Below are 69,964 nucleotides of genomic sequence, written 5' to 3' on the forward strand. Positions count from 1 at the left end.
CACACTCCATCCCAGACACTGCTTCCTGCTGCAGGTTGAGTTTCAGCCCAGCTCACATCTGTCTGCAGCGCTGGCTCTGCAGGCTGCCTTGACACCTTAATTTAATTTGTGCCTCTCGATTCATGCTCTCATTCAGGATCAAGTATGGGGAAAGGTTGCAATTAATCAGAGCAGGAGCAGAGCCGCCAGAGCTAATGATTTGTTACTGCTTTGGGCTGCTCTGGAGGGGAATCACTGGGGTCCCTGGGCTACAGAAAACTATTATCAGCAAATAAAAAGTGTCAAAAGAAAGCGACTGCACCCATCTCCCGATTTTGCAATCTGTGTCTCTGTCAAGGTTTCTTAAAAATGAAGCATTTTATTAATTCTCCTGCCTGTAACCAGGTTTTTCAGCTGTGTGGCTGACTTGGGAGAAAATGTGCCTTTTCACAGGACCATTTCACAGCCCTTGCTGCTGCCCCCCCTTTGGGCTCGCAGAGGACACTCAGCATGCATGAAGGCAATTTTTCTATGTTAATAACATGCCCATCCACAAGGGAAAAGGGCTCTGCTGCTGCTTGCTCAGCTGAGGAGCCACAGGGAACCCTGCAGAAAGTACAGGCTCACGGGCGTAGTGCAGTGTGCACTCCCTAATTGAAAGGGAACTAATTGCTGGTTGTTCAAAAGCAAACACGTTGCTGGGCTGGGGCAGACAGAGCCCCTCCTGAGGGAATACTTTGAGCCCGTGCTGGAGCAGCAGCGAGGTGTGTGTAGGAAATCCCTGCAGGCTTGCCAGGGTGGCTCAGGGTCACGCACGGTTTCCTGGGGTTAGTGGGACACTTATCTGGCTGCTGAAATACCACAGTAAGAAACAGAGCTTACGTAGCTTTAGTACAGTCATTAAAAGTTCCATTTTAAAGCAAAAAGTCCCATCTCACTTCATTATTCTAGGTACTGACTTTGTGTTTTTATGTGTGCAGAATTTCACAGACCTTTGCTCAGGGCTGTCTGGGGACATATGGGATGGCAAGGGCTGTTGTCACTGCTTAAGGGATGCACCTGCAACACCGGTAGTTTTCAAGATTACACGACACGAAAGGTCCTTCCAACTTTTGTAGTCTTTTTTAAAAGAGCAGCTGTTTGGAGGGGGAGCAAAAATTGGCTCTGACTTTTTTATTGGGAACAGAAAACAGGGCAGAGTTAAACAGTGTTCTCTCTTATTTTGGAGGCTGATGGGCATCATCTCAGGAAATTTCCTCTGTGGGGATCTGATGTGTGGGTGAAATGTGGACCAGCCTGGGAGCCTGTGGCACTGTGATGTCAGTGAATTATTTCTGTGCACACAAGGAGTGCAGTGAAAGAGACAAGTCTGGCACGGACCTGGCAGGCAGCGTGTGCTGATCAGCATGTAATTTGATTTGCTAGGCACCACAGCAAACAGCATTAAGGGCAAAAGCAGTGATGGCTCTGGTAGCCCCCTCTGAGCGTTACCTGGTGCCTGCAGCAGCCACGTGGAGCTGTGTTACAGCTCCTCAGCAGGCACCAACAGAGCTGGCACTGCCCCTCTCCTGGGCAGAGACAAAGAGTGAGACACATGCTACAGCTGTAGGAGGGTTTGGGTAGCAATCTCCAGAGCACAGCTCACACATCTCTCCTGCTGTCCCTGTTCTTCCCCTTTCTCCAGTGGCACATCTGGGAGCAGCCCTGCTGTGGGTTACTCAGGAGAGGTACTGAGTGCCTCATCAGGTGCTGCAATAGTCTGATTTCCCCCCCAGTACTGCATTTTCCTCTATTAGGTGTCACATCCATATTTTTGGTTCAGAAACTCTTACCTGTAACGCTTGTACCACGGCTGGGCTGTGGGTTGAGGAGCCCTTGGCATGGCAGCCTGGAGCTGAACAGGCTCAACTCCTGCCTCTCCCACGTCACAGCAGACCTGCTTAGGTGTGCTGTGCTGCTTCCCAGTTCATTGTTTGCTGGCACTAAAGGGCTGCCTCCTCCAGGCCTCACATTTACCAGCACAAAACTAATGTGCTGTGTCATGTCAGCCTAAGAGCCAGTACAGAATCTGTAGGAATGCCCCCGGGAAGCACTGCAGGGGTGAGTCCTGTTTTCCACCCAAAGCCAAGCCCACTGCCATCAGCAGTAGCCCCCCAGCCCCCTTGTGTCAGGTGTCACCCTGTGCCAGGTGCCCCTGGAGCCAGCCAGACCTTCCCTTGGCAAGGCAGTGCAGGGACAGGACAGACATCCTGCTTGTGCTCATCCCACCGAAATAGCAACACCTTACAAGTGCAATGGCTCTCATTTCCTCTCCCTCTGTGGGGGTGAGCACAGGAGGAGCTGCACTGAGAGGTGGCATTTGCTGAGAGCCCTGGCACACTCAGGGCCACGTTGGAAGCTGTCAGGAAGGATTAAGTGAAGGGTGAGTGCTCTGGCGTGGGCATGGCTCAGGGGCAGCTCTGCAGAGCTGTCCTGCAGCCTCCCTCCTCCCAGTGCCTCTCACAAAGCCTGCCCTGTTGTCGGGGGGATGTTTTCCCAAGTAATCCCATTGGGAAATTAGGGGTTCTTAATAACTGTGAGAGGATTGCTGTTTTGTGTGAATGGGTGGGTGCTTGAATGAATTTCTTACATTTTGTGCTCTTGACACAAATTTCAGAAGTTTTCTGCTACACACACATTATGCAGCATCCTGGAAAGCTCTGTCATTCCTCTTCAAAGCACTTGGGTTATTCCTGAAATGGCTTTAGATGTCTTGGAGAACGTGGAGTCACTTACCAGGGGTGTTTTCTGCTTCCACACCTGATTAAATAAGTCCTTTATTTTTTATATCATATCAATAGAGCTGTGGGAAAAATTGAATCATCTCTCCCTTTTTGAGGTGTGAGGACCAAGCACGTCAGTGGGGATGAATCAGGACACTTACAAGCCCAGAGCCTGAGGTTTCACAGACTTGGCTGCCCCAAACCCTCATCCTCAGACAGCTGAGGAAAAGAGCACCATTTCCATTCTTTGGGAGAAATGAGGGGAAATGAATCTTCCGTGTGACTGCTGTGTGTTACAGTTCTTTGGAGGGACTGTGCTGAGGGCAGGTTGGCTTGGCTTTGCAGTGAAATGGAGGTGACTTGCTGGCTGCTATCTTGTTGAGTGGAAGTGCTGTTCATTTTAAAAAGCAGTGTGCACGGTGCCAGCTGATGGGCTTTCAGTTACCTGATGTTGTTTGGAGCTCGGGAGGACTTCAAGCATCCAGCAGCTGCCTTGGGATGCAAGTCCTGTGGGAAACCCTGGCATTGATCAGAGGAAAAAATACATGTCCAGAGCTGATGGATTAAAATGTTACTCCAATAGTCTCATGGATTGCTGTCCCTGAGGCAGCTGAAATCGATGCAGTGCCATTGATCTGCAGCTGGCTGCCACTGGTGGAGCCACTGCCTGACCTGGGGCTGCTTCTGTTGGAGCCTGGAAATGGATAATCTCTGAGCACAGAGCAGCCTCCGTGCCTTTGGAAGCGTGTCTGAGAGTGCCACAAGGTACCCACGTGCACCAAAGAGAAATAAAACAATTATGATGATGGGAAAGGGAAAAAGGCACATATCAAAGTCATTCTATTACAATACAGTCACTTTGATATGTGTCTTTTTGGTGGTTTTGGGAGAGGAAGGTGTGGAAGATAACCCAAGTGAACAGAGCTGGAGAGAGACTGTCAAAAGAGCAGGAGATTTTGGGAAATTCAGAGTAGGGTAGAAAGCCAGAGAGAGGTGTGAGGAAGATGAGACCTGTGAAGAGAGGCCAAGTCTGCTCTTTCTAAAAGAAATAAGCACAAAGCAGACAATCACCTACAAATACACAAGGAGGACTTACAAAGCAGCCAGCAATCAATTTTCAAATAATGGACTTGATCTTTAGATAAACTAGTGAAAGGCAGTGAGGGTGGAATAAATACCTGGTTTAGCACTGCATCTTTTCTTAGCTGCAGCAGCAGCACAACCATGTTTTCTTCTCTGAACTGCTCCTCTCCACCTCCTGAATAAAGTCAGGGAAGCACCTTTCCAGCTGTGATGGAAGAGCAGCTGCCAGCCTCCTCACCCTGCTGCTGTTTCAGACAGCTGCTGCCAAAGTGCTCAGCCAGCCCTGTTTGAAATGGCCCAGAGAGCAGGACTATTGTGAGGCAGCAGAAAGCAGGCAGAGAGCTTTCCCAGGGCAGGACAGTATGTCACTGAAAAGCAGCAGGGCCTCTGTCTGTTTCCCTGGGACCAGGAGTTTATCCCTGCCTTGCACAGCAGATTTCTGGAGTCCTCCAGAAATTCTGAACTTGCTTCAATAGAACTGGTAGGCTGCACTTCATTTTAAGGTGGGACCCACCAACCCAAGGGTTAATGCAGGTGGAGAGTGTATTGGCTATTTCCTGTGCCAGTAGAATGAGCAAGTACCTTTATCCCTGTCCCTTTGCAGCTCCTGCCTCCTTCCACCTTGCCAGTGGAACTCCTTTTGCCCCAGCTAATCTGTTCCCTTGTGTGCCCTGAAACCCTCCTGCTGCCTTCTCCATGTTCCTCAGGAAGGCCTAAACAGGAGCAAAGCAAATCAACTCGGTCTTGTCAGGAAATAACCATTAATATTGACTAAAACATTCACTTTCTGTAGGGCAGGAGCTGTGACAATTAGCTGTAGCAGGCCAGCCCAGGTGGATCCAGGGAAGGAGAAGCTGGGAAGGTCACATTTCCTCCAGCAGCCTCCAGCTCCTTGCTTGTGTAGGATTGGAAGGGCTCCTGTCTCTTCTGCACACCAGCTGCACAGGAACCAAAAGGGCTGATGCTCCTTCCTGGACCTTCAGAAGAGTAGGGCTGTGTTTGATAATCCCACCCAAGCCTGCTGGCCAGGAGCCAGGGACCTCTGCCCCTCCGGGTGTGAGCCCAGGCGCTTTGGGCATGTGGCTCTCACGGCAAATCATTTCTCTCCTCAAGAAGTCAGGCATTGATATTTGTAATGGCTGATACCTGATGCTTTTTTAAAGCAGGACTCTTCATAAACGCAGAGGAAGGCCCTTGGACCAGCTGGAATTAGATCTGAGCTCTCTGTTTGCATGGCTGAAATGGCACAGGAATAATTTCCCTTGGAGTGCTGCTGTGTGAGACCCAGACCTGACCACAGCAGCGCCAGGCTCCCACCTGGATGGGTTGTCTGTGCTCCAGGACCTGGGGTACAGATTTAGGGTGCAAAGCTGTGCCTGCACTTGCTCCCCCTTGTACCAGGGCACAGCTCACCTCGTACCCAAGGGCTGTCCTTGGGGCAAAGCCATCCACTGCTGCTGGCCTTGCTCTCAGCTTGGAGCTTCCATGGGTGCAACTCACAGCACGAGCAGAGAGAGGAGTACAAAGCAGGACCTGGGGCTTTCTTTCCTGGGAATTTCCTTGTTTCGTGAGGAGTCATGAACAGGTTAATTTCTTAAAATCTTCTCCCAGAAAGGAGGTCAGCTAAGCGCTTGCCTCGCATGGATCTCAGTGTGTGAAGTTCATGGAGTAGCTGGCTAATGACATGTGCTAAAATTCCCTGTGAAGTAGGGACAATGGCTGAGGGATACAACAGAGTGTAAACATGTGGCTCTTTTTCTTTTCTGCAGACCTTTCCACCATGTTCGGGAAAAAGAAGAAAAGGCTGGAAATTTCCGGGCCCTCCAACTTCGAGCACCGGGTCCACACTGGCTTCGACCACCGGGAGCAGAAGTTCACGGGGCTGCCCCAGCAGTGGCACAGCCTGCTGGCAGACACGGCCAACCGGCCCAAGCCCATGGTGGATCCCTCATGCATCACTCCCATCCAGCTGGCTCCTATGAAGGTACCCTGCTGGCTGCCCTGCACCCTCAGCCTGCCTCCCGTGCCCCCGTGTCACCTTCACGAAGCCGTGCCCGCGGCTCGTGTGTGGGCTCAGCACGTCAGCTGGCCTGCGAGGCAGGCGCGCGGGGAGGGAGCTGCAATCCAAACATTTATCAGCAGAGCTGGGAGGAAAAAGGAATTGTGTGTATAAAACTTGTGGGAGTGTCTCTGAAGAGCCTGAGTCACGGGGCTGGCAGGCCGAGCCTTCGCGCTCCCGGGCTGCAGAAGAAAAAGCCACAAGGCCCAGGGGAGGCCCAAAACGCTGCTCCTCTGCAGCACAAAGCTCCGTGGTAATTAATTTAAGAGCAGTGCTTTAGGCAAAGGCAGTCTGGAGCAAGGGAGAGAGGGAAAAGTACACCAAAGGAAAGAAATTAAATTGCTCGTTCAGCCGGGCGAGGAGCTCAGGGAGGGATGTGATTGCACCCGCTGCTGGGGTAGGACATGGTGGGGATGGAGCTGAGCTCCTCAGGGTGGGACAGTGAGGGACACAGCCCAGCTCGTGGCTTGGGGGCTCAGGCTGCACACCTGGGAAGAGAACTTGGCTTACAGGCTAGAGCAGAATTGGCAGGGAGCCGTCAGGATTGCAGGCTCAGGATTCTGAGTAATTGCCCCTGATTGTGCAGTTTCTCTGGGACTGCACATCCTGACAGGCAGGTGAATCACACCTGTGGGATGGTGATCCTAGACGCTGCCAGCCGTGCACCTTTCCCTGCCATGCAGCTGCAGAATAAATGTAGGATTTCATTTTCATGTGGATTTTTCTGCAGCGAGGGAAAATCAGATAATCCTGAGAGCATGGACCCTGTAGTTATATTTGCTAAGTGCTCTTTGCTAAATTTACATTTACTGCCTGCTCCGGAAGGGCACTCATCACTTGCTGATCAGGGCTGCTGGCTGCTGCTGCAGGACAGTGGGGATAAAATCAAGGTCTTCTTTTTTTTTTTTTTTTTTTCTTTTTTTTTGCTGTAATAAAATATCTTGCTGATAATGGTGGCCCAGAATAATGAGGAAAAAGGTAGGTAATCTTCTTCCTGCTGCTGGAGGAGAGCAACTTTGTTCCACAGCCCTTTTTAACACCAGAAATATCTCTATATGTTTTGACATGAATACACGAAGATGTTTTAAAATGGGGGGGGAAAAAAGGAGTTTATTATCTTGCAGAAATACTCTCCTATAGTTCTGGAACTATAAATCCCTAAGCTTAAAAAGTATTAAATGGCATTACTTCTCTCAGCATTATAAAGACCATATGAGTCTGGGCCTTGGCCTGCAAATGGGTGTGTGCAGAGCTGGGTTCCTGTCCCACTGAAACAACACACGGGGAAGGACCAGCCCCAGATGGGAAATTGCCACGTTTTGAAGTAGAGAAAATCACTGTTGGTTCTTTCCAAGAAAATGTAAATTCTTGCTTTTCTGCCTGTGTATCAGGGCTCTACATATGACTGATTGAAATGGGCCTCCATAACAGTGCCGTAAAGTTTTAATAGCAGCTAAGAGGCATTGACTGTCAACTGAGAATTGGCTTTTAACTCTGTTGCAAGATACCAGTTTAATGTATATTTGTTAAGAATTAGCATGCTTTGTTTTGATACAGCTTAACTTACAGAGAGAAGCTGAGCTGCAGTCACTTGAAAATTAAGAATATTTAATGTTGCTAAACTAGTTCAGCATAAACATTTAATTTAGACAATTTTTTAATGTGTGCACTTGCACCAGTACCTTCAGTGTTTAAAGGGTATTTGGCACTGAGGATTTCCTAACTTCACTGAGAGCTGTAGGTTTAAAATGCACTTGGAGTTCATGAAGATAGGAACCACAGGTTTGAGGTCTCAGTATTGTTTAGAAGTTTTCTCAGCTCCATCAGCAGCTGATGGTTCAGTTAATGCAGTGATGTGTAGCAGAGGAAGATCCCAGCTGTGCCCTGGGCCAGTCCTGAGTCAGGCTGAGGCGTTTGGCCAGGGTTAGTTCGTGCTGTGCTCTCAGCTCATACAGCAGCTCTGTAACTCTGCTCCTACGTGCTCCTACATTTCTCTGCCATGCCATTCCTTCAGTAATGGCTGTGGTGTGAGGCAGAAGTGTTCCTCCTAATTGGTGCTCCTTCGTGGCTGAGGAGTAGCACAGATCAGAGCCAGACTTTGACAGCCCATTTCTGGTTTTGAGACAGAACTGGTGTTTGCTTGCTTTGGGCTTCACCCAGAGCTGAGGCAGAGCAAGGGAAAGGCTTTTTCTGCAGCTTTCTCACTTAGTGGTGTTTGCTTGTTTCCCAGCCTGCAGAGCAGGTCTATTGGTGTGTAGTGTCTCCCTTTGGGTAAAACCAAAAAATGATAAATACTCTCACTTCTCCATCTCTGCTCAAAGGCAGCAGCAGCAGCAGGGATGATAGCCAGGCAGTGCCCTGGGCTCTCAGATATCCTGGGGGATGTCACCCCTGCCTCTGTGCTCCCAGATATCCTGGGGGATGTCACCCCTGCCTCTGTGCGGCCTGGGATGAAAAGCTCCTGGAGGATGTCACCCCTGCCTCTGTGCTCCCAAACTTCCTGGGGGATGTCACCCCTGCCTCTGGGCTCTCAGATATCCTGGGGGATGTCACCCCTGCCTCTGGGCTCCCAGATATCCTGGGGGATGTCACCCCTGCCTCTGGGCTCTCAGATATCCTGGGGGATGTCACCCCTGCCTCTGGGCTCCCAGATATCCTGGGGGATGTCACCCCTGCCTCTGTGCTGCCTGGGATGAAAGGCTCCTGGAGCTTTGGCACACATGTGGTGGCCCGTTGTTGTGGAAATGTCAGCCTTTGAATCCCAACCTGAGCTGACTGTACAGAGTCATTCATTTCAGAAACAACCAGAGTCAATAATGGGATCCCCTCCTCAGTGTGGCTGACCCAGATACCAGCAGAGGATTGTATATTTCAGGTGCAAGCACAAGTATAGCACAGCAGAAAACTTCATGAAAAATAGAACAGCAGTGATTTTGATAGACTGGAGGGGTAGAGACAAGGAGGGGGTGAAAAAATGCTGATTTTCCAGTGAAAACATCCCTGCTTGAAAAACGTGAACAGCCTGTGTCTGCCTGTACCTAAAATGGGCTTCATAAAGGCTGACATCCTGTTGCCAGGCCTCTTGGTGCTCTTGCTTCAGTACTGTGCAGTTATTCCATGTGCATGTGGAGCTCATGGTTTGCTGTTGGTTCTCAGCACACAATATGCCTGGCTTATCTTTGCCTTTATGCTACACAGAAGCTCCAGTCTGTTACCACCCTTTGATTTTTGGAAACTTCAGAGTCAATAACTAAGCAAATGCATCTTTACTCCATTCAAAATACCAGGAAAACAGACATCAGAACCTTTATTCTGGGGATGTTTGCTAAGAGAGCTCATCATTGGCTTTGTAAAGATGCTCCATTAACATTCTTCAATGCCTGCTGCTGTCAGTGGAGCAGGGAGGCACTGAAGACTTGTTAAAATCCCTTCCCATGTTTCCTAGTGCAGGGAACAGCTGAGCATTCTCACTTCTGTCAAGTTACTGGAGGGAAAAATGCCATTTGTTCCTGAAGAGATGCTATACTGGGGTTATTCTTTAGTTCTCTGTGCTGCTTCATGTGTCAAGCCTCCATTGCTGTGTTTTTGTTGGTGCCCTGGGTAGTTTCATCCATCCACACCTCCAGCAAGATCAAGGCTCCCAACCTGAGAGTGACAGTGCTGAGTTTGTCCTGGAGAAAGGAGCGAGGCAGCTCTCAGTGTTTGGGTGGCTAAATATGTAGGGACTTCAAGAAAACTGAATCCTGCCTGCTGGGACCTCCTCATGCCCTTCTCCCTTCCTCTGCAGTAAATCCAGCCCTGCTCACGTGGAGAAATTTCCCTTTTCCTGTATTTTCTGCCCCATTTCCTTCCCTTGAAACACAGGTGTGAGGGTGTGGGGGCTCTCACTGCCCCGTGGTGTGTGCCGTGCTCTGAGATGAGCGCTGGCCCCGAGGGCTGGCACGGAGGGGTCACAGAGCGAGCCCCTCAGCCTGACATCCGTGCTGTAGTGTCAGGAGAGTGGCAGGAGCCTCCTCAGTGCCTGGGGCTGGGCTGCCTGCAGGGCAGGGGAGCCCTGGCCTTTCCATGCCTTCCCCAAGGTGCACAGGCTGTGCCATCAGCCCATGGCAGTCCACCTACCTGTGTCCTGCCACACGTGGGTTCTGCAGAGCAGAGAGTTTCTGTGGGGGACAGAGCACTGGGTTGCCAGCGTCTCTCCCAGTCTTTCATCCTCATATCTCAGAGGTCTGATCTATATGGTTTGTCTTAAAATTTTAGATTTTCTCACTTTTGTCTCAATCCTTGATCCCAGTCCTGGTGAGTCAGCTTTAATTTTTAAAACTTTTCAAAGTTTCTACTGGTGCATTTCAGCCTCTCTCCTACAAAGAGAAAGAAAATCAGAAAATGAGTAATTGGTTGTGGTCCTTTCAGTAGCTCTGACATGAAAATCAAAGCTTTTGTTTACTCTGCATGAAGACAGAAGGAAAAAAGGCAAGTATTTCTCTTCCCCATCCTGTTTGGCCTCTTCAAATTTTCCCAACAATGACATTCAAGCCTCATTTAAGGTGACATTTTTTCCTACATTTACATGTCCTTGCTTAAATGGAGGCTACTGTGCCCAGTGATGCTGAGTGGTCAAAGACCTCAGAGAGGAGATGAGTGAGGGTCCTTGTCTGGGCTTGAGCAGTCAGAAATACCCAGATTTCATTAGAAAACCCCCATGCCTCTCCTCCCCATGTGGAATTACAGGGGAATGCCTGACCAGGAGAAGGGGATTTGGAGGTACAGAGCTGTTCAGAGGCACGCGAGCAGATGGGCAAAGCAGCGTTGTCCTGACCTCTCTTCATCGGCCTCCCAAATCTCTATTTCTCCGTGACAGCTCCTGCCAGGACAGCACCTGGAAGGCTGCTGACATCTCGTGGGCCTTCCTGGTAAGCACACCCTGAAAAGTGCCCCTGGGTTGTTAATTGCAGGTTCTGTTCAGCGCTGGCTCGGCTGGGGCAGGGTGAGGCTGTGTGCAGGCAGGGCAGAGCCAGCAGCCCAGCCCAGCACAGCACATCCTGGCTAAAAGGAGATGTTCTGCCACCGAGCGTGGCTGAGCAGCAGGACAGCAGCCAGGGGACTGTGCATCTCAGCCTGTGGAAAGGAGAGGGCAGAATTTGGTGGCCAAAGCCCTTTAGCCCGGGCAGATTTCGATGTTAGCCCTGCTCTGGAGGCAGGAATCCCTTCCAGCCACAGCTGTTCTCTGGTTATCTTCATCTGCAAGTGTATATTGTCAGATCTGCAATTGGCCTGTAAGACAGCCCCAGTTCCAATTTATTTTGATCACTGAACAGGAATGCATTTGCTGCTGTGTGCTCCTGGAAGAAAATGCTGCCACACATTTAAGTGGAAGCTTTTCTTCCAAAGGGATCATGCTTCACCCTTGAGTGCCATTTGTTTCACTGTGTCTGTACGTGACAGTGCTACTTCAGGGATCTCTGTTCCCCCCACAGATATAATACAAATGTGCCATCTAGTGTCCGTGTCTGACTTGGTGTGGGAAGAGCCAAGCTGACAATTTTGTGTAATCTTGCAGGAATTTAATCACTGTACAAAAAGAAGTGAGCCACAGTATGAATCAGTGCAAGAAGTACACAGCTCAGAAGTTTTTTAGAATTTTGTTACTAGCTTACTATGTTCTCATATATTCTGCATTGTACAGAGGAAACTTCTGGGTTTATTTCTGATTGTCTGATTTCAGAAAATTAAATGTTTTATGTAAGTCCTTTAGAATAACACTTTTGCTGCCTGTGAAGTTGATCTCAGCAATAGCATCAGTGTTTGAAAGTCATCTGGAAAATGCTCTCAGTGACAGGCTTTAAACTGGTCAGCCCTGAATTGGTCAGGTGGCTGGACAGGGTGATTGTTGTAGCTCCCTTCCTGCTGAACCAGCCTATCCCATTCCATTCCATTCCATTCCATTCCATTCCATTCCATTCCATAGGGAGCACCTCTCCCCGGGATGCTTTAACTGATACGTTCTCAGTTCTTCTTTACAGTTTTGAGTTTCTGGCTTTCTGAACAGCAGAATTCCTGATCAGCAGCTCTTTCATTTTCACACAGTTGTCTTCCATGCTGTTGAAGCATTTAATCCAGCCTGATTTTGACATTGTTCTTCTAGAGCCTCATTTGGAGAATCAAAACAAGCATCATTATCATTTCACACTGACTCAAAACACAGGATTTTCCTCCATTTTTCAGTTCAACTAATGTGCCAGAAAGTGAATTATTCACACACCTTTTTTGGCCAAGATATTGGTCCTTCATGACAGCCCCCCATGTTCAGCCAGGTACATTTGTCTGCAGCTGGACTGGGGACACCAGCACCAGGGCTTACAGGCAGGACCTGGCCATCCTAGAGAAACACTGAGGCTGCCAGTAAAACACCTCTCCTGGAACACACAGTAAATACTGTAAGTGGCACCAAAAAAAGTTTTTCACATTCCATCTTATTACTGTCCTTTAAATGTGCTGAAGCCAAGCAGGAGCAATGGCTGCAGGAACGTGGTTGTCAGAGGTGGTCACTGGAGCTGACAGGGGGTGCAGGACCCCCCTTGGCTCCCCTTTGGACTGTGGAGACAAGGTCAGCCCTGCCCTGAAGCCTTTAGTCCGTCATTCTGCCCCTCTGCCTCGCAGGGGTGGCAGTGGTGCCTGCTGGTCGTGTCCCTCACTGGAGTGGTCCCTGACACCCCAGAAGAGCCTGTGCTGCCATCCTCTCCTCCTGCAGGCAGGCTCACACCTCCCCCTGCCCAGTCCCTCCCCGAGGGAGGGTTGGGGTTTGCTGTCTGCCCTGAGAAGTTCTTCAGCAATCCTTTATCATCTTAGCAAGCTTTGCCCATACAACAGCTGGCATCGATTTGAATTGCTCCACTTACTGACAGAGGAGTTCTCTCCAATATGATTAGTACAAGAATGTTCTTAAATGCATCAGCACTGAGGTTTTGTGTGATATTAGCGTTTGAGGAATCTTGCAAGGGTAAGCTTTAGTCCTGTTACTGGGTGGGTGAGCAGAACTTTGCAGTACACTAAAGACTGAAAGTAACCTGGAGCTCACAGTCTGAGCTGCTGAAGCAGACCAGCCTTTAGAGCTCAAAACCCACGTTACCTTATAGGGCTACACATTAAAGGGCCAGACTCTCATGCCAGCATTTCAGAAATTGAATCTGGTCTCCTCTGGGAGTACCAGACTGGGAATACTCTCCAGGTAGCACTTTATAGCCTGAAACAAGCCAGGAATTAGATCCTGACCAAGGACACTCATAATCAGGTTCTTTTTTTAACGTGGAAGTTGGTCCCTGAAGACAAACCATAGGACACTGTTCCAGTAACTCCTCTGGCTGGCTTACCTGTCCTGGAAAATGAGCCACAGTGCCAGCTTGCTGCCTGGAGGTGGAGGGCTCCATCCCTGCTCCATGTGGCTGCTGTTTGTAGCTCCTTCTCGTTTTTGAGCCCAGCTTTTTACTCCAGAGCCTCCTGTGTAGTGGCCATAGTGTCCCTGGAGCCTGGGAAGGAGCAGGCGGGTGGAGGGGGTGCCTTGGGGTGCTCCTGAACCTGTTCGGTGGCCATGGCCCCCCAGGGTGGGCTGTGGGGGCTAAGCGGTGAGGTGAGCAGTGGGTGCGTTCCCCAGGGATGTGTGAAGGGCTGGGTGTGTCACCGGGCTCAGTCACGCACCCAGCGAGCCGCGCTCGGGAAGCCGGGCTGGGCTAGAACAGGCAGGTTCCCAGGGGGGCTGCTGGGGTCCCCCGCTGGCAGTGAGCTAGCGCAGCCTGCTCCGGCTCCGTGGTGGGAGCACTAGGTGGCAGCCGGCAATCCCCGAATTCCTGTCCCGACAGCCGAGGTGAGGAGGGACCCGCCGGGGCATCCTGCTGCCTTTGCTCAGGCACATGCTGCAGCCCCCGCAGCAGAGGGCTGTGCAGGGCATTTCACAGAAAATGAGTCGTGCAGCAGCTGCAGTGCCCGTCAGCACCAGGGTGGAGCCTGCTCCTTGCCTCTCATCGCCCGTGCAGCTCAGCCCCTGCACATTCTGCAGTCAGGGGCACGCTCGGCCCTGGCTCTGCTGAGCAACTTGGTGTGAGCCCTTGTAGTCCGGAACAGAAACCAGACAGGTTACAGTCCCACTGAGCCATGTGATTCTATAATTATAACCAAAAAAACATTGTGATTCTGTAATTATAGCCAAACGGTCACATTTATTCAATCCCAGCAGAGTTTAGTTCAATGGAGTCAGAGGGGAAAAAAATGTTGCCAAGCAGCTGACTTACCTGTGGAGCCAGAGCTCCAGGTATAAGCGTGCTCTTTTCTGTCTCCTGCTCTGACATGATTAGATCTGGGCTTTGGCGGCTCTCTAGGAATTTGAAAGTGCTTTGCTGAGCTTTCTTTCTTGTCTTCCCCTTCATGCAGGATCCAATTACACCAGACAAGTGCTATGTATTACCAGGGAACAACGCTGACTTACCTGCAGAGACTTTGAAATGCCTTTTCTGTTGTCTGTGGGATGAACCGTGTGTGCCAGGGAAAAAAGGGCATTTCAGATACAGATCTTTGCAGAGAGAAAAGTGAATGAAAGAGAAGTATTTAGGATGAGCATTTCTGCTCTTTAATTGCTGAGATCCAGCAGGCATTAGTAGTTAGCTATCAGGATCACACAATTTAAAGGACAGCAAAAGATTGTGAGTTTTACTGAATTTCACAGTTTTGTAGTCTGAGCAGAACAGTAATTGGTATCTGTGTCCTAGTTTGCGTTAATGATTCTCACAGAGCATAGTGCATGTGAAGATCCTTATTGCTGAGGCTTATGCTTCCCTGTGAAGCAGCATGGGATAGGTGTAGAAATCTGGTTTAAACACAGGGGTTTTCATGAACCACCCTGGGAAAAGGTTCTGGAGCAGGAGGGGACTGACTCCCATGGCACAGGCTAGGCTGGGGGAGGCAGCCCCTTTTCACCCTTCTCCTTCTCCCTGCCCTGCCATGCTGCCTGGCAGGGTGGAGCAGGGAGCTGCTCCGAGTCAGGGCTGGAGCTGCTCCGAGTCAGGGGGGAGCTGCTCCGGGTCAGGGCTGGAGCTGCTCCGAGTCAGGGCTGGAGCTGCTCCGGGTCAGGGCTGGAGCTGCTCCGAGTCAGGGCTGGAGCTGCTCCGTGTCAGGGCTGGAGCTGCTCCGAGTCAGGGGTGAGCAGGGGAGCTGCTCCGTGTCAGGGCTGGAGCTGCTCCGTGTCAGGGTGGAGCTGCTCCGAGTCAGGGGGGAGCTGCTCCGGGTCAGGGCTGGAGCTGCTCCGTGTCAGGGCTGGAGCTGCTCCGAGTCAGGGGGGAGCAGGGGAGCTGCTCCGTGTCAGGGCTGGAGCTGTCCCGGGTCAGGGGGGAGCAGGGGAACTGCTCCGAGTCGGGCAGGCTCGGTTGTGGAGCGCCGCAGCTCCCATCTGCCGCCCAGCACGGCGTGCGCTTGGTGGCGGCGCAGCCCAGCAGATGGAATTGCAGCCCAGCAGATGGAGTCAGATCCAGATCAGCCCAGAAGTGTTTGAGCAGTTCCTTGTGCAGCAGAGATTGTCGTGCTGGTCTGGCCTCACCTCTGCTGCAGAGCATCCTCTGAAATCTACCTCGCCTCGTTCCCATCAGGAAGGTGTTTGATTTGCACTTCTCCTTTACAACAGGGAATAAGTAAAATGTCAGCTGAGGAAGCTCCTTGTGTCTTTTCTCTCACCTGCCTTGTAAATTTGATCTAAGCATTAGATTTCTGCACAGGAGCACTTTTTGCTTCATGTCCATGTTTGCAGATGAAAACCACTCCGTGGGAGTCAGTCCTGCTTCCTTAGGACATTCCTGTGGCTGCACTTCCCATTTGACAGTGTCCTTGAAAAGGAAAAGTAATGTATTTCCTTGGAAGAAAGAATGCTGCAATTTACAATGCAGATGAAATTGCTTTGTCTTTTTATTTTGCCAATGCAAATTCCTGGATTTGCTGAAATCAAGGAGTGAGCTTTCACGAGAGGATGAAGGAATCCAAAGTAGTCAGAGACATCAGTCAGATTAAAAAGAGCTCCTTGCATGCGTGTGGCCAGGAATGCACAATTTTAGTGTGCTAGGAAGAACCTTGAAACTTGGTGGCTGTTTTAAGGCCGTGGGACTGAGGCATGTTTGGCACATCACTGGTGCAGGATGATTTCTCCTGCTGCACCTCCCTGCCACCATGGGCAGTGCTCTGCACCCATCAGCCTGCCCCTCCTCGGGGTGCCAATCCCAAATTCACAGGGATGAGATCGCAGGGACGACCCAACCCCGAGCAGGGCTCGTGGGCTACGAGCCCCATCCACCTGCAGTGCTGGGGCTGAGGCACTGTGCACTCACCAACATCTTCTGCTCTCTGCCTGGTGATTTATGGAGTGGGAGAGCCGCTGACAGCCCTCTGCCACAGCTTGCAGAGCACCAGGAGCTCCTCGAGCTGGCCCCACACACCCAGAAACAGAAATGTTGACTTTGTCTCCTAGCACCTGCTGTATATGAAGCTTCTTTTGCTGTGGCAGTACGGTTCTAATTGTTTCTTCTAAATTAACAGACTGTCAAAATCCTCATTTTAATTAAAAGCAGGAGATGACCCCGACCACAGTGCAGTGACCCAAGAGCCCCTGCTGTCCTGAGCAAGTGCCCCTCTGTCAGAGCTGTCAGATGGAGGCAATTACCTCCTGAGCGTAAAATTTTATCACACTGGAATTGACTTAAATATTTCAGAAAGCTCAATCAGACTGCAGCCAGAAAAATGTTTCACTGAGGGGAAAAAGCACCGGGATCATTAATTGGGTTAATGCTCCATCAACCTTGCGTTTGTTAATGGGCATGTTTAGGGCACGAGGGGAGCCTCATCCAGGGAAATTTCACCTGAGCTACAGAGAGGGTTTGTGCTGCAGTGTGACTGTGGATTGCAGCTCTGCAGCTGGGGCTGCTGGGGAGCAGGCTGCATTCCCTGCGAGCTGTGCCCTGTGCCATGATGGCACGTGTGGGGCACTGGGTTTCACAGCACCCTCCCTGCAGAGGCTGCTGTCCCCTGGGAATCCCAGCCCAGCCCTCTGTGCCCTTCCAGTGCCATGTGTGAGTGTGTGGCTTGGGCAGGAAGGCTCCCTGTAAGTGCCTGTCAGCCCTGGGAGGACCCACACGGTGCTGTGCCCCCAGCTCCAGCTCCAGCCAGGGGCAGATGGGGGACAGTGCCCTAAAAACAGTGGCACTGGTGTCTCAGTGCCAGCTCCTGGGGAGTGCAGCAGCGGGCTCTCAGAGCTGAAGTATTCAGGGAGCTGGTGGGGAAGTGTTCTTTAATTCTTGCAATTTCTCATGCCTCTGTTGAGAAAAGTGGGGTTTTTTCCTCACGCTACCCCCACATAAAAACCTGGAGAAATATCAGTCTAGACTGCAGGTATTAGAGGTAAGGATGGCTGGCTGCTGCACTGAGGGTTGGTGATGGTTGTGATGTGGCTGCAGAGAGCTCTGCATCCCTTTGGGAGAGCCCCAGGGGCTGTGGGCTCCCTTGCTATCCCAGCTCCCTGCAGCTTCCCTGGGGAGTGCTTGCAGCAAGCTCCCATGGGCAGCAGAGTCAGGTCATACCTGGTTTGAGATGCATTTTTGAGATGTGTTCTCCTGTGCAAGTGATGATGCCGGAGCTGAAGGAGGCACAGGATTGCCAGCAGCCCTTGCTTCATCTCCTGTCTCCTGTGCACTGCTGTGCTGAAACCATTGCCACCAGCCTTAAGAAAATGCAGCAGTACATAGAGGGCACTTAAAATTCCTGTGACTAATGTGTTTGAGTTATTTAATTTTGGGGGATTTTTTCTTTTCCTTTCCATCTCTGAATAAAAGAAAATTTTGAAGGGTCCTAAGTCCTATGAAGCAGAAATAGTTTGGTTTGAGGTTTCTCCACTCCTCTCCCTGAAGCTGTTGAACCCATCAGTAATACTGATCAGTATTACAGACACTTTCTGCATAACTGAATCAGTAATACAGACACTTTCTCTTTCAAATTAAAACTTTTAAGTCACATTTCACTCATTTGTTGTGTGTCTGAGAGATTTGTGTGTGTGTATATGACATAAAATTGCACAGATCAGGTACATTTCAAGTAGGCCCAGAATAATTATTTTAAACTTTTAAAATTCTCTAATAGCATTTCAAATTACATATAACAAGCATTTTTGTGTATTTAAAAATAATGAAAAGTTACTAGAATGTAGATATTTCAGTGGTATTTTAAACTAAACGTTGTGTTAAAGTTGCTGTGTTTTAGGATGTCAAAAGAATTACCAGGGAATGTGATTATAATGAAACGTTGCTCTTGTTGTTATGGAAACCAACTTTTAAAACTGCTGTGCGGGGTGGGAAATTACACAGTGCCGTTTTGGTGAGCCCTTTTTTATGGTAGTCCATTATTTTGCTTTTGAAGAATTTTAAACAGCTGGCACTGGTGCTGTTAAGCATGTTAGACTGCTCTGCAGCTGTACCTTTGTTTTGATCCGGGATTTGGAGTCAGCTCAGGGGACGTGCCCATCCAGACGTGGCACATCCTGCAGAACCCTGGGCTCTGTCCGGGGGCTTCTGCCCTCCCGAGGGCTGATTCGGCTCAGTTTTACTGGGGGCTTCATTTCTCTGATTCCTCCTGTGCAGGGGAAGGGTCCTGTTTGAGAGCTGTCCCAAGCAGGGATTTATGATCTCCTAGAAAGGGATTAGAGCAATTCAGGAGGTGGGATCATGGCTCCCATGCTGGGACACTTCATGGCAAGGGGCAGGTGACATTGTCTCGTGCTCCTGCTTTGGGCAAGTGACTCTGGTGTGAAGTGCATGTTTGGTCCAGGGAGCAGAGACCCAGAATCCTGGCCCTGAGTCACCCAACGCCAGTGCAGTCTGCAGAGTGCCTTCCCCAAGGAGGGAGCTGTGGGATACCAAAATGATTGCTGTTTTCTAATACTGTTTTTATGGGCAGAATGAGAATTTATAGCATTGGGAAGGAATTCATAACAGAAATGATATAAACTCCAAGGCTTCCAGGTGTAAACCAGGCTCTAAATTAGAGGCTTCAGGAAGGGATGTTCTGACACACTGTGCTGTCTGTTGTGTATTCCTTGTGACTAACTCTGAGTAATAGCTGTTTCTGCAGACAGGCTGTAGATCAAAACTGGAGCGGCTCCCACAGGACACTACTGGAGGGTGCAGAGTGATGAATTACCTCCTGTCCCATCCAGCATCATTTCTCACCCTGTATCTGATGAGTTCCTGTCCAAAAGGCTTCTTCCCAGGCTGATGTGTGTGCCACAAGTGCCCTAAACTTCCCACTTAGGGGAAAGAGGGGATGGAGGTGTAGAAATCTTTTCAGTCCTTCTCATGATGCTTACCCATTCAGGTGTAATTGAGAATTCACTGGAATGTGGAAGGATTGGGAGGATAATTCTGACACTGTCATTTGGAAAAGCAGCTCGGAGGTTTGAATTGTCCCCAAGTGAATATTCCATGGAGAAAAGCCTGAAGTGCCCAGTGGAGCCAGTGAGCTGAGAGCAGCAGCCCCAGGTCCTGGCTGAGCTCCCTGGCCCTGGCCCTTCAGCTGCCATCCCTTCTCCTCCCTGGCAGTCTGCTTCTCCGTGCTCAGTCAGCCCTGGAGCTGTGCCAGGCCTGTGGCACCTCAGCCTTGGCATTTAGCCTCACTCTCAAGGGAAGGGATCCACCTCGTGCTGGCCCTGGGCTGCTGCAAAAAGCAGGGGTTTGCTTCGTGCTTTCGCCTCTTTGCAGGAGTTTCAAGAGGCTCCACCTGCTGTGGGGTCCCAGAATCCCAGAATGGGTCAGTTTGGAAGGACACAGTGCCCCCTCCCTGCTGCAGCAGCGTGATCCCCGAGCACAGGCAGGATTGTGTGCAGGCAGTTCTGGAGTGTCTGCAGGAGGGAGAGCCCGCAGCCTCTGCGGGCAGTGCGTGCCGTTGTGCGGTCACAGTAAATTCTTCCTCCTCCGAGTACTTTTTCTTCTGGTAGGGGTAGATCAGATGCAGACCCCTGATGCCTTTGGCTGCAGCTATTAAACTGTGTTACAGGGAAAGCTGGAGTTCTCCTTCTGTAGTGATGACAAGGATCAGTTTTTCTCGCCAAGTGCCGTTCGTATTTGTTTACACTGGGAGTAAAATGTGGTGTCATGAACACAGCTTCAAATACTTTGAAATGTCTTGCAACACAAGAAAATAAATTACCAATACATCCGTCACTTAAAATTAGATTATTCTGGCCATCTGTGCTTTATGCACCTTTTCTTAAGAACAAAAAAAATTATTTTCAGCCTAGGCTGTGCTTTTAGTTTATGTGTAATGCAGATGAGGGGAGAAGCTAGCTAGAGGCAAAATCAGAGTTTAGACCGGCTGTTTGTAAGGGCGACCTTCCCTTAAAATTCCTTTTTTTTCACCCTGCACATCACAGAGATTTAAAATCCTCCCTGACTCCAGAAAACACAGCTCCAGGAGGACAAAGGATGATATATTCTTAACGAGTGTGTAAAGTATAGTAGTTCTAAAGACAATAAATGCAAGGTCGCATTAGGGCACAACAGTTAATTACCCACTTCATTACTGTCAAGGTTAATACAGTGTGTGAGCGCAGGAGCTGTTTCTCATCTGCGGCTGGAAACAGGGGAGGACAGGCTGTGTGCCAGGCAGATCCATTACAGCTTATCAGGGCAGGACAGGCGCTGCAGAGCACCGTGAGGGATGGCTGCTGTCACCGCCTGCCCAGGGAGCCCCGGCAGCTGAGCCCCGTGCCGGGCTGGGGCAGGGGCTGCTCACTTCCAGGCATGTGGAAAGGTTTATTAAACCTCCTCACAAATACAGCAGCACACTGAATAGAGACAAGATCATGGCACCGCCAGCAGAGGGTTTTCCCACCATGTGCTCACCCACACAATGGAGGTTTCACCTTTCAACCCTTTAGCCCTCCCAAAGTTCTGTCCATCGACTGCTCTTTCCCTGCCCAGTGGTCTGACACCTTGACTGGGGGTCAGCCAACCCTCCCAAATGTCCCAAACCCAGGCCACCCCTGATAACAACACAAAGGGGTAAAACATATCTATAAATATATAGAACTTTTCTTAACATGTATACCTGATATTTGTATTTCACTGTGAGAGTCAGCCGTGGCATTACTCATCTGTCACAGGGGAGTGGCAGCGGGACATTCCCGGCACTCCTCCATCCGGGAGCATCATCCCTCCTGGGCTGCACAGGGCTTTCCTGAGCACCACGGGTGTGGAGCCCTGGGGGCTGAGGGGCTGCAATCCCCCTGGGCTGCACAGGGCTTTCCTGAGCACAGCTACAGAGCCCTGGGGGCTGAGGGGCTGCAATCCCCCTGGGCTGCACAGGGCTTTCCTGAGCACAGCTGTGGAGCCCTGGGGGCTGAGGGGCTCAGTCCCACTTTTCCAGCCAGGACAAGGTGCTGCACACGCTTCCATTGCAGGATCTCAGCAGGCAGAACAAAGGCCTCAGAAAACTCGGCCCATCAGGCTTGGCAAAGGATACTTTGCTGCAGCAGCCCTGAAAATTCCATAAGTTTAAAAGTGCAAAGACCAGTCAGTGGGTAAAAAAAATTCAGAAAACAATATCTGTAAATATATCTAGAATATAGAGACAGGATCCCCTCCTCCTCCTCACATTGTTTTCACTTTATAAAGCCATTAAAATTAGGAAAACTAGTCTAGTTCCTATGGCACTAATTACCATTATATCTCTTTCCATGATAGCTCTTTCCTGTTACATTTTCTTTCAAGGTTTTTGTTTTGCTTTTTAAGTTAGAGCTCAGGTTTGCCATCATTTGTGATTCCTGTCATTGTATGTATGTGCCATGAGGTTTTCCCTCTGCTCGCTGATGCAGTGCCCAGAGTCCACATTCCCAAACCAAGACCCCACATCATCAATCCAGCTTTTCCCCTGCACTCATTCCTTGGAGCCTGGGTACCCCTCGTGGGCCTGGCACTGACATTAGGCTTTCAGGTTTGGGAATTTGGGCCATGCTTATGGCAGCTCCCAATCTCAGACTTCTTTCTGCAAAGCCTGTGCTTCCCAGGAAAGCTGTGGGTCCTGACGAGCCCCAGCACACACTTTCTCTCTAGTAAATCACTTCAGGACAAGTTAACATGGTGCAACATATGTTTTATTCTTTGTAACATCTTACTTGATTTAGTTTTTTAATTTTGATGCTCTGCTGATTCGTACAGAACAATTACTTTAATTACTCCTTTACACCAATACCTTCTTCAGGATATTAATTTGTTTTTTCAGCCTAGTAAATGGTTCTGCCCACCAGAGAGTTAAACAATGTACTTCAGAATTGTGTATAAACATTTTAAGTTCTATTCAGATAGCAAAACACTTGACAATATAGAGTATTTCACAGGATCTTGGTGAAACACTTCCCAAATTTTCTTCTCCATGGACACTACAGTTCTTTTGATAAGAATGGTGCTGGACATTTCCTTGGAAAAGATCAAGCTGGTGTAGGCTGTCTGATTGAACCTGGGGGCATCTCACCAAGTCTGGCCTTCCGTATAAGGGAAAAGCAAAATTTAAAAACAAGCCAAAGCAAATAGAAATATTATTATTGTCGTTGTTGTTAGCAGTAATTAAGTATCGTAATTGATAATCATTGTTATTCATAGTAACAAAGCACTGACTATTCAGAAGTGTGCCTCTGGAATAGGTAAGTTTTATCATCCCTTTGTGCTGGCCATTTTCATTTTATCATGGAGAATAATCTGATGCCAGTAGGAATTGCAGCCATCACACTTGCAAGTCACTGTTTGCCAGTGATCATCCTTAAAATGCTGGGATAAAAGAAATGGGGTTTAATTCTTAATCCCTTTAACTTCACCAGTCAGGATGAGACAGCACTGAGGTCCCAGAGCTGTCCAAGACAGCTTCACCAGGCTGAGGCTTCAGTGGCAAATGCTTTTTTTTTCTTTTCAAACCAGAATTTCCTGTAAGATCATTTTAGTATTAGTGCTATTTTTAAATCCTCATAATCGAAAAGGTTACTCCCACGCATGCACCTGTCTGCAGAAAATCCCCAGACTGCAGGGATCTGTCACCAGTGAATTCCTTAACATATAAACACTCAGCTGCATTCTTCTAAATCTTCCTTCTGCAGGTGTCTGAAAATCCAGACAGAGCGTGCCTGGAGGAGCAGAGGGGCAGCTCCTCTTCCCTCTGACGGGAGAGGCCACTCTGCTCCAGGGGCTCCCTGCGCTCCTCTGGGCACACCAGGAAACCTCTCCTGTGTGCAGGCCAGTCCCGTGGAGAGTGGTAAATGGGCATTTCCCTCCTGGGCAGGCCTTTGCACAGGGCTGGCAGTCGGGTATTTCAGCCTTGTTTTCAATTAGAAGCATTTCATTGTCGGATGTTGCTGGTTTATTATGCGGTAATTAATTATGAATGATCGCGCAGCCATCCTGCCTAAGAGGCTGTAGCAGAATTAAACCAATCCCTCTCATCCTGCTGAATGGCTTTGGAGGTGAAAGGAGTGATCTATTTGCTGTCTCTTATTTTCGCTGTCCTATTGTTTCAGTACCACCGGCTTCAAAATAGCAAACTAGGCAAGTAATTACAGACATAAATCAGAGCAGGAGGCAGCCTGAGGTCAGCACTGCTTTGCTTTGTGCCTGCCTTCTCTCAGCTGCCTTTTGCTGGGAGACAAAGAGGTACATTCCTGTTAATTTTGTGCTCTTACTGGTGATTGAATGCTTTTTTTGACAAAGTTTGGACCCCTGAGTGCTTTCAAGCAGGAGTTGAGCAGTCTCACTATGCTTGGAGTAAAGGAATGAGTGCAGAGCAAGTGCCCAGGCTGGGTCTGATCTGCTGTGGTTGGTGTCCAGTGTTCCACATTCAGCATCTGCCATGCCTGCTTGGGTCCTGATACACCACAGTCAGTGTGCAACACTTCCAGACAGGGAAATCTCCTTGGGGTGACCACAGTGACTCTGTTGAAAAGCTCAGTGAGTTAAGCAAGATGCAGCCAGAGATATTTAGCCAAAGTAAATCAGCAAAGCAAATGTGTTTTCAGTAGAGCCTGGCTGATTTATGGCCCTGGCCACCAATCTGTACATCTTATTTTTGTCGGGTGTTTGCAGACGTGAAGTGGAGCTCAATGGCAGTCCCCAGGTGAGAAATGGATGCAGCCACGTGTCACAGCCCTCAAGTGGTACTGGCTAAAAAAATAAAACCTTTCCTGAAGGAGAACTGTACCCACACACTGCTCAACCCCATCCTACCAGGAGCAGCAGTGTTTTGGGCATAAAGGAGTGGGGATGGGATCTGTGGAAGGCTTGGCATAGTGGGGCACAAACAAGGCCAGCACTTGGCATCCCTGGTGTGGGTGTCCCAGAGCCGTGGTGTGCACCGTGGCTTGCTGGATGCTGTGTGTCACAAGGAGGTGGAGTTAGTGTTGTTCCCTCTTTCCCAAGTGTCTTTCACACTAAGTTAACTAAGAGGCAATCCCCAGTGGGATTCTGCTACTCAGGAACATACTTTTTTGTAAAAAAAAAAAAAAAAAAAACCAAGAAAATTCAATGCCTACCTAACTGTATGCTACTGTTCATTCCAGCAGTTTGTTAAAATAGCACATGGAAGTGACCGCTGAATGATTCTTGCTTAGCTTATCCATGCCCTGTAAACCCGACTCAGCCCACCAGTGTGGCTTGAGGCAGACAACTGAATAAGAGCAAATGAAACATAAGTAGTGAGTTTAAATGTATTATTGTTGGCTACTGAGCACCCACCTCTGAAATTGGGCTTTTTGAGAGTGTCTTGGGGTTGCATGCCAAATCCCAGCTTGTGATCTGCACTGTATTTAAACATTTCTTCATGTCCTACTGTAATTATTTATTGCGGGGTTTTTTTAAGCAATGAGATACGTGACTGAAGAACATAAGACATTGCTGTGGGTAGTCCTGGGTGAATCACAGACATTTTTCCTTTTTGGTGTTTTTTTTGGTGAAATACTAAACAAAAACCAGTATTTAACCAAAGCAATTTTTTAATTCCCAGACCATTGTTCGAGGGAACAAGCCTCGAAAGGACACTTCGATCAACGGGCTGCTGGAGGAGTTTGACAACATCTCGGTGACACGATCCAACTCCCTGCGGAAGGAGAGCCCGCCCAGCCACCACCAGGGCACGGCGAACCACGTGCCGAGGCCGCGGGAGGAGAACGGCTACGTCACGTACTCGCAGTACTCCAGCGAGTCGGACACCGCGGCAGAGTGCGTGGTGGAGAGGTTCCGCGACAAGGCGCTCTATGGGGACGAGCTGGACAGGTTCTACAAGGGCAGCTTGGCCGCCAAGCAGAACGGGCACATGATGAAGGTGACCTCCCGGGACATCTATTACTCGGAGGTGACACCCCTGCAGTCAGAGCTGTCCAGGTTCCTCCCGGATTACCAGGCACACCTGGAGCCCAAGCCCAAGGCGCTGGAGTACGGCCTGAAGCTGGAGTACCAGCGGGTCCCCAGCGGCTCCTCCCTGGACTACGGAGATTGCTTCCCCTACGCCCCATCCCGAGCGTCGGTGCAGAGCGAGTGCCCCAAGGAGAGGCTGGAGTACGGTGACTGGGGACACGGCCTCAGCAAGGAGGACTATGACAAGAGGCCAAAGTCGTCCTACGTGGACCCTGCGAGCCCTCAGCCAGCCATGAGGCAGAGGTCCCGCTCCGGCTCCGGCCTGCAGGAGCCGGCCATGCCCTACGGAGCCAGCGCCTTCAAAGCTCACCAGCAGGGACATTGCTACAGCTCCTACACCTACCCCCGCCTGTCCGAGAGCGCGGCCGGCGTGCCCAAGGTAACCCCCTGCCCGGCGGGCATCAGCCTCTCCACGAGGGCAGTGCCCACAGTAAAGGGCCGGGAGCCGTGCTTGGGCACACCGCGCTACACGGGGCTGGGAGCGTCCCCGGGAGCTGTGTGGCTGCTCCTTGGCAGGGTGGAAACCCACCCACTTTACTTGGGGGTGAGAATGGGTGGCAGGGACCAGCGGGTTTAAGATACTTACTGAAAGGCAGGCTTGGAGTGCCCATCTTCTGGGGAATTTATTTGAAATTCCCAGTAAGTGCAAGTTCTTTGGCAGGTTTTGTAGCTTCAGGAGTTCCTACGCCTGAGCAGATCTTAGCAGGAGGTGAGACGCTGGCGTGGTTTGTGTATCAGATACTTCTGTGTTTGAATTGTTACTGTGCAAGGCTGAAACCTCTGTGCTTCAGTAGTTATACTGTATTGATGCCATCTTTATATGACAAGCTCTTCACTGCCCATTAGAGTAGGGGCTTACTCCCTTCGGCATTGCTTTTAAGCATTGAAATTAAGTCAGAGCAGCTGATCTCACCCAAGACGTTTTAGATGTAGTTTAAAAAAAGGGTTGATGTGCAAGAAAGCATTTCAGCCATGTTATCTAAGGCTGCTCCTCTGCACAAATCTGTCCCTGCTCTGCCACACGAGGTGTGTTACCTACACAGGTTTTCCAGCCCCGCTTGCAGCAGTGTGCTGTGACCACCTGTTCAGTTCAGGGTGCTTTCCCACACCTCCAGTAGCATAACCATGATGACCTTCTTAAGCATCTGATGTTGTGCAAGAGATGCTTTTTCAATGTAGTTTGCTCTGAGCATCGCTGAGTTCCCCTAGCAACGGGCACTGTGGTGATCATTTTTCCAAGTCTGGGGTTGCTGTGACTTTTCACATGCTGAGGTAGGAGAGTGTCAGTGGTGAGCTCTGTTCTCCTCTCTAATGCTAGCTGAGCAGTGCATCTGCTTACTGGCTGTGTCCTGCTGCAGTCCCAGGTCTCTGCAGATCCATGATATCCCTGGGCTGGAGTTGTGCCAGTCTTGTGCCTCCTTAGGTTTTGGCTGCTTTGCCATTACCGTGGTGCAGTGCCCCATGGGAAAGGGTGAGCAATGCATTTTTTGTCTCTCTTTGCACTGGAGCACAGAGCCAGCAGGCTTTGGAGCTTGAGGATAAACCCTGGGGGGAGTAGAAAAGTCACCAGGTCTCTTTAGGTGCCTTTCCAAAGCTCAGGGTGTGGTGGCAGGAGTGTGTGTGGTATGTATGCACCAGTGAGGCATTCAGTGTGGATTCTGGAAGCTGGGAGGAAAATCTGGCATGGGTTAGCTGCCATTTCCTTTACTGAAAGCAGTCATTTTGTCAGAGTTTAGAAAAGAGGAGTGCAAATCCAGTAATTCAGAGACCCTGTAGCACCTGCTTCTGCCAGTTCTGCACCAGTCAATAGGGCAGAAGACACAGGTGTTTACTATAGGATTCCAGCACTTTGAAAAATATGCCATTAAAATGCAGTAACAACTTCTATTAAAAAACTGTATGCCTCTATGCAAGATTCATTGTGAGCTGTTCCTCTCCTCAGAGCATCAAAAACACTCCTACAACCTTGGTGTATTGAAACTTGATGATTCACTGTTAAATGCAGCAGTTCAGTTCCCAAACCTGTCCACAGCTCCCGGAGGTGAACAGGAGTTTTTTGTCTTGGATGATTGCTGAAGAATCTTCTTTTCAAGGGGGCATTAGTAAAATAATGGTTCATCAAATGGGATTACTAAATGAGTGTCAGATCTCAAGTCAGATATTTTCCAAATGAGATTAGGTTTCAAGTATAATTGAAAGGGGTGGAAAAGTAAGTGAAAAAGTCTGCAGGCACAAATGTGTGGCATCAAAGTGCCTTTAACAAGGGTGTTCATTTTGGCTTGTAAATGTGAAGAGCAGATTTACTTCAGTACTATTTGCACGTAAGAGATGTCAGACCAAGCAAATGTGTGCCCTGTTTCATCATCAGGGGTTTCAGAGGTGTTATATTAGAGGACTTGCCCTGCCCTGGGCTTGGCCACTGCTGTGCAGTGGAACCATGGAGGTGCAGGCAGCCAGAGGCTCGGATTTGCCTCCCTCTGAGCCCCCCCGTGTCACCCTCGTGCTCTCCTGTCCTGCAGACTCACCCCAGGACTCCTGCATGGAGTTGCAGAGTGTGCTGTGTTACCCTCACCACACAGAGCTGGTGTCCCACCTCGATGGTGTCCCACAATGTCGAGTTCATCCTTGGCTTCGTTTTGGCCACTCTGTACTGCATGGGGATTTTAGCCTCCTCTTCATCACAGGCAGCCCTCTTAGCTTCTGTCACCTAGCCCTATTACTTCAAAGCTCCTTTCCCTGCCATTTCCCAGGAGGAGCTCTCTGGGACCCTCTCCTGTCCCTCTTTCAGGGGCCCATGATGTCTGCTCCCCCTTTGCTGCCTCACAGTGTAGCAGAGGTGTGTCACCATGGTCCTCTGTGTCCCTCTGTACCACGGGGACATTTCCAGCCTGCAAAGGCAGGGCCAAGCCTTTACTGTCAGAAACCCCCTCCTTTCTCCCCTGTCTCCCCACTCACGTGCCAGCAGCTGCACTGAGTGCTGCTGCCAGCCTGTGTGTGGAACGGGGCGTCCTGGGGCTTTCCCCCAGCGAAGCAGCAGAGTGGCCTTTGCCTTTGCCGTGCCAGTGGGATTTACAGACCATCCCTCCTGCACCTTCCCCCTGGCGGGGGAGATGCCACTGTGCCATTGCCAGTGGGATTTACAGACCATCCCTCCTGCACCTTCCCCCTGGCAGACTGCAGGTGGGGGAGATGCCACTGTGCCACGATGAACGTGGTGCCACAGCTTTGGCTGCTCCTTTGACCTGATCTGCAGTGAGTGCAGGACCGCTGTCTTCTTTCCTTTGTTCAGTAGGAGGCTGCATTCAGTAGCAGAAATAGAATTATTGGTGGAATAAAGCGCGCTCGATTTTGCCGTGATGGGGAGCGCTGCGTCAGGACACAGCCTTGGAGGAGAGCTTCAGCTGATTTACTCATTGTAGCTCCTGACTTCTTGTGGCATTTCTTGGGATTCAGGAAGTGGGTTTACATTGTGCAGCAGTGCTAACCTCAGAAAGCTTCCGAAAACTCTTAGCAAGCACACTGAACACTGAATTTTCATTCTGAACTTTTACTGCAGAATATTCCTTTGCCAGTGTGTTAAGCCTAGGGCATACTCAGAAATACCAGACATGGGTGAAGCCTCAAATAATTCATTGGCCTGGATTTATCCAGCTTGAATTTCTAGACCAGTTTTTCGCCATCTCAGTGGTTATAAAGAAAATGTTGTATTTACAGCCAAAGCAATAAATTATTTGTCCCTGCATGCACAGATATATAGGACAGGGTTAGATTGAGTTCCCCTCCCTCCACCAAACCATCTGAGCACTTCTCCACATTAATTAGTTTGGCAGATGTAATGTCCTTCATGAAATTCATGTGTCTGACTCCCTTCTGTTTGATGGCTGTCCCTGCCTGATGGAGTAAGGGGAATGATGGCTGGATGTGCTGGATCCACTCCCTAGTGGTGTGGATTTTTGCCCCAGCAGCCCCAGCACGCTGCACAGCCCTGCTGCTGCTGCTGCTGCTGCTCCTGGCGGCGGGTGCGTGCCAGCCCCGCACGGACGGAACAGACTCCAGCTCTTCCCAGGGAAGCCTCTGAGCAGCCCTCTGGAGAGGCTCCCTCTCCCCGCTGAAGCTCTGCTGGGAAGCCTCTGAGCAGCCCTCTGGAGAGGCTCCCTCTCCCTGCTGAAGCCCTGGTGGGATGAAGGCTCACGGGGAGGTGGGAAAGCGCCGGCAGAAAATCGCGCTGGGGGCAACTCCAGCTCCAGGCTCCTCCTCGCGGTGCAGAGCCCGCGCTGATAAATTGATGCTGCGGCAGATTTTTTCTTTTTTTTTTTTTTTCTTTTTTTTTTTTTTTTTGCAGTCTTAGCATAAAATGGTCAAATGATGTTCCACCGCAGAATTCAATTTCACAGTTCAGTTGGGTCCTTGATTACACTGCCAAATTCAGATTAATGTGCATTTAACTAACATGGATCAGGGACTCCTGGCCGGCAGCCAGCAGTAATAGTAGCAACCGTGAGCTGTGTAGAGTTTGCTGCTGTGTCCATCCCTGTGCACTGCCACTGAAATTGATTGATTAAATGAACTCATTGCCATAATTATTTGTAATTGTGCTACATGATGAGCCTGTGTCAAACCGCCCCCCTGCCCTGAGATGCTCCACACATCGTCAGGAGTCACATATTGTAAATGTGAAGTTGTTCTTTTCCAGAGGAAAAAATATAATTTTTGGGTGGGTTTGTTTGTTCTACATCTTTTGGGGGGTTTTAGTTTGGATGGAAGCAAGCAAACCATTATGTTTGTAAAGATGAAGTATTCGTTAGCCTTCAACATAAGAAGCTTAGAGAAGCACAAAAAATAGAAAGGAACCTACAAATGAAGCAGGCTTCCCATTGGGATAATTTCCTTTGTGATTTTCTCTGATTTCAGATGAAAATTAGCAGTTTTGTGACACTGCAGTTAAGTAGTGTGTTGCTGTGGAAAATGATTTAAGAAATGGTGAATTGAATTAGGCTCCTCGTCAAACTCGTGTAAGCAGTCACTCAGGCAGCAGCTGGTGGCACGGCAAGACAGGAGATGACAGGGATTTTAGGGTGCCACCACCTCCACAGGAAGAGGTTGGGTTATCCCTGCATTGCTGGAGAAAAACGTAAGAAAAGGCTAAGAGCTGGGAATCAAAATGCAGGTACTAGCAAGACACAGATTGGAATTTGCTAGAGGATGAATTTTATGGCGGTGGCAGGGATGGATTCTTGGAGGAAATGGCCCAGAGGGCCTGCAGGGCGCTGCGGATGCAGAGCAAATACACTTTTTGAGCATAGGCCCGTTCCAGCGCAGGCCGATCTGTGATTCAGCAGCCTGGGAATGCCCTGGGTGTGCTGAGGGCACTGCAGCCCTTGTGGTGTGAGCATGCTGCCGGCCGGGGCAGCAGTGCCCGCTGTGCCCGCTGTGCCAGCTGTGCCGAGCAGTGCCAGCTGTGCCCGCTGTGCCGAGCAGTGCCAGCTGTGCCAGCTGTGCCCGCTGTGCCGGGCAGTGCCAGCTGTGCCGAGCAGTGCCAGCTGTGCCGAGCAGTGCCCGCTGTGCCAGCTGTGCCGAGCAGTGCCCGCTGTGCCGAGCAGTGCCCGCTGTGCTGAGCAGTGCCCGCTGTGCCGAGCAGTGCCCGCTGTGCCGAGCAGTGCTGTGCTGTGCCGAGCAGTGCCAGCTGTGCCGAGCAGTGCTGTGCTGTGCCGGGCAGTGCTGTGCTGTGCCGGGCAGTGCCAGCTGTGCCGAGCAGTGCCAGCTGTGCCCGCTGTGCCGGGCAGTGCCCGCTGTGCCAGCTGTGCCAGCTGTGCCGAGCAGTGCCCACTGTGCCGAGCAGTGCCCGCTGTGCCAGCTGTGCCCGCTGTGCCGAGCAGTGCCCGCTGTGCCAAGCAGTGCCTGCTGTGCCAGCTGTGCCGAGCAGTGCCTGCTGTGCCGGGCCCTCGGGCACCAGGCGTGCAGCGGAGGGGCAGGCCGGGCAGGAGCAGCGCGCTGCCCCTGCTCAGGCCCCGCTGTCTCTGTGTTGCAGGTGGATTATGACCGAGCACAGCTGGTCGTCAGCCCGCCGCTCTCCGGCTCGGACACCTACCCCCGGGGCCCAGCCAAGCTACCTCAGAGTCAGAGCAAGGTCAGCTACTCCAGCAGCAGCTACCAGTACCCTCTGGTGTACCACAAGGTGCCCCACTACCACCAGCCTCCCCTGCAGCCCGGCTCTCCCTATATTTCCACCGCCTCGTACCCCAGCTCCCCCAGCATCACGTCAAGTGCTTATCCTCCCCCCAGCTGGGGCTCCTCCTCGGAGCAGCAGCCCTCCAGGGTGTCCCACGAACAGTTCCGAGCTGCCCTGCAGCTCGTGGTCAGCCCCGGGGACCCCCGGGAGTACCTGGACAGCTTCATCAAGATCGGCGAGGGCTCCACGGGCATCGTGTGCATCGCCACCGAGAAGCACTCGGGGAAGCAGGTGGCTGTGAAGAAGATGGACCTCAGGAAACAGCAGAGGAGGGAGCTGCTCTTCAACGAGGTACGGGGGCTGGGGTGGTGCCTCGGGGTTCTGAGGTTCAGCAGCAGCCGTGGGCCAAGTGCCACCATCAGGAGCCAAATTCATCTTTCTGAAGGAGGTGAGGAGTCCCACACACATCTGTGCTCGTATAAATATTGCATAGCCGTTCCAGTTCCAAGTGAGCTGCTTCTCCTCCAGGCTTCAAACCTACGGTGCTGTCCCAGGAAACAGCTGGGAAATGTATCAGCTGGTCCGTGCAGTGTCAGGTGCTCAGACATGGCCCTGCTGCCTTTTCTGTCTGTCTCCTGGACAGTTCATCCTTCCCAGAGGAGGATCCAAACTAACTAGGCTATTCCAGAGTGTGTGCGCTGTATTTCTGGCATCCACGTGCTGTGTGTTTCCTCCCTGCTTCCTCTCCTGACCATCAACACTCCCTGTGCTGTCTTGATGGTTACTAAGCTAAGAGCTGTGAGTCCCTTTTCCATGGAATTATCTGTGTTAATTCCCACATCTCCTCTCCTGAGTGCTTGCAGCCAGCTCAGAGCCCACAGCTGCTTAAGGGAGACTCTTTGCCCCGTGTATGTTATTTTACATTTCAGAGCACAGGTTTTCATTTGCCATTTTTTCACCCAGTTTGTTTGGGGCTTGAGAGTAGCTTCTGCAACCTGAAGAGTTTCTCCTTTTTTTAACTTCTTACTCCCTTAAAGCATCTGCTGGGGTGTGTTCACTGCTCCCTTTTTGAGATCACTTGTAAATATCCTGATCAGTACCAAAAACACTCCCAAGTTCTCCTGTGAGAATGACCCTTTTAATTCTGTCTTTTGTTTCCTATACACTACAAGTGTGTCTCTCCTCAGCACATGACAGATTGGTTTCTTTAAAACCCTTGAAAACATGCCATTTTTAAATTACAATATTAAACAGCAAACTTCACCAGGTTCCTCTTTACACAGTGCACGACTGTGCTGCTCATTTGGGCTTGGCTTTGCCTCTGCTGGAGGCTCTGGTGGCTCTAACTGAGCATCTCTTGAGCAGTGACAGCTTGAAGCAGGTCCTGCATGCTGTGCAGCACCAAGCTGCTTCCCTGGCACGCTCCAGCCGCTCGTGTCACCTGGGAATCTCTTGCAGCAGGGATGGAATCCCAGTGTCTGTGCTGAAGCCCTGCCTGGCTCTCCTCTCTCTCGTCCTTGCCACTCTCAGTGGAGTGCAGCCCTCGGTGCCCTGTGGCCAGGGACGCTGTCTTGGCTGGGCTGCCCTCCCCGTGGTGCCAGCTCTGTGCAGTGCCTTGCAGCTCTGGGGTTTGAGTCACCCCCGTAGCACCAGCAGTGAGAGACTGATGTCTCCAGACATTTTGGGGCGCATTTGCCTGGGGGCAGGGGCAGGGGTGGCCTTGCCCTGGCCAGGCAGTGCCCTGCTCCACAGGCCCCTGGAGCCAGAATGCCAGCCTGGCAGCCGGTACCTGGCATGGCAGCAGTCCCTGGCACGCTGGGACACTGCTCCACTCCTGCCCCGGAGCCCTGCCCGGCCCAGAGGGGCCAAATGGCTGCAGGTCCCACCAGGGGAAGGGCCCAGGAAGGCCAAGGGCTATCGAAGCCAAACACAAGGGAAACATGTCCTGACCCTACTTTTTCTTGGACTTTCTGAGCTGTGCTGGAACCCAGGCTTGGTGGCTGTATGTGTCCCTTTCTGTGTGTTTTCTGTTTTTCTCTCTTTCTCCTTCTTCCGATTCCCCCTTCTCAGAATTTTCAAGTAACTTAAAATTGAACTTTAAATCAAATTAAAACCTTACAGTTTGCCAAGTTGAGTGGGCCAAGTTAATGGCTTTGAGAAGTGTTTTACATGGGTTCAGTGTTGCACAAAACCTTTTACCAGAGTTCTCTGAGTTTTCTTAAGTTGCCAGTGAAGTTTTTTGTTGTTTGATCTATGGAGAATTTCTTGTTGGTATTTCTCCCGTGTGTCTAACTGAAAGTACACAAAAAGCAGTAAGCCTTTTAAAAGTCTCTTTGAGTGAGTTTTCTTGGGTCTTACTCCAGCATTCTGTTGAAAATCTGTGCAAAGTACCATTTACTACATGATAAAAATTACTTTGATGTGTTGAGCGACTGATCAGGTCGAAAAAAAAATCTGTTGTACTGAAAGCAATTGGCAATAAAAAACCAATTAAATAAACAGGTCTGTTCCTGCAGGCTGAAATAAAACAATTATCTACTGTTTATACTCTATCAGCTAGAGATTCTTTTTTCCTCCTGATGCATTTACAACAACTGATATTTCTGTGTAAATACACTGATTTTGTTTATGCGCTGGCATAAGGATTAGGGAGGATGTGATTCATCACAGATCCTTCCCTCAGCTGCGGTGACAAAGAAGGTCAAAACAAGTGTCAGGTGAAGCTTGCAGCATTGCCAGCTCGTCCCTTTGTGCCTCTGCAGGTTGTGATCATGAGGGATTACCACCACGAGAACGTGGTGGACATGTACAGCAGTTACCTGGTCGGGGACGAGCTCTGGGTGGTGATGGAGTTCCTGGAGGGCGGCGCTCTGACGGACATCGTCACTCACACCAGGTGGGCTGGGCTGTGCCCCACACACAGAGCTCGCTGCTCAGCTGCACAGAGGAGCGGTGTGGAGCAGGGACCCACGCATGCCATGGAGCTAACCCCGTCCCACGCTCGCTGGGCTTCATCAGCAGGGCAGAGCTGCAGATGAGCCCCTGCGGGCAGCAGCCCTGCTGAGCCACAGGGAAAGGAGCACCCGAGAGGTGCTGCTACACGGGATCTGCTGACAGCTGGACCTGGTTTAGCACCAGCACAGCTTTTACACATTGCTTCCTAAAATGGCAAAAGAAAAAAGAAAAAAAAAGTTCTTTTCCCTGTTTGCTGATCTGTACTGTCGGGTTTGCTGTCGTAACCATGTCTGCTCTAAGGGTGATTTCTCCTCACAAAGCTTATCTGCAAACCAAGCCCAAAACATAAGGGGAAAAGTATTTTTATGTCAGAATATTTGTGCTTGTGGTGGAGCACATTCCCATATTTCAGTTAATATCACACCTTTAAAGTAGGAAATTAACCAGCACAAGAGCTGCAGTGTATGGAACTGCTCTGCCTCTTCTGAGGGGAAACATGAGATTTTACTGCCCTCTTTACATCTGCTCTTTGCTCATCTGCTTCTGATAAGCTGGATAAAATGAGATAGGGAAGAGGGATTCTTTATTTAATTTCTTCTTTTTGAATGAAAGAAAATCAAAAGTTTCCACACCAAACCAGTGAGAGAATATTTAGGGGAGCAGGAGCAAAAGCAAGGAATTATAAGTTAGAAAATTTGTGTTCTCTCCTAGTTGAATGGTGCTCTTAGATCCTACCAAGAGTTATAACACAGATGTTTTTGAGTATTACCTTAGCTTATGTGCTGAAATAAATCACAGTATTGCAAGTATTTGCCAAACCATTAAAAGCTGTATCTTAGATGTTTCTGACAGAAGTTTGACAGCAAACAGATGTTCCCAGGACACCACTTCTTAAGAGCTGTCATCTGTTTTTTAACTCAAAACAGTAGTTTCTTAATCTTCTGGGTGGTTTTTTTTTTTTACATTGCATGACCTTTCCTCAAAGCTTCTGCTAAAATACTGCAAATGGCACACAAATTAAAGCAGAAGTCTCCACGGGTGTTCTTCTGCTCGTGTAAAAGAGATGCTGGGGACATCAGGGATGGGACAGTGGCACCAGGGTGCCCAGCCCATCCCATGCCAGGCATTGCACTGCAGCTGAGAGAATGACCCCAGAATGGGCTTTTCCAGCTGTGCCCAGAAATGAGGACTCTTGTTCCTTTTTCTGCTGAAACACTCAGAATATTTTTATAGAAGGCATAAAAGTGCTCTCAGAGCTACAGCCCAGGGCCCGATGTTTTGCCTACTCAATTAAGGGTGTTTTTCCTCATATTTATTCCACACCTGTTTCCATGCCAGTAGTGAAGCCTGCTTGGCAGGCAGAGCTTACTGTGAGTGAGGCATTTCCGTGGTTTCCCAGAGGGAGGGCTGTGCTTTCCCCGGCTCCACGCGCGCTCCTGGCTGCCGCGGTGCTGCCGGGAGCTGATCCCGAGCTGATCCCGAGCTGATCCCGAGCTCCCGATGCTGTGCACGGAGCCGTTCCTGCCCCCGGGCCCTTCCCTGCCGGGCTGAGCTGTGCCGTCCTTGCAGGATGAACGAGGAGCAGATCGCCACGGTGTGCGTGTCCGTGCTGCGCGCCCTGTCCTACCTGCACCACCAGGGCGTCATCCACCGCGACATCAAGAGCGACTCCATCCTGCTCACCAGCGACGGCAGGGTGAGCACGGGCTGCGGCGAGCCTGCTGGGACACGGCCCGGGCAGGGGGACACACGGCACGGCAGGGGGGACACACGGCACGGGCACGGCAGGGGACACACGGCACGGGCACGGCAGACACACGGCCCGGGCAGGGGGACACACGGCCCGGGCAGGGGGGACACACGGGTGACCCGGGCACGGCAGGGGGACACACGGCCCCGGGCAGGGGGGACACACGGCACGGGCAGGGGGGACACACAGCCCCGGGCATGGGGGACACACGGCTCGGGCAGGGAGGACACACGGCACGGGCAGGGGGACACACGGCACGGGCAGGGGACACACGGCACGGGCAGGGGGGACACACGGCCCGGGCAGGGGGACACACGGCCCGGGCAGGGGGGACACACGGGTGACCCGGGCACGGCAGGGGGACACACGGCCCCGGGCAGGGGGGACACACGGCCCGGGCAGGGGGACACACGGCCCGGGCATGGGGGGACACACGACCCTGGGCAGGGGGGGACACACAGCCCGGGCACGGCAGGGGACACACGGCCCTGGGCAGGGGGGGAACACACGGGGAACACAGGAAGGGGTGACACACTGCCCCAGGCACAGGCAGGGGGGCACACACAGGTAACCCTGGAGGGGGATGACACACAGGTAACCCAGGAGGGGGTGTGACACACAGCACGGGCTGCGGCGAGCCTGCTGGGACACGGCCCGGGCAGGGGGACACACGGCACGGCAGGGGGGACACACGGCACGGGCACGGCAGACACACGGCCCGGGCAGGGGGACACACGGCCCGGGCAGGGGGGACACACGGCCCGGGCAGGGGGACACACGGCCCGGGCAGGGGGGACACACGGGTGACCCGGGCACGGCAGGGGGACACACGGCCCCGGGCAGGGGGGACACACGGCCCGGGCAGGGGGACACACGGCCCGGGCATGGGGGGACACACGACCCTGGGCAGGGGGGGACACACAGCCCGGGCACGGCAGGGGACACACGGCCCTGGGCAGGGGGGGAACACACGGGGAACACAGGAAGGGGTGACACACTGCCCCAGGCACAGGCAGGGGGGCACACACAGGTAACCCTGGAGGGGGATGACACACAGGTAACCCAGGAGGGGGTGTGACACACGGGTAACTCTGGTGTGTGACACACAGGTGACTCTGGTGTGGGTGTGACACACAGGTAACCCTGGAGGGGGGTGACACACAGGTAACCCTGGAGGGGGTGTGACACACAGGTAACTCTGGTGTGGGTGTGACACACAGGTAACCCTGGAGGGGGGTGACACACAGGTAACTCTGGATGGGGGTGATGCACAGGTGGGGGGTGTGACACACAGGTAACTCTGGTGTGGGTGTGACACACAGGTGACTTGTTAGAGGGTGTGAATAACTTGTGGCAGAGCTGAATCCAAGAAACACTAGCCTGGTCTCACTGGTGATTGGCATCTGTGCTGCAGGCAGTCCTGGGGAGGGATGGAAGCCTCAAAGGAAACTAAAGCACAGGAAACTGTGCAGTAAAGATGATGATCAGGTGATGGGAGACCTCTGTTTGGGTCTACAGATGCCTTTCCAAAACCACTTCTTTCTACCACACTTAGTTATCATTTACTTAGCAGCTTCTGTACACGTGCTCTGCTTCCCCAAGCTAGCTGGGAGGCCCAGCATCAATCTGTGCAAATAGGAAATAATCTGCATTACTGCTGAAAGCCTCCCCAGATAGTAAGAGTAGCTCTCACACTTCCCAGATGCTTGATAAAACCTGTCCCACACTTGCATGTACTCCACTTGCTGTGTCTTTGTGTTGTTAATGAGCAGGGGGAGAAGGGGACAGAATGCTGCACATGACTTGCTCACAAGTGGTTTGCTTTGCACACAAAGAAATTAAGGGTTGCTGCACTGGCCTTACACTCCTGTCTAAGGCAAGACCTGGAGGGTTGGGCTGAGCCCAAGATCTGGTTTGGAACCAGATCCAGACCTTGCCCTTGCACAGGTTAAGCCCTTCCTCCCCAGGCTGGTCTGACTCCGTAGCCAAAGGCTGGCCTGTCTAATTTGATGCCCACTCACCAAGGGAGAGGGATTTTCTTCCTGCAGCAGCCACAGGCTGCTCCTCTTAATCCTGCCAAGGAAAGACCATCCCACGTGTGTAGGAGTTTTTCAGTTGTGATTTCAGTTCATGTTGCTGGAATAACATCTGATCTGTGCTCGGGATCTGCATACAGTGCTTCATTATACTCATTACTCCAGTCCTTATTATCTGCATTGCAGATTTCTTCATGGCTGTGTTGTGCAATTATCTTTTTTTAGAAAATCGTTGTCTTTTATGTACTCCAATGAGCAATAGATATGCAAAACCTCTTGTGCTCCTATAAAAGAAGATTGGGCTCTGCTTCCAAAATATGCATTATTTCTTCCATTCTTCATCCTGTAAACTGAAAAATACATTTAGCGTGGAGAACTTGGCTATTATTGGCTTTGTTTTAGAAATACCAACAATCATTTCATAATTTTGTTAAAAATAATACCCATAACTTTAAAAAAAAGTAGTGTCTGTGCTGAATCCAAAAGAAAACAAATGAGTGCTGACAATGAGTCTACACAATGCAGGGATTTATGCAGCTTCCCACTCCAGTTGTCCTGGGGCTGCTTGGGCTCACTCTGTTTCCCCAGACACAGAGTACTTGATGGGACACACAGCCTGTGGACCTTGGGCATGGGTCACCATTGGACTGTGCAGTGGTGGAGGTCAGGAAAATGTCCAGGAAAATCCCTTGGAGAGCTTCCAGGCCTCCAAGTAAGTACATGGAGGATAAAGGAAGATTCTAGCCTTAAGGATCAAGCTGTTTCTGGAAGGGGGTGATGCCACCAACCCTCAGACCAGCTTGTTGTGGAATTTTCACCTTGGCATTGTACAGCGACAGAGAGGGGGAGGTGATAATTTTCCATAATTTTTGTTGTTAAAAAAAAACAGTCATAAAAGTGTGAGCCAGGCACATGATGCAGCAAGAGCTGCTCTCCGGAGTGCTTGTGTATGCCATTATTTCTATTTCAGGTCACTGCCACAGCTACTCAAGGACAGCACTGATTCCCAAGCAAAGGGAGCAGGTTAACTCTCTGGCAAGGAGGCTCGTACCCTTCCCTGCCTCCAGCTTTGCTCTCCTGCTGCCTGAAGATGGCAGCTTCTTAGTGACAGTCCCCAGCGTGAGGTCCTGGGCCTGGCAGAACGGTGGAAGGGGTTTTGTTTTCTGTGGGTGGGAAAAAGGAGTGGGGTGAATGTCACTTGTTTCCCACATTTTCTGGCAAACTCAGAGATTGTACCAACTGGTACGAACCACGGGAGAGGTGGGTGTCACTTGAATATGTGTATTACTGGGTATCACATGTATAACTGCAAGCATGGGGCTTCTGTTTGGAATATTTTGTTTTCCTTTTATTTTCAAGTGTTATAAGCCATTTATCACCTCCCCATCCGTTGCTGGTGGAGAGGCAATGGGCTGTGACAGTTGATACCAGGAATGAGCAGCACTGCCACTCTCCTCCATCTCCCCTTCAGTGTAATGAGCTGTGTGTTCCCGGGGCTGTCCTGCCCAGACACTCCTCCAGAGCTGCTGTCCTGTCCCAGGAAAGCACTGCAGCTCCATCCCTGTCCCTGCAGCTGCAGCTGTGGCTTGGAGGGGCTTGTCCTGTTACTCAACAGGGGCTTTTACTTCTTATTTTCACAGATAAAACTGTCTGACTTCGGGTTCTGTGCCCAAGTGTCAAAGGAGGTCCCCAGGAGGAAGTCCCTGGTTGGGACACCCTATTGGATGGCACCAGAGGTGATATCCCGCCTGCCCTACGGCACTGAGGTGAGCACAGGGCACTCCAGAGGGAATGTCCCAGGAGGGGCTATCCCAAGTCCCTACAGCAGGCGGGTGGGCACAGCAGGCACTGCTGGAGGGATATCCCACCCTGTGGAGCTGTGTCAGAGCTGTGCAGGTTGGGAACATTTGCACAGCTCTGCTGAGCAGCAGCGATGACGTTTGCCCCAGAGTGCTGCATGGTGCCTGCTTTGGAAGTGTTTTCCCAGGATGAAGTTATTAAATAACAGCTCCATTTAGCACTCTGAGCAGTGCAATGCCGTTACGTATTTGGGCTCGGGATGCTGTAGTAAAGGGAAGTGCCTCGTTTGCACACTGTGAAAGGCCCTGTGCTGCTGTTTAACACTGCAGGCTGGAGCTGCAGTGCAGGTGGGCGCAGCTGCCTGTGCCAAGCAGCAGCCACCTCCCAGCCCCTCCTGCCCAGCCCGGTGCCACCAGTGTGTGGGACACCAGGGCCCCTCTGCTGTCATGCTGCCGTTCCCCCCTCCGGAGGAGTGCCAGGGAAGCACGGCTGCTGGAGGGTCCCAAACCGGGCCAGCTGGGGGCTGCACTGCCACCCTCTGTGCTAGGACTGGTGCCACACGGGCTCCTTCCTGGCAGTCACTGCTGCCATCAGCAGGGGGACGGGGGTGGGAGAAGCCCCTCTGCGGGAGCGGTGACAGTGACAGCTCCCCTGGGGACGCGGCTGCCTCTGCGCCCTGCCTGGGGACAGAGCTGTGCGGGGCTCCACGCTGCCCGCCGCAGAGCCGGGACACGCCGTGTTTGCCCTCAGCTTCACCGCACACAGCTGTGCAGAACACACATCTGGAAGTACAGATTTACACGGGACGGGGGGATGAGCTGGGCAGGAGCTGCTCCATCCTCGCACTGCTCTGGCACGGCACAGGAGGAGCACCCTGCAGGCACTGCTCTCCACCCAGGATCTGTGCTGTTGTAGAAGACATTCCAGAGATAACAGCATCAACTATTATTAGCCCATTAATAGCTTAGGGGGATTATAAAGTGGATGAACTTAGGGCTGCATTAAGTTTCCCCACCAGAAGGGAAAGGGGGAAAAAAAGGGATTTAAGCTAAAAGATAGTGTTGGCAAAAGAGCAAAAGCAGAATGAACTGGCCCTGGCTGTATTTGGGTTGGCAAATGACAGGAATTACAGTCATCAGAGGACTGGGATTCTGGAGCAGCTCTGCAGCAGACCAGGACTAAGAAAAAAAAATTTTTTTTTTTTGAGCTGGAGCTGAATCACTTTCCAAAGGTGTTACATAACGTGCTACCTGTGGTGGCTGTAAACAAGCCTGGCTGTAGTGAGTGTTTGCATTTGCCTTGGGGTCTTGAATGGAGTTCCCATAGTCTTTAAGCTCCGGGGGGATAGAGGAAGTGATTCCAGAGCAGTGAAGCTGCAGCAGCTGCAGAGGCAGCCTGGGGGTGGCGCTCAGTGGGTGCAAGTCAGTGCAGCTGGAATGCAGGGCAGCAGGACACAGCCTCTCCCAGGCGTGGGGCTTCCAGTGGGCAGCACCTGGGCCAGCTGCAGAGCTGCTCTGTAAGCTCCTGCTGCTCTGTTCTGTCAGGCACTCTGCCAGAGGGAAGGTCACGGCTGGCCGGGTGAAAACCAGAGACGGATGGTGCTGGCTCGCAGTGCTGAGCCTGCTGGCCCCGCTGCTGTGCCAGCGGTGCCCGTGAGCCCTGTGTGTGTTGCAGGTGGACATCTGGTCCCTGGGCATCATGGTGATCGAGATGATCGATGGGGAGCCCCCGTACTTCAACGAGCCGCCGCTGCAGGCCATGCGCCGCATCCGGGACAACCTCCCGCCCCGCGTGAAGGACACGCACAAGGTCAGCCTGCCCTGGCACTGGGCCTGGCACAGCCCCGTGGGCAGGGACACCGCGGGCACACCTGCCCCCCAAACCGTAACTCACGCTCTAAGGGGCCCCCTGAGCAGAGGGTCCCACACAGGGCCCCCGTGGGGAGGAGGAGAGGCCGAAGCCGTCGGTCACGGCCGTGGTTGTGCCCGACCCCGGCACTGTTTGCAGGCAGTGATGGCAAAGGGAGCTGGGCACAGCCTCACGCTCCCTGTGCTTCCCACCCTGCCCGAGGGCCAGAGCAGCTCCGCTCACCGCCCTGCTGCCGGTGGGCGAGGTGCCAAGGCCTTGGGGCACCTCCCACTTAGGGGGTGTTTCCATCAGACCCGAGCCCTCAGCCTACCTTAATGCTGTTCTGCGCCCAGTGACACCCAAATACTCCAAACACAGCAAAAACCCACAGCCCTTCTGCTCGGCACAGCTGCTGCAGCGGGGAAGATCAGAGCATCCCAAAGCAAGCAGCATGCACAGAGCCAGCTCAGCTGAGGGGGCTCTTCTGCCCACCCCTAACGCCAGTGCGGTGTTCCAGGTCTCCTCGGTCCTGCGGGGCTTCCTGGACTCGATGCTGGTGCGGGAGCCGTCGCAGAGAGCCACGGCGCAGGAGCTGCTGCGGCACCCCTTCCTGAAGCTGGCCGGGCCCCCCTCCTGCATCGTGCCCCTCATGAGGCAGCACAGGCACCGCTGAGCCTTCCCGGGAAGGGCTCGGAGCACAGCCCGGCTCGGGGCCCGCGGGCAGGGAGGAGGAGGAGGAGGAGGAGGAGGAGAGCCTTGAGGAGGAAGGCAGCCCCGCCGTGTACAGGAAAGGCCGTGTACAGAACCGCGGGCTGCACTCCTGCTCCCGAAGAACACTTTTCTGACAAAACAAAGCACTTTTTATCTCGGTCAGAGCAGCGCAATGTATTTTGCAAGAAGTTTGTAATTTTCTGTACAGTATGTTTTGATAACTTGCAATACTTTGTCATGTAACTGTTGTGTTAGTTAAGTAATAAGTGTAACTTAGCGACAATTTCAGAAGATGAAATTTCCTACTTTTTTTAACCCTTTTGAAAACAGGAGAAAAAAAAGAAAAAAAAAAAAAAAAAGAAAAGAAACCACAGCCACCTTTAGGAAGTTGTGAGGTTTTCAGAGTTCCCATGGGGTGAGGAGGGGGCTCATCCTGCCAGGGCAGCTGAGGGCGGAGGGAGCGCCTGGCCTGGGGCACTCGGTGGCAGCCCCAGCCCCGCTGGGGTGTCCCCGTTCCCGGGCTGGAGCCGATCCCCCCTGCCCAGCCCTGCTCCCCTCTCTTTCTGTGCCACCACAGCGGCCCCGTGCCTGCTGCCAGCTCTGGCCGTGCAGAGGGACAGCAGAGTGCTGCTGCCAGCCCGGAGCAGCCTGGAGCTGGGGCAGCGCCGTGGGAGGGGACGGGATGGGATGGGATGGGATGGGATGGGTGGGGATGGGATGGATGTGCTGCCAGGCGTTTGCCATAGAGGAGAAGTCGTGCTGCTGTCTAGACCTTTCTGAATGTTGATGCAACAGTTGACTACTGCGGTACAATTTTGTGTTATTTGTTGGATGACTTTGCATGTTAACTGTAGGCCTAAATAGGTTTGCCTTTAAAATTTTAGAAGTGCTTCATAATTACTTCGATGAGAAACTGATTTTTATTTATTAACGATTAGTTTTTTTTTTAATTCTGTATAATACAAAAGCCATGTTTTTCAAGTTTGTTTTTTTTTCTTACTGACCTCATTTTATGGTATCTTTAAGAACCACAAAGCCAACTTTGTGAAAACACAGTTTCTTTCTTATTATGAAATTTCATAGTTAATAAATTAATTGTTATTTATTGTAGTAAATTATAACCAAACATCTACACCTGGCAGGAGCTGTTGCTTAAAGATCTTCCTCTGGGAGAAAAGAGTTGCCAATAGTAAAAAAGCTCCTTTAGTTCTGCCCTTAAAGAATATTTGGAGGGAGAGAAGCAATTAAAAAAAAAAAAAAAGGAAAAAAGGAGGTAAGAATGATCTGGAGCATGGAATGGCTGTTCTTACATCAGTGTCTTATCCCCCGTGCTCTCTCTCCCCATCCCTGTTTGCACAGTTGAAGAAGACACTGAAGAAAATGTTTGGCTCCCGGAGCCCACCCAGCAGGGAGCACCCCCAGCCTCCCAGGGCTCTTTTGTAGTCTTGACAACTCAGGAAACCAGGCTGCACCAGTCCAGGCAACGGCACAACTTTACTAGCTACAAAATTACATTTTTTAACCATCTTTGAATAAAAAAGGGGGTTGGGGGGAGTTTTTTCTTCAATATTCAGCACATTTTAGGCTGTACAAGTGAAGAATTTTCTGCAACTTTCTTATCATTAGATACTTTAAGCAGTGTTCATCGAGTTTACTGAGAGTTTTGTCGATTTCAAAGGGGTTTTTTTGTGAACACCAGCTACTGGTGAGACAAATGGACATGCAAGTTAAATAAATTAATTAATAAACACTTTAAGCTTCAGTGTGTGGGTTTTTTTTCCCCTATGCCTTTTTTCTACTTTACACATTTGACCCAGTCCCACAGTACTGGACCAAGCAGATAATAAAGGAAAAAAGTGTTCTTATTTTATATATATATATATATATATATATATATATATATACACACACACACATACAAGATCCACGTGTATGATATATAAATATCCACATACATATATAAATAGTGATTTATAGAGCTGCCCCAAGTGATTTCTGTCAGTGCATTTCCACCTTCCTTTCTCTATCCCCTGAATAATCCCTCTCTTTTTTGCCTTACACATCCCCAATTTTTAGCTCCCAGCTGTTGACCTCTCACACTACAGGCAGCAGTTCTCCCCAGTTTCCCAGCAGCATCACTCAGCTGATGAATCTACAATGTTATTTGCTACCCTCAAGTCTTACAGGTGAGGATTTCTATTACTTTTGGTTTCTGACATCAGTAAATACTTCAAAATACATTGTAAAAACGTAATGCCATCACCTAAAAACAAACAGATAAGGCATGTGAAGAGCATCCATTCACTCAGAAGCTGAGCCCATATCCCAATGGAATTATTCCCCCCATCACTAAGGAATGGTGGCTGTTTCTGCGCTCACAGTTCTAAAACCACTCCCAAATACTCACCATGGTAGCAGAGGCCAGGACATTGCCTGGCTATGTCAGCCCCCTCCTCAGCAATACATCAATAATTGATAATTAAAGTTCTAATCACAAGTACTGCGTAAGTCATTAGCAGCTGCTTTAGTAAGTGCCTAATTATTACAGGTCCTGGCAGAGCTCAGTAGGGTGATAAGGTGTATTTATCCACCTTCTGCTGCTGGGTTCATAAACAGCCAGAAAGCAAAGCTTTCAATTTGCAGCTCACCCATAAAAAGCCATCAATAAACGAAAGCTAAATACAAAATTAAATCACAACAAAGTGCTGCCATCCTGAAGATGCTGCTGCAGTTTGACAAGCAGGAGGGAAGCGGGACATAATCGCTCTCATAAATAATTTTTCAGAAATAGGCTTGAAAAGCTTAAAGCAATGGAGAATTCAGATCAATTTTAGTAAATGTGAGCAAAAGGATGGAGAGAATTGAAAGATTTTAAAAGGTTTTCACCCAAAACCTTAAATAACTTTTTTTTTCAATCAAGATACATCAGTCTGCGACACAAACTGTCACTGACATTAAATTACTAATTTTTTTTCTTTCTTCCCCAAAAAGCAAAAACATTTCGGTCCAATAAAAAAAATATTTTCTGTCAGTTCAGAAAACCAAGAAATTCATGACTGCATTCCTGGAATTCTGTTCCTAATAGCTTACAGACCACTCAGCCCCTGAAGGTGATGCCAGGTGCTTCCGAAGGGAAACCCTCATCTGCCAGAGCAGCAGCAGCAGCAGCAGCCCCCCGAGCGGGCACAGGAGCAGCAGCAGCTCTGGGGCTGTCCCCGTCCCGTGCGCGCTGGCAGCAGGGCAGAGCTCTGGCCGAGGCAGGGACGGTCCCGTGGGTGCCCCGGCGGGTGGGTGCGGGGTGCCAAGGACAGCTCCGGGGCCGCCACAGGCAGCGTGTGTCCCTGTCAGCCCAGGGCTGGGATCGCTGTTCCGGCAGGCAGGCCGGGCTGCAGCGGGGGAACGCGCCCGGACTGACCCCAGAGCGGCTGCAGCCGGGCAGGGCAGGGCACAGCCCCGTCCCGGAGCAGCCTGGGCACCGCGTCCCCAGCAGCCCAGCTCCCTGTGAGCCCCTGAACTCCCCTCCCAAGGTGGGAATGTCCCCGAGTGCCTGGCATTGCTCCACCTGGAGCCTTCTCCCATCTTTCCCACAGCCCCTGCCAGAACGGCCTCTCCAGGAGACAAAGGCGGTGCAGGGGCTCCTCTGGCATCTCAGCTCAGCTGTTGGCTTCCTTTTTGTATTTGGTTATTCCTTGGGAGGTCACAGCGGCACATGTGCCAGGCTGACGGGAGCTGGCTGGGAGAGCCTTCCTGGCCCCAGGGCACACAAGGCTGAGGCAGGACAAAGCTCCTCTCTATTAGGGATGAACCTTTAATCCTTTTACTCACCCTCCTGCTACCTCTGCCTTTTCCTAACTGCCTCTAAAAGAACCTTTTCTTGTCTTTTTTAATTACCAGCTTATTGTAGGCAGTGGCACTTGGCCAGTCTAAAGCTCACCCAGGACCCTTTCACTGCAGCTCTGAAGGAAAAGGGCAAAGCCACAATCATCGTTAGGGCCATAATTGGCTTTTTGCATCCAAATGAGAAAACAGCTGAGCACAGCACAGAAATGAGACCAGGAACAAGGCAGGACTAAAGGCTCATGCTGCATCCACCTTCATCAAAAAACCCATGAATTTTGGAGGAGACTACAGCATTAAAGAACAGTTACGTTTCTTCTCTTGCCTTTTTCCAACACTGAAATTACTATTTTTGATTGTTTTAAGCTGAAAGAAAACAATCAAGCCTCTGTTTGAATTAAATCAGTTTTAGAAGAAGGAAGTATTTTCCACACCCTAAACTGACACAAGGCCTGGACTAACTCCTGCTGAGGTAACACTGGAGCCAGGTGGAGTCAAAGGGCTCAGTGGGAATTGGACTGTGCTGGAATAAAACACATCACTGCCCACACAACACTCAGGAAAAGCAACCAAGAGACAGGAGATAATTAGGGACAACCAACAAATGACAGAATACTGAACCACCACCACCATGTCTCACCAAGCCATTTGCAGCACAACCACTGCTGGAAATAAATCCTACACGTGCCATCCACTCAGAGGATGCATTTGTGTTCTGATTCCATTGGTACTGTGGAGCGAGGACAAAGCATTACAACATTTCAAATTAAGAAGGCAAATCAAGCATTATGTGTGTACATGTTTTAATTAATTTTAAAAATTGTCTACATTTAAGGATAGATTTCAAGGGTTCCCTTATATTTTTCTGTTACATTAGATTACACCTGAATAATCTGCATAGTAACTTTAACATTACTGTTTTCTTTTTCTGTTTTTTGTTTTTTGTTTTGTTGTGAAAATTATCAGTTGCAGGTAGCAATGTAACATCTCAACCACAATCACAACACGTGCAGGATGCCCAGCCAGAAGCATTTCTCAGTTGACTTGCAGTAGCACGGCACTTTATAATTTGTGTATCAATACTTTTTTTTTTTACTTTTTTTTTTCCTAAGTTTAGTTCAGATGTGGCTCAAGAAGCAAAAACAAACTTTCTTCACCCAGTGTCAAGTGTGGGGTCAGCTCCACAGCTGTGATCTGCTCCACTGGAGTTACTGACCTTGAATTTTATTTTTTTTCCCCAAAGCACACCTGCATTTGCCTCCATGCTTTTCTTAACATGAGTGCAAACTGGGGGATGTGGTTTGAGTCCCTTCACTAGAGGGCCTGAATGAGCCCTGTGCAATGGCTCTGTCTCCCAGCCCTGCTTCCCGCGCAGACAGGAATGTGGAGGGCTGAATGCTCCAAAGGTGATGCAGGGGGAGGTAAGAACCTCTTGAGATGGGAAAAAGGGAAAAATAAATAAAACAAGAAAGCTAATTGTGCTCCCAGTGTGAAACTCTGACATGTGAAGTGTTTCTGTTTCCAGATGATCAGCCCAGCTGCTTAAAGAAGGTATTCAAACCACCTACAGACACCTCAGACACTGATTCTCCTTACAGAGGCTGTGTTAAAGCCAAGCCTTAGCCTGAGTGTCTCCATGAAATACTCAGGATTAGGTGCTGTGAATACCATCCCTTGCCCCCCAGAATGTTTTCTCACCCACAGAAAAAGTGCTTTTGCTGTTTCTACCTGATCAATGCTCGAGTTGCTCGGTCCTGCTCCTACCCCATGTGTTTGTACTGAGATCTGTCTCGAGGGATCTGCACCTGGCTGGCTGTCAGCTTGTGGTGGATGTGGTAGATGCCGAGGGTGATCACGATCACCAGCCCCAGGATCAGCCCCAGGATCAGGGGCAGCGTTTCTTCCAGCTGCTCCCTCTGGTCCACCGGGCACTTGTGTTCTGCAGGGGAACAGAGAGGGGAGAGGGGGAATGCTGAGACTCTGCAGGGGAAGGGAGAGGGGAAGAGGGACATGGCTGAGACTCTGCAGGGGAAGAGGGACATGGATGAGACTGTGCAGGGGAAGAGGGACTTGGCGAGGGACGCGGCCGAGACGCTGCGAGCTGCGCTGCCGGCGCTCCCCGGTCACGGCTCCGCGCAGGACGGAGTGGCCGCAGCTGCCGGCAGAGCCCTGGGGAGAAAATCAATTGCTTTGGAGCAAAGTGGAACCACTCACAACACAGGGAGAGGCTGCATCTATCAAACCAGCCCATTCACTGGAAAAACACTTCCATGCCATAAGCTCAGCCCTCTGCCACACATCGATGGCCGTGTTGGGAACGGGGCAGCCAAAGCCCAGGGTTCCTGGGTGACTGAAGAGCTGCTTTGTTCGTTCAGGCAGACTCTGGGAGGCCTCAGTGCCAGTAAGGCTTTAATTCTGCACCAGACTCACCCTGCACATCACCCAGAGATTCCCCTCATCTGCAAGTTGGCAGAGGCCCAACAGCACCGCTGTCCCTCTCCAGGAGCTCCTGGCACCAGCCCTGGCAGAGCACACACAGCGTGTGTGTGTCTGTGTCAAACAGCACCCCAGCACCCACATTGTCCACCAAATACAGCAAAGGAGCAGCAGAAGCAACGTGAGCCCCGCCAGTGTTCTTGTCTCTCTGATGAGTCTTTGCCACAGCCTAATAAACCACTAGAAAACAGTGATACAATGGGAAAATACTTTTCTGTTGAGCTTGGAAAGGTCACTAAGGTCAGGAAGCATGGTACACTGGTAATCCTGGCTCTGCTCCCTTACACTTCCAGGGTCTACTGCAGGCCAGAGTGACAGGATGCACATTTTTTCCCCACAGGATTGTTGCTTCTCCGTGCTGATGGACAGGCAGGGCCCAGGCTGCTGCGACGGGGCTGCCAGGCTAAAAAGAAGAAAAGTGCCAGTTCTGGGGGAAAAAAAAGGGGTACGTGATACAGGAAGGACAATTCTGTCTTCATTGTAGTAGAAATGTGCTGAAAACAAAGACAACTTTAAGGGGAAAAAAGAAAAAAGGAAAATAGAAAGGCTGTGTAAAAAAAAGCAAAAGTGGAATGTTGTCTAACACTAAAGAATGTCCTTTTCAGTTCCAGTTGCTCACTGTTTCACCAGAGGAGTGATTAATCACCAGGACTGTGGCACAGGCGATTCAGCAATTGCTGCAATGCAGGGGTTTTGTTTGTTTGTAGTAAGGAGAATGGGGGGAGACATCCTGATGATTACTTAGCTCCCAAAACTGGGTTTCTGGTGCTGCGTGGAATTGTTCCCAGTTTAGGATGCTAAGGCCTGAGCAGCTCACAGGGACACAAGCCCAGGCTGAGCTGACTCACAGGGCAGTGCTGTGGGGCCAGGGCTGCTCTGACCCACTCCCCACAGCTGCAAAGCAGCACCATTCCCTTGGGAAGGATCCAAGCTCCAGGAGCTCCTGTGCACTCCCCACATGGCTGCAGACGGGATGTGCTGAGCTGCCAACGAGCAGGAGATCGCTCTGGCTGGACACTGATTTTTGGTTGGAAAGTGGCTTAGCTGAAACCCAAGAGAAGATGGAAATAGAGCTGCTGGAACCCAGCTGGGAGGATTCCCCGTGCTCATTCCCCAAACAGGAACACTCCAGGAGAACAGGCTGGATGTGGGGGGCTGCAGCCAGTGGAGAAGGCAAAGCTAAAAGCACCAGTGCAGAAAACAGACCCAGCTCTAAAGCACCCACTTGTAACATCTGAATTCCACAACATTTTGCCAAAGCAAACCGGCTGCAGGGCACAAACCACACCAGAGGACGTGGCCAGAGATCTGTGGTCCACTGAAAGCCACGGCTGTGTTTAAGGGTCTGTGTCACAACTCAAAAAGGTGTCAGCTCCTGCAAGCAACCAAGGAAGAGAGTTCTTTATCCTGACACTATTTTTAAGAGGATTAAAATAAAATAATAAAGAAAGCCAACAGGAAGGAGAAAAAAAAAAAAAAGCGTTCAGCAAAGGTGTCAGTCTCCAGCAGCACATCCCCAAATGCAGCTGGAGCCACTGCACCTCCCTGGGCAGAGCAGCTGCCTCTGTCCTGTCCACACCTTCTCCCCACCAGAAACACCCATTTTCCCCTTTTGGAGCAGATCACCAAAGCCTGCCTCTTTGGAGACTGCAGGGAATGGGAATGGGGGGACCCAGTATGGAGGCACTGGGAAGTGCAAAGCACAAGCACATCTGCAGCAGGAGTGAGGCTCTGGGTGCTGACTGCAGGGAGGGTGAATTCGCTGTTTTAACATTAGTATCATGTTGATCTACATATTTTTATGACAAATAAAAATACTTTCACATTTGTAACAAGGTACTTTAACATTCATACAGCATTTTTTCACCCCAGGAATTCAAATGAAGCATTTTTCACCCCAAGAATTCCAAGCAAAGGCACTGAGGTCCACAACACAGCAGGGAGGCAGGCAGGCAGCAGGCATCATTCCTGCTCCATCAGCACAGGAATAGGAAAAGGGGGAACAGGAGGAGAGAAGGGTTTGCATCAAGTCCATGGCAGGCAAATTTGGATGTTCAATCCCCTCAAATATGGGTAGGTTGATGCTTGACAAACAGAGAACCACTGCACTGGGAACAGCTATGATTGCAAAATTAATGACCCTGCAGGAAAACAGCCCTTTCTGTCAAATTTTCCTCAGTATTACACTCCAGGTCACAGGATCTCAGCATTTCCCAAATTACTGGGGTTTACCCTCAGTGCACGGAAGCAAGAAGGTCCCTGGCAAAAAAGAGGAAGCTCGGGCGAGGCTGGGAGCTCTGCCGCACCCCGAACGCGGCGGGGTCACCCCTCCGGCAGGGTGGTGTCACCCCAGCCCCTGCCCCGTGCAACGCCCACTGCAGATGGATACAAAGGAGGTGTTCGGGTACACTCCTCACCGCTCCTTTGTGCCGCGCCTCCTCCCAGGCTCACGTACTGCCACGGTTTCTATGGTGAGCGCTCGCCCAGCTCCAGCACCGGGCTGTGAAAGCACCCGAGAGCCCATTTTCCCCTTCCAGAATCCTTCTGCAGCGCACACACGGCGAGAAACCCGGCAGAAGGCACAGCGCCCTCCCGCAGGCACCAGCACAGGGACTGTCCAGCGGGGGAACCAGCCCGGACAAGGGCTTGGGATCTTGAGACGGGGGTTTGTAAGCAAACACTTTAAAAAATTAAAGAAAGAGAAACCAGGTGTTTTTTAAAAAGTGGCCGCATACCTTGGAGCAAAGGACCCTTGAGAGAATGTGGCCCTCAAGTGGGAGGTCACAGCTCCCTCTGAGCCACCCCAGCATCCCAGTCCCTGATTATCAGCTGTGGTATCCCTCTGTATTACTATTTTTCATCATATTACTTCAGATTGGAATTTTTAGATATAAAATCAAAGAACTGACAGTCTCTCTGGGGTTCTTTCGTCAGTTTAAATCTTCTCCTACCCTCTTGATCCAACTCTCATTTTACTCATGTTCTAAGCTGAAAAATGTACACACACTTTCCCTATTAAAAAAAAAAATAGCAAATTCTGTGAGAAAAAAAAATTCTGCTGCTTCTCTATTGAAAAATAAAAATTCAAATAAATAAATAAATAAATGTGGATTTGTGAAGGTTGGAAGCAGGGTCTCAAAAAAAAAAAAAAAAAAACAAAAAAAACAAACTCTAGCATGTGAATTTAGTTGGAAGCAGGGTCCCAAAAAAAAAAAAAAATACTCTAGCATGTGAATTTCAGCATTCAAAAAAACCAAAGACTATCCAATCATTCTCTACAAGCTTTTTAACCTATCCCTGCCAGGACAGTGTCAGGACTAATGAAGAAACCTTCCCCCATTTCTTTGTGGAAAAAGGGCCCCAACCCTCCTGTGTCTTGGTGATTCTTCTGCTCTAGCAGGTCTCTTTCTCTACACCAAAATATTTTAGAATGTTTTGTAGCTTGTTCATAATTAATAGGAATTTTACCTAATGGGAAATTAATGAAGCAAAAAGGAGAAGGCTAATTACTATAATTTGAGACTGGCAGTGACTCTCAGACCCCACAAAGGATCCTGTTCTGCCGTGTGTGTGCTGAGGACGAGCTCAGCTGGAGGGAACGCGCCGCTGGGAGAGCGGCAGTGCCCTGGATGGAGCCCCCTTGATAAATCACCTCCCAGCACCTCTGACCACCCCTCCAGGTGCTCTCTGCTGCTTAACTTCCAGTGGAATTCAACAAAAACGAGTGTAATTGAATAATGAGAGCAACAACTACAAAAACCCCATTGAGCTTGACAAAGAGAGAAGCCATGCTGTCCTCTGGAGGAGGAATTCCCTCCGTGTGTTTAAAGATTGCTAAACCAACATCATCTCTTTGTGTGCTGGAAAAAGAAAAGCCTCCAAACTACAGCAACAAAAGAGAAAACAAAATAGAAACAAATTTGCTGCCTGAGAGGAATGAGCATATCATGAAAACAGCAGGTAGATTCCTTTGGCAGTGAGCCCCAAGTTTGGTTGTTTTAACTGGGAGCTCTAGGACTTCACGAGTTTGGTATCATGGAGACACAGACTTGCATATTTTAAACACGCTGTTCTCAGCCCCCAAGGTCTGCCCAGCTCAACCCTGAGTGCAGCAATCCTGGATCCACAGGAGGAAAAAAGAGGGTAAAGCTACGCCAACTACAAAAATTACAGCAAACTATTAAGTTCTACGGTTTTCTCCCTGTAAATCTAAGAAAAATGTGGTACTACTTTGATACAAAAACACCCTGCCCACGGATAAAACCTACTCAGTGTAACATTGGCCTTGCTGTGAGTAATTCAGCCAGGCAGAGCTCTGCCAGAGCCAGCACATGCAGCAGCACAAATTTACAACATCGGTGAGAGGATGCGAGTCGTGAGTGCAACCACTCAGCTCTGCAGTCAGTGCTGGGCTTTCATTGTGCTCCAAAATATTTCCCACATGCTAAATAATAAAGCTCCACGTTTTTAATGCTAGGCTTGAATACCACAATTTTCTAACTCGTTATTAAAAGAGCTGGCCATTACACATTTTATTTGCACCTGGTTACAATAACGGGTTTGACTAATTATAGTGCTAAGGCAGCACAATGAAATGGGACTGGTCTGACCTAATCCAGGTATGACTACACTGCCTCATTCAACCCGATGGGAAAACCAAGGGGGAGCCAGGGAGGAGGAGCACCATGGGTTCCTTGGGATAAAGCAACCTGAGACTGCAGGAATCCTGTCCCATGGCAGCATTGCCGCAGACTCCGGTGCAACCCTTTGATGCAAAGGGCATGTTTTAACTCAGGTTTTCTTTCCTCCACCATGGATGTTGAGGAATCCCAGAAGCAGAATGGCATCCCATGTGTTTGGTGCTCGAGGAGCCTCACGGAAGTCCCTGTTACACCTCCTTCCCCCTCACAATGGGCATTAATCAAACTGCAGCCAGGAAGGTGCACCCCCAGGCTTCCTCAGTGTGCACCAGCCCCAAGAAGCCCCTGGGGCTGTGCTGAAGCATTTTTGTGCTGCAGAGGAGACACCTCAGCCTTGCAGGGCTCCCCAGGGATGCTGCACCGGGGCTGGCTGGCAATCTGACTCTAAGTACTTACAGAAGCATACAACGACAGGTCGTGTTTTGGCAGCTGGGCTGAATTTGTAAAGCCTTTTGGGGGACCACAGAATGGGTTGGAATGGGACTGCAGGGAGCACTGGTAACAGTGAGGGGAAGGTTGCTCTGGAAAAGGTGGGACCCAAATTCCTTCAGTACCTCACAACATCCCCAAAGGCCGTGGCAGCATCAGCACCTCGGGAACGCAGGAGGTGCCTCTGCCTGCTCCTTACCTTCACTGAAGACAAAATCCGCGGGGATGTCGAAGGGCTGCAGCCGCACTTCCGACAGCAGGAGCTGCACGGACTTCTGGTGGTCGCTGGAGACGAGGGAGATGGTCTGCTGCGCCTGGCACTCGTAGGACCGCCCGGCAGGGGTCACCAGGGCCGAGAGCCGGTGCGAGCTGGCCGTGTGCTTCCCGGCTGGCCAGGGGACACACAGGGTCAGGCCCGGCCCCGAGGGGCCCCACGAGCAGAGGCAGCGAACCGAACGCGTGCGTGACACGGCCGGGCGCAATGCGGCAGCGGCGCCCTGCTGCTCCAGGGCGTCCTGCCGGGCTGCCCCCCGGCCTCTGGGGACACCCCACACAGCCGGGGCAGCTCCCGCACCGGGATGGCCTCCCGCAAGCGGGACACAGCTCCAGCACACCGAACTGCGCCACAAAGCGCACAGCTGGCTCTGCTGCCGCCAGCTCCGCTCCCGTCACAGCGCCTGGAGTCCAGAACGCCAAAGGGTTCCCCTTCACAGGCACTCAGTGCAGCCCGGGACCGCGCTTGTGCTCCCCACATTTGGGAAACACCCATTTCTGAATGGGCTCTGAATCCAGCTGGGAAGGAGCAGTGCCATTGGGGACCACCCCGCAAAGCAAGACAGGCCACGAAGCCTTTCCCGAAAATACACCGTGACCGTTTCACCCAGGTATCAATTAGAGAAAATATTTTCCCATCACACCAAGCTTGTTTTGCAAGCAAAGGCAGGTGGAATGAGGGGTATCTTCCACCTCCCGCTCTCCTGCAGCCCTTTGTTCCCCTCCAGCAGCACAAAAAGGCAATCGATGCTTCACTGATGGGCAGGGGCTGATGCAGCAGGTCCAGCTCCGTGTTTTGGGGCCTCAAATAGTGGGAACACCAGTGGGAAAACAGCCCTAAAACCAACATGGTTTATGGCAACAACTCTAAAAGCTCTATTTACTGGAGTTGGAACACCCTGAGGGAGAACGATTTGCAAATGACAATATTTCATTTTTCAATTCAAGACAACACATTTCTGAGCCAAAATGAAATAAAAGCAAAATGAAAACCAAAAGAATGGAAACCCAGTGAGAAAAGAGGAGGCTGCTGGGTGTGGAGGTGTGTAGGGGTATAATACTGATGTCAATCTCAGTTATCTTGGGGAACTGCTGCTTTCCCACCTATTCAAGCATCATCGGGATTAACCTCAAAAACAATCTCCACACAGGAAAGGAGACAAGCTTTTCCAGCCCAGGTGTCTCCCTGTCCCACCCCTGGGGCCGTGGCTCCCACAGGACAGCGCAGCAAACGGGGCAGAGCTGGGATCTCCCTCCCCCGGCAACCGCGGCGTTTAAAAACAAGGGGGAAAAAAAAAAAAAACAGCGGGGAAAAAAAAAAAAAAAAAAAAAAAAAAAAAAAAACCCCAACCTGTAATATGCGGTTTAAACCCGGCAGCTGGTCCCGACTTTGTCGGGAGGATTTGGGGTTTCCTTTTCCCCGTAAGCCACATTTAGGAGCAGCCGCGGGATGCTCCCCTCGCAGCCCGGCCCCGCGCTCGCCCGCCGGGATCTCCCTTAAAGCCCGAGCCCGGGCGCTTACGGCTGACGGCATCCTTGAAGTAGGTGCGCTCGGAGGTGTCGTAGGTGAACTGGATCCGGCTGAGCTTCCACGACGCCTCCGGGCCCCGGGACGTGTTGTGCCCCTCCTGCCGAGACAGGGCCGGTCAGGACCCCGCGGAGCCGCCGCGGCCCCGGCCCGGCTCCCGGCAGCCCGTACCTTCAGGAAGGAGAGCTTGAGGGTGTACGCCTGGTCCAGCCAGGAGAGCTCCAGCTCCGACTCGTTCGTGCCGCACTTGCCCTTCATCTCGGCGCCCCGCGACAGCGGGATGTCGGCTTGCTCCGTGATCAGCTGCAAAAGGGGAGCGGGGCTCAGCGGGGCGACCCCCGAGTGTCCCCCCCCTGCCCCGGCTGAAAATCCTCGGAGGGAATAAAGGACTTTCCGAAAGTACCGGCAGATGTGCGCGTGTGTGTGTCCCCTGCCATCCCCGGTCCTGCTGGAGCCCCGGGCCGCCCCCGGCCCCCACTCACATCCACATAATTGCTGGCCCACACGTCGTAGGGGACGATGAACTTGGCGGCGAATTCGGCCATGAGACACGTCGTCCGGTTTTCCCGCACCACGAAGATGTCCTTCTCGGGGTTAGGGGAGAGCCCGGAGAGGTTTTCAACTTCTTGCTCGGCGGCCAGGCGAGCCGCGGCGTCTGCGGGCACAGCGGGACTGAGCGCCGGCAGCCCCGGGCCCGGCGCCCCGAGCCTCTGCCGCTCACCCTAACACCCCCCGCCACCCCCCGAGCCCGCTGGAGCAAGCTCCTCTATCGTGACGGGGGGTTCCTGTCGCGACAGCGCAGGTGGAGGAGATGTGGCAGCCGGTGGCGCTGATGCGAGGCCGGTGCCGTGACAGCGCCGAGTCCGTCAGCGCCAGCGGCTGCCAGGTCGCGACAGGGCTTCGTGTCGCGACTCGGCACCCAGGTACTCACGCAAGATGAAAAGCAGCCCCGGGAGACGCCCCCCGGCCATGCTCCCTGCTCTGTCCCGGCTGCTGCAGCTGCTCCTCCGAAAGGTCCGCTCCGAAGGAAAAAAAAAAATTAAAATAAAAAGGAAGGTGAAAAAAGCCGCACACCTCCTTTCTCAGGAGCCGCACAGGCTGCAAAAGCACTCTGCTGCGGAGTGGCGGGGAGGAGGGACGGGGAAAGTGTGTGGGTGTGCGGGGAGGAGGAGGAGGAGGGGAGATGCCGGCGGAGCTGATGGAGCGCCCACGCCGAGGGACGGGGCGTACGCGCAGCCGGGCGGGGAGGAGGGAAGAAGGGATTCCCTCCCTCCGGCGCCGGGGCCCCGCCGCACCCGCCGAGGGGCTGCCGGGGATCCCCGCGGGGAGCTCGGGCCGCCCGGCTGGAGCGGAGCCGGGCTCAGCCCCAGCGCTCCCGCTCCCCCGGCAGGGCCGGCGCTGGCAGCGGGGCCGGGACCCCCTCGCCCCGGGGTTTGCCGGCGGTCCCTGCCGGAGAGGCCGACGGGATGGAGGAGGGGATACCTATTCCTGTGCCGGCTGCTCACAGAGCGTCACTAATTTCGGTGAAGGCGAACAGCTGCTCCGCGTGTTAATTTAGGAAAAGCGTGCAGTTATTTTTGTGTGGCAAGGTCGGAAGCAAACCGCATCATTCTGTGAGGGGCCATCGACACACCTGAGCTCTAAGACGAGGCAAACCACAACGCGCACCGTCACATAAAACCCAGAGGGTGCTTTAAAACAGAAACAACACCGCCCATGCCCGTGCGGTGTGTTTTTGGGGGGACAGGCAGGAGGTGGCGTCGGAGGTGGGACAGGCGCCCACCTGGGGTTTAGCCCCTGGCCGGGTCAAAGGTGCGAGACAGCGAGGCCCGGCGCTGGGCGGAGAGGGGGCTGCGAGGCGGGGAGAGAGCCCGGGGGGCTGCCCGCCCCCTGCCCTGCCGGCTCCGGGCCCTCAGCTCCGAGCCAAGGCAGCGCCTTCCCTCCCTCCCTCCCTCCGTCCGTCGCTGTCACCCGGAGCAGGGGCGGCGCTGGCCCCGGGAGGAGCGGCCGATCCCAGCGCGGGGTGCCCGGCTGCGCCGCCGCTCCGTGCGGGGAAACGCGGCCGACTCCCGTGCTGCTCCCTTGCTCCCGTGATGCCACGTTGAAATATTTCTTCCCCCCTCTCACCGGGACCTTTTTTTTGGAACTGTAACGCTCTGCCACTCTCGTCCTCTCGGGACCAGGAGCACATCCAAATATTTACGATTTACAGCGACACCAGTCCCAGGAGCAGCGGGGATGAAGGGCCCTACACTGAGGATGGTTTTTCGGTAAAAAGCCAAAGGGACAGCAGCGATCCGGAGTGATAGCATTACTGGATTCACTACCAATTCACATTTCTAGTTCAGGAAAAGGCATCTGGAGGAAATGGTCCAAAGTTTTGCAAAGCAAGATATTGCAAGGTGAGTTTTGATTGTGCGCAACTGCCCTTTCTCTGCCAGGGCACACACGTGCAGAGAGGGGCTTTCTTGCTGGGAAATGGCTTTTTTAAGCAATAAAAACTGATACTAAAGGATTTTTTTTTAAACTATAACGTAGAAATTTCTTTTCTGCTTTCTGTACATATTAAATATATTCTGACCATTTCCTTCTCTCTCTCCTGCTTCATGATAAAAAGCCATTCGTGCACATCCCCAAATACAGTCAACTGTGTCAGTTGTGGTACAGGATTAACCTATGGATAATAATTTCAGGGGACTATATAAAGGGAAAAATACTTAATCTTCTAGAAAATATAATCTTTGACTGTAACAGGCTGTACTTCTGTGATGATTTTAGTGCCTGGCTTCCTCAGGTCCTACACTGATGAGCTCAGTGTTTGACTACCCTTTATTTCCTTCTCTACTCCACCATTTAATTTCCAGCCTTTTTGACGTTTCTAGGTAGATTTTAAGGCCCAAAATACATGATTCTGAGCAGCTGCCCCTGCATCCAGCCTGTGCAGGAGGGTCCAGGGAGCAGCTGGGAGAGAGCAGCTGTGCTGGAGGGGGGCAAGGCTGCCCCACAGCCCAGAACTGTGCTCCCCCAGCTGCACAGCACAACAACAAAGCCTTCAGCTCCAGGGACAATTGCCACTTCCAGCCTGCAGAGCTGCCTTCATCCTGCTCTCCGTGGCAAACGAAAGGGAAAGGCCTAAGACTTTCTAGCACCGAGCAACCCCTAAAACACAGAGCAGAAAGGTCTCATCCGAGCGAGCCAGTGCAGCATCAGCACCCTGAAATGCTGCAACCAGGGACAGTTGATGGTCCCAGACTAGGTCACCTGAAACCAGCCCTGCCACCTGCCCTTACTCTCTGTGGGTATCTCTGAAGGCTGAATCGCCCTTGCTACCCACAGCTCCCAGACATAACTGCTTGAAGGGAGCACAAAGCACTGGGACCACTACTGACACAGCCAGCAGGAACAGGGCTTTACATCCAATGGTGTTTGCCACGTGCAGCTGTTTTCACAGGCAGCCCCTGGGCTACAACACCTGAGGCGTATTTTGGGTGATTTCTCAACTCCCATGCAGGTGGTACAGGACTTAAATAGGCCCCCACCTGGAAACAGTCAAGTTAATGACCAGCCCCCAAATTACTGCAAGTGAAAGAATAGCAGGCTGCCTAGGTGTCATGACCCTCCCCATCACAGCTGAGCTGAATTTATCTGAAGCGATTCAGAGAGGGGAAAATCTGCCACTTCCCACCATGAAATTTCACTGAAGTGGAATCTATCACCCCGGCAGGGAATGACATTTTAAACTGCTTTAACTCAGTATCAATGTTCAAATTGATTAGCCTATTTCATCTCAATGGAAATTCTCACCTCATTACATTAGCGGCCAAACTTCAAATAATTTCTGAATCAAATACTGCTTAAACAGTATTTCAAAACACTTAGCGGACAAAATTCATCACTTAATTTCAAATTACTGCCTGCATTTTATGCTAAATTGTCAGTGGATGAAATAGGTATCAGTGTGGGGAGCTGAGCCTGGCAGCTGAGGTTTCCTGCTAGGCAGTTTCGCAGCAGCCCATTTTTCTGTCTGAATTGATGGATGTCTTGCTGCTGGCTGAGCAGGGAGCACAGTCTCAGACAGAGGCTCTGGACAGTATTTTCTGTCTCTCCAAAACCTGAGTTTTCCCCTCAGGGGATGGGATGCTCACCAAGGAATTAAATAGGCAGGTCTGATCTTCTCAGGGACAAGCCCTCCATTCCCAGTGGTTTCTTCAGCAGGGCTTTCCAGCCAGGCTCTGCGTGAGCTTAAGATGCTTCACCATCCAGTTCTCTCCATACCTGGTCTGTCATTTGCTCCTCCTCACGGGCTACAAACCACTGCAGTAGGCAACAGTGTACAATACCAGCTCACGGCACTGTCTCCACCAGCTGTTTTAGAGGACATTTTTAATTAAAAGAAAAATCACCATAAAAATCCTGTCCAGCATGCTCTGAAAACACTTCTGCTTCCAGCTCCATCCAGCACTTGAGCCAGGCTCAGAGAGCAGCTCTCAGTACACAACTTGTCTTTTAAAACATAAAGGACCAGGAGCTGCCTTCACAGGCTGTGGCATGACAGTGGGAATTCTGAGTACTCATCACAAGTGTGCTCAAACCCTGCTTTAAACACCTAAAGATTCACTGACCTCTGTCTCAGTGGCTGCTACACTGCACTCGGGTTGCTGCATTTCCAGGTTGTGCTGCTGCACTCCACTGGGGCAGTTCTCTAGTGCTGCACAATGCTTCTATCACTTATATAACATAAAAAAAAAAAAAAAAAAAAAAAAGACTCCTTTGACTAAATAAGCTGTGATAGGAATATATTTACACTATGCACATTTTTACAGGAAATACAATTTGCTAAAAATCTGCAATTAATAACACCACCACCCCGCAATTCACTGCAGTCAAAACTAAAGGATTTGAATTTTTTAGGTTTTTATTAGAGAAGTTGAAAGTTTCATCTCAGGACTGACAATAACATAATTATCTCTCTTCATTTATTTTGTTTATAGGAATATGTAGAATTTGTTTGTACAAGCATATACAACAAAGTAATTGGTGCTTAGTACATTGAAATCAGAAATCTGATTTGTTCTAAACTACCAGTTTTCCATGCAGTCATCTTTGAATTGGCAGCATGGACAAATTCCAAGCTGAATGCTTACATGCATTGTTTTGCAATATAACTACAGCAAGCTCTGGAAACATGCAAATTAACACATTAGCAAATTGTTTTTATATCTAATGGACATAAAAAGGTTATTCCTGATATGAAATTCTGAAAATCTGCATAAATACTTCTGTGTAAAATTAAATTAGTTATGTACTTCTCTTTTACTACAAGTATCAAGAATGCCCACGTAATTAATATACACACATATATATAGAGACCTTGTAATGCTAAAAGTCTTTGTAATTAATCAAACAATATTCTGTGCCATACATTTACTCAGTATTTACCAGCTAGTAGCATGACTGTGGTCATAAGTAGGCATGACAGCCTTAGTAGCATTTGTATCACATGCAAACATACTCTTAGCATTTTTGTTTACTAATTTTATCACGTAGCAACATGTATGTGAATTTCTACAATGTTGTGTTTCCCAAGTGTATAAATACTTTTTACATTTTCACAGTTACAAACTTTTTGCCAAAAGCCATTTAAACAATCTTTTAAGTTACAATGAACTGTAGTATCTGGGATCTGCAACAACAGGATCAAAATGCAATTTCTATACAAGCAATGTAGGATGTAAACTTTTCTTAAAGTGCCTAATACATAATTCCTTAGAGCACTGATCAGTTTTGGCACGAATACACTGTATTTCCCTCAGGTTATCCACTGCAGTGACTTCTACAGGATATTGGCTCCCCTCAGAATTGATAGAGTTGATATGGCACTTGTGAATGGCATCGTTAGGCTGCAGAAATACCCTGTCAAGTTACTGCTGCAGCTGATGAATTTGGCCAATGACTTTGTACACACTGTACTTTTGAATATACACAGTTACCTTTCAACTGCCTGCTGTCTGCTGCCTGCAAAAAAACCCATTTAAATGTAATTTAAAATCAAACTCAACTCCTTACTATCCTAATTATTACTTGGCATAAGGTCCCGTTCAGTGGGCTCAGGGAACATCAGGTGCAGAGCATCTGACAAGGCGTGGCCTGGCAGGGTCTGGCAGCGCGGGGCTTCTGCATGAGAACACAAATGGGAAATTACAGCACTCCAGCTACAGCTTTGTTGCCATCTGACATGATGTTAAAGGCATCTCCTGTGCTTCGAGGCTCTGATCGTGGGATTCTGATGCAGGCACAGTGCCTGGTGAGATACAGAAACAGGATGGGGTTTAAAAAGCTCTCTTCATTTCAGGTTGGGGTTTTTTCTGAACAAAGGAAATTCTTATGGAAATCAAACAAAGGAAATTCAGTGCCCAGTGTTAAAGAAGAAACAATGCAAACCTAAAGACTTGGTGGTCCGTAGCTACCCTTGATATATTAAGAACAAAAAAACCTCAAAACAAACCCCTGCCAAAACCAAACCAAACCAAACCAAAAGCCCACTCTTCAACCTCAGCAATGTTATTTTGAATTTTGCTCTCATTTTAAGGATGCTGTGCTCTCCAGCTTCAATTTGCTTGTTGAGGCTTTAAACCACTGTTGCTGGCCTGCGATCCATCTCTGCTTCCAGCTTCACCATCTGCTGCATCTCCTTTGCCTGCAATCCAAAATAACCACATGAAGCACTGCATTAGACCTTTTGCTCCCAATGAAGCATGTTTCACATGAGAGGGTCTGAGTGAAACACAGGCAAAGCACACTGAAGAGACAGGTAACAACATTATTTTTACACCCCTCGTCCCCCCACCCCATGTCACTCTGTTTTCCAAATCGGATGTAATCCTTTTATCTACAAATTCTTAGGAAATATTTTTTTTTTCTATTCTGGGAGTCATGGGTTGACTTTCTAAAGAAGTGTGTGATAAAATGCAGAAGCCCCAGTTTTGGGGAAGAAATTAGGCAGACGCCAATTTACTGTTTCTCCAGATAGGAAATGTCCAGGAAAGCATTCTTACTGCTGTTGTGAGAGTACTGCAATGTGTTAACGCCTGAAATTCATCATGATCTGGACTTGCTTCTTTCATAAAGACAAGGAATGATAAAAACCCATCAGTGTAACATCTCCCTTGCAGTAGCCATGATTTTTTAAAAATAGTGTACTTTTAAAAAATAATTTTTGTCTGACCTGGAGATCCTTATGATTACAGAGGGAGTGTTTTTCACTTCAGGATTAGAACACTCATATGTGCTCCATGGGACTACACACCCTGAATCCACCTGAAACTGCACCCAAAAGCATTGTGCAAAATCCAGCAATGAATACATGCCAGACCTCATATAAACTCTGCTGCCTCGGGCTCTGCAGGCAGAGTTACAGCTCTGTGTGTAAAGGGTGACTGGCCTGGGAATCCCCTCTCAGAGGGCACTTTTTAAATTCCCTTCCTCTCTCTCTCAGATGCACACAGAGCCACACTCTCCTCCTGTTATCCTGTTTTGGTTTGAATAAAGGAACTGAGAGTCAGCATCTCCATTTTCCCTGGGGGTTCTCAATCTGGGAAGTTATTTAAATCCATGCCCCAAGGACCCTGAATAAATTGACCCCGAGGGCAATATAACCCATCTATACAGTCAAACTCAGGAACAAATTTTAGGAAGAGACAATCCACGCTATTTTCTTTGGTGCAATTGCTGTATTATCCATCATGCAGGGAATAATAGTTAGGGGACTTGATGTATTTAAACTATGTTCCCCCAGAAGTTGTAAAAATTGCTTAGACAGGGAACTTTGCTATACAAGCTGCTACTTAAGGAGTCACCTATTGTGGATGTGCAAACACACATCTGCAGAGGTGAAAATGGGCATATGTAGGTCTAAAGTAATGAGGGTGCACCTCTATTCCTTTTCAAGGTAAATGTGGATTTATGCAGATGTGACATACCTGCCTTCTTGAAAAATCTAGCCCTGCACTTGCTTAATCATTCTTATCATCTTCTTGGGGAAAAAAGTAATTATGATAACAGCAAAGCAACCATCATAAATATGATTAAAAATTAATTGACATTCTCCATTTAAATGACTTAAAAAGCTTGAAAGTAATGAAGAAATAATTTTAACATGAAAACATGGAAACGTAATAAATAAATGAATATGGACAACCTCTTCTGAAATGTTGGCTGAATTTTGCCTGTTTGTGAAATGGAACATCCAGACAGAACAAAACCTGGTGTTTTTTCTCAGTGACTCACACATTTCACGTTTCAGGCTTGTGACTTGACTACAGGCACAGTGTCCTATAAATATTCCGTGTCCCAGTGTACTGTGTATGGAATTCTTTTAGAGAACCTGGCTTCAAAGACCACATTAGCATCTAGCAGAGGAGCAGGATCTCATTTGTGCCGTTCTGAGGCTGGGTCAGAGAGTGCATTCCGATGGGAACACACCAGCACAACAGGACAGCCTCTGGAACCTACAGTGGATCCATGGAGTCAGGGGCAGCCAGGGACTCTGCTTTCAGGGTGCTCTCTACTGAGATCTCACACAAGCTAGGAAACACATACAGTAAAAAAAAAAAACAAACAAAAAAAATTTCCTAGCCTAATGAGAGTTTTTTTCATTACTATGTGTCCATAAATAAATGTTGTTACAGCAGGTGCTGTCAGTAGTGCAAGATGTTATCAGTTCAAGGGAGTAACTCAGATCAGGCAGTGCTGCACAAGGGGATGTTCCAGCCCAGTGCAGCTCTTTCCCTTGGAAAGACAGGGGTTAACAGGGATTTCTTGGAGTAACAATTATTTAGGAAGCCACAGCAGCACAGCCACATCATGAAGTGTAATTGCCAGAGCTTGTAACATGTTGGAATTAGAAGTGAATTTTAAAGTGCTCTTCCACAGACACTAGGAAGCTATTTCTAGCAATCTATTCTATATTTGGCTATTCTTAGCATGGAATTACTTATTTTATTAGCATACTGAGATATGTGGATAGCCTTTGTCTGACTATCAGCATTAGCAGTTAATCATATGTGTGTTAACACTAAAATACTTTTCTTAGATCAACAGACACTCTCACAGACACAATTTAGAACTCTAAGCAGATCTTGCAGTAACAGCAGCTAATGTGCAAGTTAATCTCTAAATATTTCCTCTGCGCATCACTGTTCACATTCATCTGAATTTCAGATGCTAAAGCACAAAATACTGCTAATATTGTGTCAGGCTCAAATATCTGTGTGCAAACAAGATTAGCACTGTGCTCACTGTGTCAATGGCACTTCCCAATGGTTGCATTGACAAGGAGGGCTCCAATGATAATGATTTAATTTAGAAGGAAAGCACACTGAAATAATAGTTTGCTTATTATACGTCCATCCTACCTTGTGTTTGAGACACTGCATGACAGGATTTCAAAAGCTGTTTGTACAAAAATAAAAATGTCAAAATCGAGTAATACAACAAGAAGCAAATTAAATGAATGAAAACTGAAGTGATATTGAAAAATTAATGCAAGAAAAACATACATAAAACAAAACAAATTTAAATTTATAACAGTTTGTACTGAAGTCTGTTTCCACCCATAATTCTACTTTTCTCCATTGTATATTTGTATGAAAATTTTCTTGCCTTGTTCAATCAGAAAAAAGAAGTGTTTCAAAATCTGCATTAAACAAACACCACCTGGATCCAAGTAACTTCCACACATCAGTGTCTATAACAGTGATACCAGAGCCAGCTGGGGGTTGCACTGCTGCACTTTTGGGGCTACAAGGAAATGGTCCAAACAGCACGTATGGAAAGATATGCTCTGATGGATCAAATCAGAGTGAGTTAAAAAGCTGTAAAGGACACCCCCGTGGTGGAGGCCACCACAAGCCCACACAGGAGTGATAACCAGCACACAGAGCAGCTTATTCCATTTAATAAGTGATTATTTATCTGACTTAAATGGCAAATGAGCAAGCTCATGTAGGCTGCTGCCACCCCTCAGCTGCAGAGCTGTAAGCCCAGGTGAGGATGTATCTAATTGCTCAAAGAGGTGACCCTTCAGTGACTCACACTTATCCCAGCTCCCTTATACAGAACGTGGTTATCACATTATGCTCAAAAGCACAACCAGAATCATTCTCTCCTCTCCTTATGTATTTTAAAAAATGCATCCAAAGCTCTCTGAAGCCAGTGGAAAGAAATAACTGATACCACTATAGCTCTGGATCAAGCCCATCATTTTTTTAGCAGCTATCACAGATACAGATCTGCCATGGCCCAAACTCTGCCCCCAGCTCCTGCCTCCCCCAGCTCCTGCCTCCCTGCCTTTGGATACTGCAGGAGCAGACTGACTGCCAGATCCACTCCTGCTGGTCTGCAGCAACCCTGTGAGGGATCGGAGTGGGACTCGTGGCTGTTACCAGGAGGAGGAGTGCTCAGCAGAGCCATGCTGGCTGGGGCTCGGTGGTGGCAGCCACCCGAGGTCTCAGAGCGCTGTCACCCCCTGCGAGTTACCCAGGCTGCAGCTTTGGGGCTCTCTCCTGACAGTGGAAAGACTTGATTTGCCTATACTATTCCCTTCCCTATCTCTCTGCAAGATGGCTTTAATTTGTACTATGGTGTCTTCCAGCGAGTTCAAGTTCTGAACATTTACCAAACAAAGTGAGTACACAGCCCTTAACAGTGGTGGGTATTAAATGCTCCCCTTCTCTCTCACCTCACTGAACTGCTGGGTATATTCCCCTTGCAGTTTACATTTTTAAGTGCAGTACAGCAAGTCCATGCAATTATTCCAGCTCTTCTGGCTCAACCTTTCAGCAAGGGAACTGCTCAGAACATAGTGTTGCTTCCACCAGAAATAAGATGAGAATTTCCCTTTCCTTGCCAAGTAGTTTTTCAATTAAGAAAAAAAAAAAAAGGAGCTTATAAACTAGCAGAAAATAATAAGGTATTTTAATTAGGAAAGGGTGTACTAGTACAGATAAAACTCCCCATGCTACTGTACATCTCTAGAATTCAGTCCAAACTCACTGCCTCTCGGAGTTCAGAGATGCTCTGGGCACGTTTCTCCTCTAATTTTTCAATCAGTACTAGAAATGTAAGTTCCAAAATGAAGTAAACCGACTTGCTTGAGTTACTTTTGGGGAGTAATTAAAATGGATATGCTGGGTCCTTAATGACTGTCATATCTGGCTAAGGAGTATCAGTGTGGCTGAAAAGCTGAAAGTGCACTCTGGCTGAGCAGTTCAGCTCCCACAGGCTCCGCTGAAACAAATCTGGTGCTGCGTCACCATTTAAGTCACCTCTTCATTTTGACTCCCAAAGTAGGTAGTGACCAGGAAAAAGTCCCCATTTTGGTAAAGACTTACATTCAGAAGGATTCTACTCAGCCTGACTCTGGTTATTGTTTTCTCTAGCTTGCTTTTCTCCTAAGCCTTTAAAACAAGATACCTGCTCATTCTGCTTCTCCAAGACTTCTAAGTGCTCAAGTTGAACTTTTTTCAACTGATCCATTTCCTTTGACTGCTTCATTGCCAGCTGTGATTGAGAGAAAATAATGGGGGGGGGGAGAATATAACACATTATTAACAAGTAAAATAAAAACCTGCTTGAAAGATACACATATGTATGCTGTCTTGCCCCATTTAGGTGGCATAAAACATCACAGGAGGCCTAGTATATCACCCAATCTCAATAAAAGCTTAATATTATTATATTATTAATTGATATAATTAATAGATACATATTATACATACTGCACATAATACATAGACTTGGCAAACACACAGGAATGACGAGTAGTTCTGTTAAAACAAAATAGCTTTGTATTGTATAGATGTCATATCTTTTCTTGTACAAGTATGTGCAACAAAGCAAAGACAAAAATCTACAAGAGCTGGATTCTCAACACAGAGGAATGAAAAAGAACATCCAGAAGCAGTGCCCAGTGACTTTCAAGGTTATAGTTACCCTTTTTCTCTCTTCCAGGAACTTTTTCGTGTTGCTGCTGTTCAGTTCTCTGACTCGCCTGAAAAAATGAAAATGTTCTCCATGAAGACTCATTGGAAAAAAGAAGCCCAAAAGCTGCCACAGAGAGAATCACAAACTCTTCAGGTGTATTTTGTTTTCTAATTATCTGTACAGCTGGGAGTAATGGCAAATTGTACACTCCTCTGGCCACAGAACTTTACACTCAGATATCTCCCTGTATATTGGCAGTATGATTGAAGGCTTGACTTCTGTGAATGAAGTTTGCTTTTTCCTTACTCAAGAATGGTTGCCAAAACTTCAAAACCAATTGTTTAATTAATTTGTACAATTAATTTGTGCAACTGCTGTCAGTTTTGGTATATAAAAAGTGCTGTGTGTCTTAAGAGTGATAATGGAAAAAAAATCATCCGATGATCATAAGCAAAGTTATGCTTATCAATACTGCAAGTTTTTAAAGATGCTATTCATGCAAAAATATAAATATACTATTAATAGTTACATAAAATAACTCAAGTGTCTCTTCCTAAGATTTCTGCCATGACAGAGAACTAAAAATAGTTCAAACAGTTGAATCAGCCCACAAACCAGAACTGCTTTCAGATCTGGGAACAGATTTCCCTCGGAGTCATTAGTGAGGTCTGACACAACAAAGCAAACAGTTACAGAGGGCTCTGACAGCTCATCCTCCTCATGAGCAGGGGGTGTGCAGCACCCAAGGGACGTGCTTCAGCCCTTGGAACCAAAATAGCACAGTGCCAAGGAGGGGATGTAAAAAAGGAAACAACGAGCCAGATGGCAAGGCCAAAGTGAAGGGGAAACCCCAAAGGCTTAGAAGACATCATTGTGTAGATTCTGCTTTTACTCCCTTCTCAGTCAGGCCCTCATCTCACTGAAAAAGCAAAAAAATACAGTGGTCTACATGTACAATAATTAAAATTTAATAGTGTGATTGGACCTACTCTAGTCAGTCAAAGATGATCAGGGCATTAGAGTTATTAAAAGGACAAATATGAGAAAATCACAATTTTTTCCTAAAAGAGTCACCTAAAAATATATCCAGCACAATCTTTAGACCTTGGTATCCATCCATAAAAGCATGGTTTTAATGGAATTAATCGACAGCTTCCCCTATCAGCCTTTGGAAGCATTCTTCCCTTATCAGGAAGGGATACTTACCTCTCCCTTTCAGCTTTGTTTTTGATGGATTTGTCTTGGCTAATGGCTTTGCTGTTCTCCATGGATATTTTAGCCTGGTTGGCACGCATCTCCTTGCTTTCCCTGAGCAAAAGCAAACACAGTCATCAATGCCTGAGGTGCAGCTGCAGTGGAGGTTGGGTTCCTCTACACTGGGGTTACTTTTTCCTTGAAGTATTAAGGAAGAGGAAGAAACAAACAACACTAAAATTCCCTTCCTTTGGGTAGAACTTACACCATTTGAGCAGGCATCCAGAGATCTCCATTTATTCCCGAGAATATAATTGCAAAGATGAGTTCAAAGCATTTTCACACTTAGAATATTGTAAAAGGGTACAAAACACCCTCTTTTCTCCCTATTATATGAGTAGTCCTACTACGAGCTACTATCAAAAAATGCAATTTGTCTTTTACAACTGCCTAAAAAATGTACAAATCCTGCACTCAGAAGGTAACAGCAGTATCAACAGTAATAATGTTTGCTAGTTGTGGTATGAACTGACACATTTCCTTTTAAAGCTTTTACTTTGGGCCTATGGGCCTGGAAACAGTGGTTTAGGCATGGTCAGGCTTGTGTTTGGTTTCTCCTACTGGCTCAGTGCACCTTTCAGCCTTTCCTGTGAAAAGAGAGAGCTTTTTAAACATTTTTATTAAACAACTGTGGTGCTTTTTTTTTTTTTTTTTTCCCTCCAAGAGTTCATAAGGTCAAACATTTCCTGAATATAGATTTAAAAGCAGTGGTATCACAGCAAAAATTAGTCTGGGTTCTAAAAAAAATGATGTGTTGAAAACACATTTCACTCCAACAATCCTTTCTTCAAATAAAATTTATTTTCATTACTGCGCTGAAGGATATGAAAGAAGTCAGTGTAGGTGTTCA

General features: G+C 49.7%; 3 protein-coding genes across 4 annotated transcripts in view; 1 reads left to right on the forward strand and 2 right to left on the reverse strand.

Moving 5' to 3' along the window:
- Positions 1-5,597: 5,597 nt before the first annotated feature.
- PAK5 (p21 (RAC1) activated kinase 5) lies at positions 5,598-43,274 on the forward strand. The gene is made up of 8 exons (XM_041474131.1): positions 5,598-5,808; positions 24,937-25,725; positions 31,375-31,866; positions 34,278-34,411; positions 36,040-36,166; positions 39,897-40,022; positions 41,731-41,865; positions 42,422-43,274. Exons 1-8 carry the CDS (start codon positions 5,605-5,607, stop codon positions 42,575-42,577), a joined length of 2,163 nt encoding a protein of 720 aa, XP_041330065.1. The 5' UTR covers positions 5,598-5,604; the 3' UTR covers positions 42,578-43,274.
- A 4,051-nt stretch (positions 43,275-47,325) lies between these two features.
- LAMP5 (lysosomal associated membrane protein family member 5) lies at positions 47,326-56,882 on the reverse strand. Its single transcript, XM_041474031.1, has 6 exons — positions 56,810-56,882; positions 56,361-56,533; positions 56,050-56,181; positions 55,873-55,978; positions 54,277-54,465; positions 47,326-48,391 (listed from the first exon to the last, which is right to left on the reverse strand). Exons 1-6 carry the CDS (start codon positions 56,847-56,849, stop codon positions 48,213-48,215), a joined length of 819 nt encoding a protein of 272 aa, XP_041329965.1. The 5' UTR covers positions 56,850-56,882; the 3' UTR covers positions 47,326-48,212.
- Positions 56,883-60,775: 3,893 nt separating this feature from the next.
- The window catches only part of PLCB4 (phospholipase C beta 4), a 182,383-nt gene continuing 173,194 nt past the window's right edge, over positions 60,776-69,964 (reverse strand). For both annotated transcript variants that reach the window (XM_041474004.1, XM_041474005.1), the window contains 5 exons: positions 69,067-69,168; positions 67,870-67,927; positions 67,351-67,437; positions 65,292-65,328; positions 60,776-62,575 (listed from right to left, as the gene is read on the reverse strand). In XM_041474004.1, the coding sequence (XP_041329938.1) occupies positions 62,487-62,575; positions 65,292-65,328; positions 67,351-67,437; positions 67,870-67,927; positions 69,067-69,168 (373 nt within the window). In that variant the 3' untranslated portion in view covers positions 60,776-62,486. The remainder of the gene's footprint in view (positions 62,576-65,291; positions 65,329-67,350; positions 67,438-67,869; positions 67,928-69,066; positions 69,169-69,964) is intronic.

The sequence above is a fragment of the Pyrgilauda ruficollis genome, unplaced genomic scaffold (genome assembly GCF_017590135.1).
Source record: "Pyrgilauda ruficollis isolate IOZ18807 unplaced genomic scaffold, ASM1759013v1 scaffold31, whole genome shotgun sequence".
NCBI lineage: Eukaryota > Metazoa > Chordata > Aves > Passeriformes > Passeridae > Pyrgilauda > Pyrgilauda ruficollis.

Bases quoted from the DNA above. Each gene is read 5' to 3' on its own strand.
- LAMP5 (XM_041474031.1), bottom strand. From the start codon at position 56,849: ATGGCCGGGGGGCGTCTCCCGGGGCTGCTTTTCATCTTGC. The intron at 56,182-56,360 runs GTGAGTGGGGGC...CCCCTTTTGCAG, and splicing joins GGGCCAGCAATTATGTGGAT to CTGATCACGGAGCAAGCCGA. The intron at 55,979-56,049 runs GTACGGGCTGCC...CTGTCTCGGCAG, and splicing joins TCAAGCTCTCCTTCCTGAAG to GAGGGGCACAACACGTCCCG.
- PAK5 (XM_041474131.1), top strand. From the start codon at position 5,605: ATGTTCGGGAAAAAGAAGAAAAGGCTGGAAATTTCCGGGCCCTCCAAC. The intron at 31,867-34,277 runs GTACGGGGGCTG...GTGCCTCTGCAG, and splicing joins GGGAGCTGCTCTTCAACGAG to GTTGTGATCATGAGGGATTA. The intron at 41,866-42,421 runs GTCAGCCTGCCC...GCGGTGTTCCAG, and splicing joins GCGTGAAGGACACGCACAAG to GTCTCCTCGGTCCTGCGGGG.